Source organism: Emys orbicularis, chromosome 3 (assembly GCF_028017835.1).
Source record: "Emys orbicularis isolate rEmyOrb1 chromosome 3, rEmyOrb1.hap1, whole genome shotgun sequence".
NCBI classification, from domain to species: domain Eukaryota; kingdom Metazoa; phylum Chordata; order Testudines; family Emydidae; genus Emys; species Emys orbicularis.
Genome location: NC_088685.1, coordinates 136,064,581 through 136,136,669, shown reverse-complemented (window position 1 = coordinate 136,136,669; position 72,089 = coordinate 136,064,581). Strand labels below are relative to the sequence as shown.

Here is a 72,089-nt window from a genome sequence, read left to right as displayed (position 1 = left end):
GGCGTAATCAACCAGCTAGACCTGTCCATGCTCTGGCACAGGTCCAACACCTTAAGCCCACCTCCAGGGACACTAACCAGACTCCTGAGGAAGATCATGGAGTTATTTTGGCTGGGGAAGCACTGGATCTCTGTAGGTGCCCAGACCCTCCTCCTGGGAGAGGGCAGCCAGGCCTGGTCTGAATTCACAGCCAGGTCCACACCTTTCACCTTCAGGCCCTGCAGAGACTCCTGTGTGGTGCTCATAATCCATCATGGAGCATGCTTGCACATGCCTTCCTCCGCCAACTTCAAAGAGCTCTGATACAACTGATAGCTGTTTTATCTCCACCTGACAGGTCTCCCCCAGACCTCTCAGAGCTTTTGGTCTTTTACCTGGATCTTGAAGCTACTTTCAGCAACCAGGTCCATAGTGGCCACTGAGGGGGAAACCCACCTTGTAGAACCTCTGCTACACAACTCTCACCTTTGTGTGCAGATGGTGGAGTCCCCCCTTGGTGAGCCGGAGCATGGTCCTGACTCACGTCACCAGAATCAGAGACCTCCTGGGTGATGGTTGGAGGGACTGAGTAGACTCTGTGATGCTTGACCAGGGGATGGGGTTGCCCACGCCGGTTGTGTACTCCAGGAGGGGGGGGGCAGCCTTGCCTCTGTTTCTTTCACTTATCTTGAGTGGGTCCTGTGGCTACCTATCCACCCTCACCCTCTGGAGCTTGTCATCAAGTCCCTGCCCTACAAGCCCCCCAGTCACCCCATAAACCACCTGAGCAGGCTGAACGCTATCCAAACAATGTCTTTGAACTGCACTCAGAGAACATCTGTATATACTTGTGCTCCATACCATCTACTTCCTTGCCCTCATGTGCTGCCCCAACACCAAGTTCCATTCCAGGCTCTGGAGCAGGGGCACTGGAATGGGGGGGCAGGGGCCATGGCCCCACCACTTTTTACTGGCTGTAAGGGCGAGCAACTGGGAGGAGGGAGCAGAGAGGAGCGGGTCGGGGGGGGGGGGGAGAAGAGGCAGTGCAGGGCGGGACCTTGGGGGAAAGGACAGGGCCATGGTTTGGGTTTGGCACTGGTGGCCCCCCCACTTTCAGGAAGCTTCCCCTCCAGAGCAGGAGTGGTGGAGTGTGGTGTAATGGGCACAGATCCTTCTGCCAGTTCCCCCAAACCTTGACTCTTTCTGCCTCCTCTCCTCCAATTTGTTCCTGTTTCAGTCCTGTCTCTTCTCCAGTCTGGCTCCTCATTGCAGTCCTCTTTCCCTCGCCTATCCAGTACCAGTCTCCACCTATGTGGACTCCTCATCACAGTCCTATTCTTCCCTCACCTTGTTCCCTGTCTACTTTGCCCACCCATTCCCAGTTCCAAATATGGGTGGATTTTCATGGCAATGTCAAAAGGCACATCCTTGACACAAAGGTCACTCCACTGTCAAACTTCAAGTCCCTGCTCTGAATTATGGGGCCACTAAAACTTAAAGAGAATGTAATATGGACAAAATGTATTTTGCCCTAGCCTTGTTCTCAGAAACTGCCAAACCATTTTAGCTTAAATTTTCCAGAAAAAAATCAGCCCGAGGCAGACACTTGGCATGGAAAATTTCAGCCCAGGTGGTTACAGTTCAACAAAGATATAAATAAGGTGGGGGGAGGGGAAAGATGTTTTAAAAAGGGGAAAGGCACACACAAAAAATAAAGCTCTCTCATTCCCCTTCCCCCCCCATTTGAGCAGTGAGTACATATATTTATCTTATTATTCCAAACTACATTAAATTATAGTGGTTTTATCTTTTTTGCTCATCTTTACGCATCACTATAGACCCAATTAAAATGTAATTAAAAAAGTAACTACAAATGATATGAGCAAACTTGAGGCAAAATTCTTCAGTTCTGCATGGTCTCAGTTCCTATATTCTGCTCTCCCTACAAACCTGGAGCTCCAGTTAACGTCAATGGGCATGCCGCACACCTGTAAAGAGCAAATATCCACGTCAAGATGCACCAGATATAGGAGAGGAGAATTTTGCCCTTAGACATCAAACATTTTTAGGTTAATTAAATTTGGTGCTGAACACTTGGAACTTCCACTGAGATGAATGGCTATTCCAGATACTCAGCATCTCTCAAGATATGGCCCTTAAGATAGAAAGCTTAAGTTTTGTATAAGCCATACAGAGTATCATCAGCATGACCATACATGTGCCACATTTTCAGTGAGTTTGTGCATGGCAATTCTTAAAGTATCATTACATGACCTCATGGCTTATTTATTGGCAGGTTAGTACAAGCAGGCACAGTCTCAGGAATAGTGGATCAGGTACCAAAAGAACCAGGTCTGTTTATTATTATTGGAAGAGGCAGCTCGCCCCCTGGCTGCTGGTGTTACTGCTCTTCCTGCCTCTTTCCCGTCAGAGGCAGGAGAGCAGATACGTCTGAACTGCCACGTAGAACCACTTCCTGAGGTACAGATTCTTCTGGTATCGGAGAAACCACACACTTTAGGGGGGTGTCTGTATGCACACCAAGGAACAGGCAGCCAGCACAGCAATTAACTGACAGAAAGCCAGATTGTGCCTGGCCACATTACAAATGCATAAGAGCCTTCCTTATGCTTGTCCCCTCTCTTCAGTGTCGTCATAGTCCCTCCTCTCCCCTGCGCACCAGGTTTCCCCACTCCTAGTTCTCCTTGTGGAAAGTAGAATCATGTCCCATTCTCCTTCCACTCCAGGCAGCAGAGCAGGCTGCGTGCACACCCTGTGCTGGACAGGATTGTGCATCCCACTGCTCATGCTAGAGATGTGCAGCTCCTCACCACCTACAAAGCAAGGCTTTGGGCAATGAGTGGGAAGGGAATTGGTTTTGTTATTAATTACTGTCTCTAAGGGCAAAAAAGTCAAGATAATTGATTCTGCTCAGAATGGCACCTGGTAGTATGGATGAGAACATTGATAGGACAAGCTAAATTTAGAAGCAAACCATTTAATCATTACTGTGATGAACAACTTGATGAGAAATAAGTAATGCATTGGAAGAGTTAGACCTTCCTTTTGGGGTACCAAGTATTTATAAAGGTAATGATGAACAACATTCTGATCTTGGTTTGGAGAGCAAATGTCATTTTTACCAAGAACTCTAGAGAGATGTCTGCAAACTAAAAAGCCTATTAATCTTGTATATGCTACTAATGGTATCCAAACAAGTATAGCTTATCCAGAAATAATGTTATATGAGGATGAAGTAACTGAATTGGTGTTAAGGGAAGATTGTATTGTGCCTAATTCTTCTCTCACTTACATTATTGCCTTTAGTGACGTTACCAATTACATAGAGGAGAATCACGTCCACTATTCGTAGTTATGCCATCATGGCAGTGAAGGACAGAAACATGGCATCAACCCCAGTAAGTACATGAGGAGATGAATATTAAATTATAATATCAGTCCTACCCCTGCAGTGGCTCTTTGTTCGATGGTAACCAAATTTTCATGAAGTTACCGGAGATAACCCAAATGAAAACACATTTCCTGACAGCTACCGCATAGTGAAAGCGAAATGTTATTGGTGTAATATTATGAAGTGGTGCTATTACATTCTTACAAGTTCCGTTTAACTCAATGTACAGGCAGCTTGATCTTAAGAGACTGACTCTTGTTAGTTGTGGCGCTGTTCTTTTTAGAAGCTGAAAATATCACCAGTAATTTTATGAAATTCAGTTTTCATAACACATTAAAACCAAATACTAAATGGTAAAAATGGAAGATTGGAACTGCACAGTACATTATCTTTCCAAACTAGTCATCATATTTGATGGTCAGATGAAGAGGCAAGCTGACCAACTAAACAGACAAAGCAATTCTACAAGGAGCCATGCAGAACATTCCAAAAATGACATAGACAGAGACTTTGGCAGCTATTACGGCTACTTCCTTCAAGTGGTTAAAGCAACTCTAAAAACAACCAGGAGTGAAGTCCTGTTTCTGGTGGCTGGAAGGGACCGTGGGTCAGCCAAGGTAGAATTGCTTAACAATAATGCATAATATTCAGTGGCTGCAATTTTACATCTTACAAGGGCAGCTTTCATGAGACGATTGACCAGGAGTAAGAGTTGTCTGGAAACTTTGTCTGTTTAGTTGTTGATATTGCCTTTTTCATCTGACCATCAAATGACTGTATTGGAGTGGAAATGTTTCAGTGACATAGGAGGGAGGGTGGGCAGGTTACCATGTTTGTAAGCGAGGGTCCATTGTTGCTGCCAACATGACTTGGCAGAAGAGTTCCATGTTTAAAACATTTTTTATCCAACAATTTAAAAAAAGTTCTTTTAAGGTTGAAAAGAGCAAAACAAACACAGAAAACATATAGCTAATGCTCAATGCTTTAAGAACTATAATCAGAAGAAGTTGGAGACTCACTTCCCCCTTCAGATCTAGGGGTAGTATCTGCTCTAGCTGTGGCAGCAGACACGGAAGTGATTTCAGCTTTACATTTATTCTCTCATCTGGCATTTCCCTAGAAGGCGATTTAACTAATTCTGAAAACACATCAGCCAACACAAAAGACCTGCCAGATTCTTATTGAGCTCATGTTTTCTTTTGCCTCCTCATTTTCCTTATCTTGGCATTCAGACGGTCTTCTTTCATTTTTTCCACAGTGAATTACTGCACCTTATCTCTACTAAAATATTTTCTTCTTTGTGAAACCCATGAGACCCCACCTTATCCACAGTGTTAAAAGAACATATGCCCATTTAAATGCCTCTTTCAATTTTTACATGTATCCTTTTAAATAAGGAAAACACTTTAAAAAAAGTAATCTATATTTGGTCTTAACATTCCATTCCTCAGACCCCAAACTTTCCTTCCCTGTCCCACAGATCACCTCTCCTCTGGAGGCTCCTTCTTAGGGTGGTGGTGTGCCTGGGTTGGGAACTGGATTGGCACTCGAGAAACCTGGGTTCAATTTGTGGCTGTGCCACTAGCCTGTTGTGTAACTTTGGGCAAGTCACTTGACCCTCTGTGTCTCAGTTTCCCCATCTGTAAAATGGGGATAATGATAGTGCCCTTCCTTGGGATCTAGAGAGGAAAAGCTAGGTATTATTTATGTTCCTAAATGTATTATGAAGTGCTAGGCCTTATAGTTTACCTGGAGAGCATATAAACTTCATAGACTATGAAATTAAGAACTCATGGAGTTTATAATGTCTGTTGGAGGCTAGAAACTTTGAACAGTGAATTGTGACTGTCCGCTACTTCTGAATCAACCATCCCTTCTTTTGCCCTCAATGCAGATCAGACACCACAACTCAGATACTGTTGTCCTCCTTCAGGCCACATACCCTGACCCTGTCCACTCTGGTGTACACCTTCAGATTTTTTTGTTTAAGAATATTTTCGGAATATGTAAATATGTAAAACTGTGCATATGGTTTACACATCTTTGAGACTAACTTCAGTTACAGTATATGGCAGTGAATATACTGATCAGCTTACATCATTTTCAGATGGCATAAAAGTGTTTTGGAAGAAAATACCCAAGGAAACAAGATTTAGGATAAAAATTTCAAGAACTCTTAGGGTCCTAAGTCACGTAAGTCCCATTTTCAAAAGTGACTTCCCATAGACCTATGGTTAGAGAGAGTGGTGTGTAACCCTTGAATAACTAACATCAATTTAGTGCTGATAAAATGGTGCCAGATAAACTGCCATGACAACTGAACACCTATCTACAGAACTAGCAGAACACAAGTACTTGGATAGACAGATTTATATTTATACAGTGCTGAGCACACACTGTCAGCACTCAGCCAAAACAAATAACTAGTAAGAATTGGAAATGGAGTCGAATGGATTTTTATAGTGTTTTGAGTGATTTGGCACAGAACAAATTCATTGCATTCGGTAATCAAAATATCCTCCTATGATTACATAAAGTCTGCCAGCATGCATTTGTATAGCGCGTTAGTCATTTTATGCTGAAGAAAAAAGGCTATGGATTTATGATCACGAGTCCTGAAAATGTGAGACAGGATGGGTATTGGTCAGGAGAAACTGATGCATAATGGGGGTGAGGAAAGAATATGGGGGAGAGCTTAATAAGAAATGAAGAATGTTTCAATGCAGCTGCTTGCCCAAGAACCCAAGGCAGAAATAACTAGAACTGGACTAAATACTGGTGTACAGCATGTGGCAAAGAATTCAGAGTTAGAAACAGTTAGAACAGAACAGTAACTGGCATCAGAGCAGAGCCTGAAATGAAAGCTGACAAGGGAACAAAGGCTGGTCGGTAAAACACAGGCTGATACATACCAGTTAACATTGATTTGGATGCCAAGAATAGCACCAGGCACTAGAACAGAATGGGGGAGTATTAGGTACAGAGAAAGAACCTAACACAGGAGCATAGTGGCTGATACAAAAAAACAAAAACAAACCCCAGACACAAAACCACAAAAATCCCCCAACACTCACAAAACAGGAAATGGTTAAAGAAACAATAATAATATGCAACTGCAGGCTGATTCTGTAGATGATAAATTCTGTAAACATTTGGCAGAAATAGACAGCAAGCTAGTGGCAACATTAAATAGATCATGAAAAAATGGTTTGATGTTAGCTAGCATATGTTTGACCTTTCTGAGAAAACTGGCAGAGTCTATTTTATTAATGAATTTTGTGTTGATGGGAATAAGTGGAGGGATGCTAGATTTCCTGACCATCTGTTAGCTTTACTGCCTAGCGCCAGTCCAAGATAACTCAGTAGTTATTGTAACATAGCCAGTAGCTGTACAGTTTAGGGCTGTGATATTATCAACTCCCATAGTTGGAGGAGTGACCTCCATAGAAAACCCAGTATATTGCAGGAAGTGTTATTGGTGTTAACAGAACACCTTCTGAATTAATACTGGACCAAGGCTCTGCAGACGGCACTAGCACTACTATGTACTGGAAGTTCCATCTTTAAGCCTAATCCAGTGCCCACTGAAGCAGTGAGAGTCTTTTCATGCCTTTCAGGAGGTGCAAAACCAATGTCCTTCTGATCATTTGTGCTCATTAAAAAATTCACTTCACTCTTGGTAAGTGTGTATTAATGCTGGTGTCCTGGCCTGATTCCAGCGTAGGCTATTATATACTGCAGAGCTAAATTCCACTCAGTTTCAAATGGACATGATAGTTTACTTGTCACAGTTTCAGGGCTAACTGCACCTTTAACCCCCCTCCAGTTCTTTGAAAGCACCCACTTAGGGTTTCAGGCTCCCTGTCATCACCTCTGTCAGACAGAGAACCTTGTCTTGCTCCCTCCAGACTTGGGGTTTAAGCTTGCACTCCCTCTGCTCCTCACTGTGATTTCCCCAGCTGGTCTAACCCAGGGTCTAGCAGATCCCTTGTGGTTAACCTCGCTACAATAGTGTATGCCAGTTACCACCCAGCTTTCACAAAGCAAAATACATTTCTTCTTAGGGTAAAAGCATAACGGGGGGGGGGGAGGGAGCAAACCTTCCTATGCTCACTCTAGAAGTTTACCAGAGGTCACCCATCAGTCTGATGGGGGGAGAGGGGGGAAGAGGCCCTAGTAAGCCAAAGTCTTTCCAACCCTTCGGCAGGATTGTGGCACCTCGCACAAAGGTTCATGTCAACGTGTTGGATCAGAAAGAGGGCCACAGGTCAGTTCAACCTCATCCTTTTATATCAAAAGCCCTTCTGTGTTTCCTAGTCTCTAGAAACCCAGCCTGAGCCAGTAGATGGAAAATCACCTCAGATGGAAGGGGGAGGGGTGGGACTTCTCTGAAATGGTTTACAATCCCTAGGGTAATCATCCCCTACTGTTTTAGCTCCTGTAGCAGCTGTGGTAATCCTCCCCCATGGAGTAGAACACAATGGTATGTAAACCATTCATAAACTTACTACAGTGGTCTCCAATGGTACTGCATGGGGTTGCAACATCCATCATACTGCTCTCCTAAACCACTGTGTAGAATTGCTTTGCATTTTTAGACAGCTGCTGCATTTCATTCGAAGCAGTGACTGAATAGATATAAACACAAAGAGGAATCTATTATTTGCAAAGGATTTTAGGATCACTGAGAATGAAAGGTGCTCTCACAATGCAAGATATTAGATGGTGCAAAAAGTTTCTCTTCTGTAAGCCTTTATCTCCACTTCATTGACTCTCCATCTCCTTTCAAATCTGATCAGAAAATGCATCTTTTCCCCCTTGCTTGCATCTCTGAAGGTCTCGCTCACTTTGCTCTGATTTTACTTTTTAACTATATTGAACAATAATATTTAGCTCTCAGATAGCACTTTTCGTCAGTAGCTCTCAAATCACTTTACAAAGGAGGTCAGTATCATTATCCCATTTTACAGAAGGGGGAACTGAGGCAAAGTGCTATGAGTCATCTGGCAGGTCAGTAGCAGAGCTGGGAATAAAACCTACATCTTCTGAGTCCCAATCCAGAGCTTTGGCTCTTAGGCCACACTTGCGTCCCCTAGCTCCTTGTGTCCCTTATTTAGCTTTTGTGAACCATTTTCAGAGACCATTTGTATGAAAGACACTGTGCAAGGGAACAAAAAAGTAAAAATATTTAAACAGCTTCAAGAATGTCAAGACCTTGTATTTCCTAACATGTAAGCCTGCTCTCTGACTATCTTTCCATCCACTCCCTCTCTTATGCACCCACATGTGACGTTATGAGTGTAATATAATCTCTCATTGAAAGGTGACAGGGCCAGAAAGAGTTAATTAACTCACAGACTGACCTGACCCATGGCTGAACTGTAGAGACTGGTTAGGAAGATAGGTAAATGAATAGAGCTTTGAAATGTAAGTCTGCATTGTTAGAGATAGAAGGGTCTTGTGATATAAGCAAACAAGTCTTGTCTATTGCCATAGCTTTGATTCAAAGATCAAAAAAGGAATATTAACATTTAGGAAGATACTTGAGTGAAATAGTATAGTATTACTGTCTATATGTCCCTTTGAAGGTTGTGGTAACCTGTATCTGAACTGTTTAATGAATAAATTACCCTGTGCTAATTGCCAGGATGTTTGGAAGAAGGAGAGTTAAGCCTATTGTTTTCTCAGGCCAAAAGACTGCTGGAAGTGTATAAGAATCTTGGGACATGATCCTACTTCATCTCAGATTTGCTTTGGGTTTCAAGAGGGGGAAACCTTAAGCCACAAGGATTGAGATCCCCAGTCATTGACTGGAGCCACCCTGAATATGGACATTGGACTATAACCTATGGACTATTTCTAAAAGGACTTTTGGCAACTACAAGCTCACCTCTGCTATGTGTCTGAACCTCAAGAATTGAATTCAAGTCTGTATGTGTATTGATCTTTTAACCAACACTCTCTCTCTTTTCTTTTTAAATAAATTTTAGTTTAGTTAATAAGAATTGACTATAGCGTGTATTTTGGGTAAGATCTAAGTTATAATTGGGCCTGGGTATGTGGCTGATCCTTTGGGATTGGAAGAACCTTTTCTTTTATATGATGAGAAGATTTTCAGTAATCATCATCATCATCATATCTGACAGGTGTGTCTGGACGAAGGCCTGAGGCTGGGCACTTTAAGGGAACTGCGTTGTTTGAACTTCTAAGTAACCAGTGAGGTACTATAGAAGCTGTTATGTGCTGGCTTGGTAAATCCAAGTATTGGAATAACCACCAGCGTTTGGGGTTTGTCTGCCCCGTTCTGTTTGCAGTTCACCCTGATTGAGTGACCTCAGCTGGCTCCCACGGGCAGCACCGTCACACCACACAAAATCTTTTTTCTTCTCCATTGTTGCAGTGTTTTTGAGGAATAGAGGCAATGATAAACAGACAAAGCTCAACCTAATTACCACTGAAGAACTATCAGAAAGCTGGATCATAAAAATAGAACATTTGTTCCAAAGATCAGTTAGATTTAGAGCCAGATCTGACCCCTTTCAGCTGCATAGGGGGTTGGGTAGGGGACGAGATGAAAGCATACAGAGTTTCAACAATCCCTGGCCAGTACATAGCTCCCTGAGAATTTGTTACTGGCTGGTATTTTAGACCAGCAAAGAGCCTTCTCTGAAGTACAAGGGAGATGGCATACAATGAGCTCCATCATCAGGAAGCCACACCTTGCTCTATTGTGATGCCCTTTCTCAGCTGTGCCCTAAGAATCTAGCTCTTACCGTTGATGATCCTTTTATAAGAATCCACTTGGGCAATCGCTTCTTCAATAATCATTATGTCCAAATCAATAAAAAAGTGAACTGCCAAAACCAGATACATACACAGACCCCAAATCCCACCTTGCCAGGAGAGAGCAGCTGAGTTGCCACAGCAGATCAGACCAGTTAAAAATGTACTGGCACTCCCCACAACTGCAACATAGTCTCCCTGATTCGCACTTTCGCCATCAGTCTCTGGAGCTTGTGTTCTTCCTGCGCTGCCAGTTATTGCAGTTGAGCCAGTTCCACTGCAGTGTTTTCCCCTGCAGTGCCTAGGGCAGGTGGGCCTTTGCTCATAAGTTTTGACCAAGCGTCCAAAGCTCTCAGCTCCTGAACTGGAGTTTTCTTTTTATGGGATATTCCCCTTTCCTTACATAATTGTTCAACGTCTTTTCAGTCAAGACCCTCATATGACTGTGATTCACCCATTGGGACTAATCTTTCATCTTTAAAACTTTCAATATTAAGTTTAAACTTTTAACAGCACTGGGTTATGATCTATAAACCCAATTGACCCTGTGGCATGTGAATCCTGCCAGGACTACACCAGTGTCAAGCTGTCTGGAGTAGCTCCAGAGCACGAGCACCAACCTCAGAGCAGACTTAAGATGTAGGGCACACACCCCAAATTGGCTGTGAGTTCTATACATAGATTTCACCAACCAAGTGTGAACTCCTCAGGCACTATAGCAGCCTTAACATGAGTTACAGACAGTCCCCTTGGGTATTCCGACCTATCTTTCCACCCAGGTAAGCCTGTCTTTGCGATAGATGATCCCTTACACTATTAAAAAAACCCACAACAATATTCAGGTTACTCCTAGTTCCAAAAGACTGGTCCCTTACCCCAGGTCAATGGCACCTTAGGTCTGACTTCAAAGACAATGTTTGTAGTTAATCCTATAATAAATTAACTAAAGATTTATTAACTAAGAAAAAGAAATGAGAGTTATTTACAAGGTTAAAGCACATAAACTGGCACACACGAGTGAGTTACAGTCTTAAGTTTCCAAAAGATGGTAAAAGCTTCTATAAGTAAGCAAGCTTGATATGTATTTTAGGGCTAATGCAGGCTAAGCAGCTGGGGATCCCTTGCTTATGCTTAGAAATCTTTGCCCCTATGAATCCAAGCAGCATAAAGACCCAGTGACAATAGGCTCCAAACTTTCCTCTTGTATAATCATAACTATATAGCTAAATGGATCAGCTATAGGTTAGGCCTTGTCTACACTTGTGGCAGTGAGTATGGTACATGTAGCTACACGCCGCAGTGAAAGGCAGGCGGAGTCCACACTGTAGCACGTAGCTACATGTGGCAGTGAAAGCCTCTGGCAGGAGTGAGGCAGCGGGGTATAACTCCAGGGGAATCTCCTGGCATCCTTCCTCACTGCTGCCCTCCCCTCCCTTGCCAGAGCCTTTCCTCACTGCTGAAGTATGTCACTGCATCAGGAAAAATATCAATGTAGAGAGTCAGGTAGAGTATACACACTAGGATTGTGGCATTTCTGTACTCTACTCACCTAAGTAGTGCCCCACTATCTAAACTGCTATTTATACCCATGGTAGCTGTGTGTGCAGTGTCTGTACTCTACATACCACTGTAAGTGTAGACCTACCCTAAAAGAAACCAATAATGGTGGAACTGGTTAAAAAGTAAGAGTAAAAGAAAGGAATGGGAGCACTCTTCTCAAAAATGTAAATTTCATTATGGGGCGCAAACTCCGATATGTAGCATTAATGGGAGATTTACTTAAGCCCCAAAGAAAACTAAAAAAAAAAATCTAGGACAAAGCAATCACCACCTGTGTTTCAGTCGTCATTGAAGTCAGTGGGAATCTTTCCTTTGACTTCATTGGGAATTGAACTGGACCCAACCCTACAAATATTTGTGTGTGTGAGGAAATTATGCATGTGAATAATCCCAGTGAATTCAAAGAGTCTACTTCCCTGCAGAAAAAGATTCACATGAAGTGTGTGCTGGACTGGGGCTTTAGACTAGTGCCATTCACAAGCTTTAAATCCACACCGGATTTTTTATAGGGTTTAGTAAAAAGGAGAATTGCTATTAAATTAGAAAAAAGAAAACTGCATGTAAATACAGAGACGTGACAGTCCATCTTAACATAATCAAATAGCTGTCACGTAAGTAGGCATCTTTAAAGTGTGTTTTATTAACCCAGTAAGTTTAGAGGCATTTTTTTCCTTATAGTATTTCATCTACCAAGTAAACACTTAGGCAGTTTTTCCCCTCAGAAGTACTATTTACCCACAATCTCTTTTGGAGCCTGTAATGGCACGCACTCACCCGCATCGCACCTCCTGCTGGTTAGTCCAGGAATTAGCTCTTTCCAGTCTCTGAGCACCCCCTGCTGGCCAGTGTCTCTCCTGCTGTTGCTACTTGTCTTTCAATCAATCTCCACCACCTCTGGCCCCGTGCCCTCACCTTGGGGTGCCGCCCCACAGCAGTGCCCCCACACTCTGGGTCTCCCCTCCCAGGGGAGACCCTTCCCCCTATGCCCACCTTGCCTCAGTGGCTACTGCCAGTCTTTATCTAGCCCCCTTGCTCTGGGGCAAACTGCAATCTGTAACAGCCACTCATCATTGGCTAGGAGGTTGGACCTGCTGCCTCTCTAGCCCCAACTGTTTCCCTGCAGTGCCTCCTTAGGCCTTCCTGCCAGGCCTGAGCCTGGGAGGTAGCTAGGCCTGAGCTCCCCAGCTCAGCTCAGCTCAGCCCAGCCTGCTCCTGCTCCTGCCCCTGCACTGTGCTGTCAAAGATATCCTATCTTTCCCAGGGTCCTTCTCACTCCAGCCCTGGAGTGAGACACTCTCAGCTCCTGACTCACAGCCCTCTTATCAGAGCCACCTGTGGCCAGCTACTCAGCCAGCCTCCCCCAGCTGCTCTCACTCCTTTTATCCCAGGAGTGGGGTAACTGCCCCACTACAGAGCCATTATTGTCCAGTATGTAATTAAACTAAACCATCATATTTCCCAAATTTGACAGCAACCTCTCTCTGAGGAGCAATACTGTATCTGGATAACGCAGCTTTAATGGGTATCTACAGCATACTTGAAACCTAACTCTCTGTTTGTTCTGTTATATTCTAAATGTTCATCTGGAAATGTATGACATGTCACAAATATTTCTATGTAATTACTTGATATGGGTTATTCTGTACAGATTAAACAATAAATTATCACAGAAGTACTGTAAATGCTGGGGCTTGTGCTTTATGTTGAAACGTCTGAATGTAAATAGACCAAATTTATTTTTCCATTGCGGAGTGCCCAGGGGAATGAGTATCATGGCTGCTGTGTGTGGTCTGGAGTATGAATCAAATTGAAAGAGGGGAATATGAAGGGGGAAGGTAATGGTTCCTTCCTAACCTACTGTTCCTCTTTCCTTCAGAGTATGAATATATTGCAATTTGAGGGGTGACTGCAGGATAGGTAAGCACACCAGAACCAGGTAGACACAGCTGCATGGAATTCAGCATGGGCTGGGAACATGAGTATGTTCCCAAAGGTCTCTGGTGTGTTTGTACAGTTTGCACAGATGCCTATGATGCTGCATCTCCACTGCTATATGTAGCCAGGCTAGCATGGGTGTGTCTAGCCATGCTGCAGTAACCTCTTGCATACCCTCACCCTACCAACCCCAAACAGGAGGAAGTATTAGATTTGGTCTCAGGATATCTAGGTTTCATTCTCAGCTCTATTACAGACTTGCTGTTGCCTCTAAAGGTAAGTCACCTACCTACCTCAATATTTTCATCTCTAATAAAATAATGGCATAAATATCAAGAGAAAAGAATTTAACTACACTTCTAGAGGGTAACAGAACCATGGGGGGGAGGGATAGCTCAGTGGTTTGAGCATTGGCCTGCTAAACCCAGAGTTGTGAGTTCAATCCTGAGGGGGCCACTTAGGGATCTGGGGCAAAAATCAGTACTTGGTCCTGCTAGTGAAGGCAGGGGGCTGGACTCGATGACCTTTCAAGGTCCCTTCCAGTTCTAGGAGATGGGATATCTCCATTAATTTAATTTATGAGCAAGCAGCAGCAAGGGTTTATAAACTAGATCCAGCGAGACCAACTTGGCTCCTTCTTTTGACTCACATGCTAAATTGGTGGATGAAAAGGGAATGAAAATTCCCTGTATTGCATAATGTATTATTATGTATTGCTTGTTCCCACTAACACTCACAATATGCTAGGTGCTGTCTAAATACCAAATAAACCCACAGGCTGGGCCTCAAAGAGCTTAAGTTCTGTCTGCCAAGATGACAGCATTTGAAATTTAATCATATTTTGGACGCAGTGTCACAAAATCATCTTCTTCTCAAAATGGCTTTGATATGAGCAGAATAATACGGACTGGAAACTGGTTCAAGGACCAGAAAGGGTATAATGATCAATCGCAACATTTTGTGGAAGGAGAAGAGTTTTAGTGAACTACTGCAGGCATCTGTTTGCGCTCTGGCCCTATCTTGTGCTCAGTTCACGCAGCCCAGCTGAAGAATCATGGGAAAGCTTCTGAGCAGTATCCTCAGGGAATCTGGGGAACCCCACACTTAGGACATTTAAAACTAGACTGGACATTTTCAAGAGTGTTTTTTTGCACTGACTGGCAGGTAGACTAGATGACTTAACAGGTATTAACAGGCCTTCTCTATTTCTTACTTCTATGATTCTTTGACACTTTCTGGGCATTTTCTTCAGGCCCAGTATTCAAATAGTTTTTGATGCTGGAAAGGAAGGTTCTGGATAGAACTGGTCAGGAAATTTTAAAAGAAACATTTCGTCGTTGAAACCTACGGATTCATTGAAAATCAAAAGTGTTCATTAAACAGGTTTGGATTCAACAAATCTCTTGACTCGAAAAAAATTGCAAAAAAGTTTTGGAATTGTCAAAATATTCCATTTTGACATGTTCTAAATGAAAAATTCTAATTTTCTGAATCAAAATACCTTTTTTTAAAACTTAAGCCAAATAAGAAAAGGTTAAAAAAAGGGAAAGAACACTGAAATCAAACCAAAAAGTTTCAAAACTATTGAAACAAACGTTTGTGGTTGATCTGAACTGATTTTTTCCCCTCCCAGTTCGTGAATATTTTTAAGATTGACTTTTCATCTTGATTCAAGATGGGAAAAGTTTTTGAACTGCCAAAAACATTTGAGGGATAGGGAAACTATTCCCTGTCCAGTTCTAATTCTGGGTAACATTTTACCCCATAGACAAGCATGTGTCTCAATTATTGGCCCTAAGTCCATATCCTGGTATCTGCACACAGCTCAGTAAATTATTTAGTTTAGTTGCCAAATACTTGTGTATTACGTTTAAAGGCACTCAATAACAGGGCCTATGTGGCAGCATGATGCTGATGGATATACCTTCTGTTGGTAAATGCTGAGCAGTTGAAGTGGAAGATGGGGTGTTACAGCAACTCTAATGAAATGGAAGGAATTTATTTTAAAGTCATGTTTCTGAACTATACTGTGAGGTTAATAAATTGTTTCTCCCCCCGTCTTGTAATGCCCACTATAGAAGTCATTTCACTTACAAGCAGCACTGCACCATGGAAGTGTATTTACTTTCAAATGTGGAATAGGCATCTTATTCATGCCCGAGGCGCTCGCTTAGTCTGTGGTCCTTGGGCATGTAGTGAAGATAAATGATGAATTATCACTACAGCCTAAAGTTATCGCTCTGATATTGATTAAAAGCCATTGTCTAAATCTCCCTTTCAACAGGTCTGCCTATATTCTCTCCTGGCTTTGACAACCTTTCACATATTGGGGGACATTACCGCACATAGTCTCACACTGGGAAGCTGAACAGAGCCAGCACCAGTGAAATCCACTGAGAAGAAGCGAGGTGCAGCCACAGGTATTATAAAGCATGTGGCTTTTTAAAATCACTGATGGTAACATGGGCGGCGCGTGAACTGCCAGTTCGCCTGCCCCTCACACCGCGCCAGAGCCACAAGCCCCCCACTGCGGCTGCTGGCTCCCCCACCTCCGGCCCACCTGCCCGAGCGCCCCCAGTCCCAGAGCGCCAGGCAGGCAGCCCCAGAGTACCGGGCAGGCAGCCCCAGAGCTGGCCCCAGTCGCCCCAGCGCTGACCCCAGCCGCCCCGGGTCTCAGGCCACCGGCCGGCCCTAGCCCCAGATCCTGCCCGCTTTGGGGAAGAGGAGCAACCTGAGCTGGGGCCACAGGGGAAGAGTGGGAAGCAGGAGGGGGCCTCAGGGTGGAGCAAGGGGCTGAGCATGCCTGGCTGTTTGGGGAGGCTCAGCCTCCTCGGCCTGTGATACCCGCTGCCATGGACAGTAAATGTTTAGAATGAATTTCTTCTCTGTTCTGAACATGGGGGATCTGTTAGGGCAGGGAGAGAAAATTTCTCAGTTCCACAGCACCCAGCATCCAAACACCCCCACAGTGCTTTACCAACTTTAAGTTTCACAACCTCCCTGTGCTGTAGTTAAGTACTGTAAGTAAATGGAGCAAGTTTCTCCTACAAAACAATTTTGTTTTTGCAAAGCATCTTCCACACTAACTGAATTTCAAAGCACTTTACAGAGTTAAGAGTTACAATAATAAATAGGAGAGAAATAATTAAGATGTATAGCCAGGGGCCATGAATTCTTTGGTCAGCAGGATCTGAATAATTTAAATGCCACACCAACTGCTCCTCCCCCCAACCCCCCATGTCAAACTGCAATTTCCCTAACAGTGTGGAATAGATTAGAAAACATTAAAAGAAAATGAGGGTTTTATTAAACTAAATGTTAACCTGCAACTTGATTAAATAAATCCCATTTTAATTTTTTCCCCTCCAGTATACGTCATGCTGCTACAGGAGCTGCAGGTCACTGTGGGCTTCAGCACTGGCAATACCTACCCATGCTCTAGCAAGGGGTTCTCAAACTGGGGGTCGGGACCCCTCAGGGGGCCACGAGGTTACTACATGGGGGGGTCACGAGCAGTCAACCTCCACCCCAAACCCTGCTTTGCCTCCAGCATTTATAATGGTGTTAAATATATAAAAAAGTGTTTTTAATTTATAAGGGGGGGGGTCACACTCAGAGACTTGATATGTGAAAGGGGTCACCAGTAAAAAAGTTTGAGAGCCACTGCTCTAGCAGTTGTAGTGAGGGGGGGAAGGTTTGGCAGCTATGTAAGATCCCATAGCTGAGTGGTGTTGAAGCCCACAATGTGGAAAGTCACCTGTTGAATTCCTCTACAACTGACATATAAAGAATTGATTAGCAGATATGGGACAAAAACAGAGGATGACTAAGAGTCTGTGATAGTGAGGAAAAGACTTGGCAGGTACCATCAGACAAAACGTTACAATAAAAGCAAGACTTCTTCCACAGTTAAAAAACAAAAGACCCAGTGAGAATTTGGCAAGATGGGCACTGGTCAGCCGAAGCTACAGTGAACAAAGAAGAGTCACCTTGCTCATACTCAGTGATCACAATACAAAGGAATCGTAAGCATCTGTTCAAGATACCTGATCCAAGGCAAGTGAAGTGAGAGCAGACACACAAGGTGAAAACAATTCACAAATTGACCTTGTTATTGACCCTGAGACTGAACAGTCTGGTACAGACAAGGATTTGACTAAAGAGGGATTGCAAGATTGGGAAGATTACTAAAATGCCCTACAACAATGATTGAGATAGGTTAGAGTTGTGTTTAAGCAACCTGGAGAGTTAACTGAGGGTATGTCTACACTACAAAATTAAGTCGAATTTATAGAAGCCGGTTTTATAGAAATCGGTTGTATACAGCTGATTGTGTGTGTCCCCACATAAAATGCTCTAAGTGCTCTAGTCGGCGGACCGCGTCCACAGTACCGAGGCTAGCGTCGACTTCCGGAGCATTGCACTATGGGTAGCTATCCCACAGTTCCCGCAGTCTCCGCCGCCCATTGGAATTCTGGGTTGAGATCCCAATGCCCGAATGATGCAAAACAGTGTCGCGGGGGGTTCTGGGTACATGTCGTCAGGCCCCTCCCCCTCCGTCAGAGCAACGGCAGACAATAGATTCGCGCCTTTTTACCTGGGTTACCTGTGAAGACAACATACCACGGCAAGCATGGAGCCCGCTCAGCTCAGCTCACCGTCACCACATGTCATCTGGGTGCCGGCAGACGTGGGACTGCATTGCTACACAGCAGCAGCAGCTAACTGCCTTTTGGCGGTAGACGGTGCAGCATGACTGGTAGCCTTCATCGGCGATCTGGGTGCTGGCAGCCGTGGGGCTGGCAGCTGTAGGGCTGCATTGCACCAGCCCCTTGCCTTTTGGTAGAAGATGGTATATTATGACTGGTATCCGTCATCATCGTACTGCAGTGGCTGTCAATCATGGGCACCTGGGCAGACATGCTCAGTCCTATCGAACTGTCTTGATGATGATGGCTACCAGTCGTAGTATGCTATTTTCTGCCAAGCGCCCAGTATTTTCTGCTAAGCACCCAGAAAAGGCCGAGGGCGATCTGGGTGCTGGCAGACGTGGGGCTGGCAGACGTGGGGCTGCATTGCTACACAGAAGCAGCCCCTTGCCTTTTGGTAGAAGATGGTATATTACGATTGGTATCCGTCGTCATCGTACTGCAGTGGCTGTCAATCATGGGCACCTGGGCAGACATGCTCAGTCCTATCGAACTGTCTTGATGATGATGGCTATCAGTCGTAGTATGCTATTTTCTGCCAAGCGCCCAGTATTTTCTGCCAAGCACCCAGAAGATGCCGAGGGCTATCAGTCATGCTGCACCGTCGTCTTAAGATGTAAAAAATAGATTTGTTCTGTATTCATTAGCTTCCCCCTCCCGCCATGAAATCAACGGCCTGCTAAACCCAGGGATTTGAGTTCAATCTTTGGGGGGGGTCATTCTGTGTGACAGTTGTTTGTATTTCTCCCTGATGCACAGCCACCTTTGTTGATTTTAATTCCCTGTACCTGTACGCCATGTCGTCACTCGCCCCTCCCTCCCTCCCTCCCTCCTTCCCCTGGTCCGTCAGATACTAGTTTCGCGCCTTTTTTCAGACCAGATGCCATAGCTAGCACTGGGATCATGGAGCCCGCTCAGATCACCGCGGCAATTATGAGCACTATGAACACCACGCGCATTGTCCTGGAGTATATGCAGAGCCAGGACATGCCAAAGCAAAACCAGGACCAGCCGAGGAGGCGATTGCAGCGCGGCCACGAGAGTGATGAGGAAATGGACATGGACATAGACCTCTCACAAGGCACAGGCCCCAGCAATGTGGAAATCATGGTGTTACTGGGGCAGGTTGATGCCGTGGAACGCCGATTCTGGGCCCGGGAAACAAGCACAGACTGGTGGGACCGCATCGTGCTGCAGGTGTGGGACGATTCCCAGTGGCTGCGAAACTTTCGCATGCGTAAGGGCACTTTCATGGAACTTTGTGACTTGCTTTCCCCTGCCCTGAAGCGCCAGAATACCAGGATGAGAGCAGCCCTCACAGTTGAGAAGCGAGTGGCGATAGCCCTGTGGAAGCTTGCAACGCCAGACAGCTACCGGTCAGTCGGGAATCAATTTGGAGTGGGCAAATCTACTGTGGGGGCTGCTGTGATCCATGTTGCCAGGGCAATGAAAGACCTGGTGATATCAAGGGTAGTGACTCTGGGAAACGTGCAGGCCATAGTGGATGGCTTTGCTGCAATGGGATTCCCAAACTGTGGGGCCATAGACAGAACCCATATCCCTATCTTGGCACCGGAGCACCAAGCCACCGAGTACATAAACCGCAAGGGGTACTTTTCAATGCTGCTGCAAGCCCTGGTGGATCACAAGGGACGTTTCACCAACATCAACGTGGGATGGCCGGGAAAGGTACATGATGCTCGCGTCTTCAGGCACTCTGCTCTGTTTCGAAAGCTGGAGGAAGGGACTTTCTTCCCAGACCAGAAAATAACCGTTGGGGATGTTGAAATGCCTATCGTGATCCTTGGGGACCCAGCCTACCCCTTAATGCCATGGCTCATGAAGCCGTACACAGGCAGCCTGGACAGGAGTCAGGACCTTTTCAACTACAGGCTGAGCAAGTGCCGAATGGTGGTGGAATGTGCATTTGGACGTTTAAAAGCGCGCTGGCGCAGCTTACTGACTCGCTCAGACCTTAGCGAAAAGAATATCCCCATTGTTATTGCTGCTTGCTGTGCACTCCACAATATCTGTGAGAGTAAGGGGGAGACATTTATGGCGGGGTGGGAGGTTGAGGCAAATCGCCTGGCCGCTGATTACGCGCAGCCAGACACCAGGGCGGTTAGAGGAGCACAGCAGGGCGCGGTGCGCATCAGAGAAGCTTTGAAAACGAGTTTTGTGACTGGCCAGGCTACGGTGTGAAACTTCTGTTTGTTTCTCCTTGATGAACCCTCCGCCCCCCCCCACCCGGTTAACTCTACTTCCCTGTAAACCAACCACGCCACCCTCCCCTACCCTCCCCCCTTCGAGCACCACTTGCAGAGGCAATAAAGTCATTGTTACTTCACATTCATGCATTCTTTATTAATTCATCACACAACTAGGGGGATAATTGCCAAGGTAGCCCGGGATGGGTGGGGGAGGAGGGAAGGAAAAGGACACACTGCAGTTTAAAACTTTAACTCTTATTGAAGGCCAGCCTTCTGATGCTAGGGCAATCATCTGGGGTGGAGTGACTGGGTGGCCGGAGTCCCCCCCACCGTGTTCTTGGGCGTCTGGGTGAGGAGGCTATGGAACTTGGGGAGGAGGGCTGTTGGTTACACAGGGGCTGTAGCGGCGGTCTCTGCTCCTGGTATTTCCTGCAGCTCAACCATACGCTGGAGCATATCAGTTTGATGCTCCAGCAGCCGGAGCATCGACTCTTGCCTTCTGTCTGCAAGCTGACGCCACCTATCATCTTCAGCCCGCAACTTGCTCTGTTCATCCTGCGATTCAGCACGCCACCTCTCCTCTCGTTCATATTGTGCTTTTCTGTAATCAGTCATTGACTGCCTCCACGCATTCTGCTGTGCTCTGTCAGCGTGGGAGGACATCTGGAGCTCTGTGAACATGTCATCCCGCGTCCTCCGTTTTCTCTTTCTAATCTTCACTAGCCTCTGTGAAGGAGAAACATTTGCAGCTGGTGGAGGAGAAGGGAGAGGTGGTTAAAAAAGACACATTTTAGAGAACAATGGGTACACTCTTTCACGTTAAATTTTGCTGTTCACATTACACAGCACATGTGCTTTCGTTACAAGGTCGCATTTTTCCTCTTATATTGAGGGCCTGCCGGTTTGGTGTGAGAGATCACTCATGCAGTGCCAGGCCACAGATTTCGGCTTGCAGGCAGCCATGGTAAGACATAGTCTTTTGGCTTTTTTAACCTTCTTAACATGTGGGAATGGTTTCAAACAGTAGTGCTCTCATTTCCCATACCAAGCACCCGTTGGGTTGGCCATTTGAAATGGGTTTGCAATGTAAAAGGAGGGGCTGCAGTTTCAGGGTTAACATGCAGCACAAACCCAACTAACTCCCCTCCCCCCCACACCCAATTCTCTGGGATGATCACTTCACCCCTCCCCCCCACCGCGTGGCTAACAGCGGGGAATATTTCTGTTCAGCAGAGCAGGAACGGGCACCTCTGAATATCCCCTTAATAAAATCGCCCCATTTCAACCAGGTGACCGTGAATGATATCACTCTCCTGAGGATAACAAAGAGCGATAAGGAATGGATGTTGTCTGCATGCCAGCAAACACCGGGACCATACGCTGCCATGCTTTGTTATGCAATGATTCCAGACTACGTGCTACTGGCCTGGCGTGGTAAAGTGTCCTACCATGGCGGACGGGATAAGGCAGCCCTCCCCAGAAACCTTTTGCAAAGGCTTTGGGAGTACATCCAGGAGAGTTTTCTGGAGATGTCCCTGGAGGATTTCCGCTCCATCCCCATACACGTTAACAGACTTTTCCAGTAGCTGTACTGGCCGCGATTGCCAGGGCAAATTAATCATTAATCATTAAACACGCTTGCTTTTAAACCATGTGTAATATTTACAAAGGTACACTCACCAGAGGTCCCCTGTGTGCCCTCAGGGGATGGGAGCATGCCTTGGGTGAGTTCGGGGGTTATTGGTTCCAGGTCCAGGGTGATAAACGTATCCTGGCTGTTGGGGAAACCGGTTTCTCCGCTTCCTTGCTGCTGTGAGCTATCTACATTATCTCCATCCTCATCTTCCTCGTACCCCGAACCCAATTCCCTGTGTGTTTCTCCAGTGAGGGAGTCATAGCACACGGTTGGGGTAGTGGTGGCTGCACCCCCTAGAATGGCATGCAGCTCCGCGTAGAAACGGCATGTTTGCGGCTCTGCCCCGGACCTTCCGTTTGCTTCTCTGGCTTTGTGGTAGGCTTGCCGTAGCTCCTTAATTTTCACGCGGCACTGCTGTGCGTCCCTGTTATGGCCTCTGTCCTTCATGGCCTTGGAGACCTTTTCTAATATTTTGCCATTTCGTTTACTGCTTCGGAGTTCAGCTAGCACTGATTCATCTCCCCATATGGCGAGCAGATCCCGTACCTCCCGTTCTGTCCATGCTGGAGCTCTTTTGCGATCCTGGGACTCCATCACGGTTACCTGTGCTGATGAGCTCTGCGTGGTCACCTGTGCTCTCCACGCTGAGCAAACAGGAAATGAAATTCAAACGTTCGCGGGGCTTTTCCTGTCTACCTGGTCAGTGCATCTGAGTTGAGAGTGCTGTCCAGAGCGGTCACAATGAAGCACTGTGGGATAGCTCCCGGAGGCCAATAACGTCGAATTCCGTCCACACTACCCCAATTCCGACCCGCTAAGGCCAATTTTATCGCTAATCCCCTCGTCGGAGGTGGAGTAAAGAAACCGGTTTAAAGGGCCCTTTAAGTCGAAAGAAAGGGCTTCGTCGTGTGAACGTGTCCAGGCTTAATTCGATTTAACGCTGCTAAAGTCGACCTAAACTCGTAGAGTAGACCAGGCCTCAGTTATTGTATTTGTAATAATTTGATTGTTTAATTTAATAGAGTTTTAGTTCAGACAGGGAATTTTAAAAAGGGATCTAAAAAAGGAAAGATATGCTATTGAGCTAAGTTCTCCAGGAAGTGTAGGGATGACACTTCCCATATTCTCTTCAGTCTTTAATTTCGTGGGGACAGTTTCTGCTGGGGCAGAAACAAAGAAGCCCATCACAGGGCAGTCGCAGGCTACAAGTACACAGAGTAGTAGGAAGTTTGTTACCTCATTTGTGTACATAGTTCCTGTTCCTAATAAAGGGTTTATCTTGACACTGGTCTGCTCATCAGTAAGATAAAACATAACAGCTCTGGTCTGTCTCTGGTCTGATCCCATCTCTCATCATGTCACCCACCTCCTACTTGGCTCCACGGATGGCAACCTCAATATCCCATTCACCCCATTCTCATTTCCCGATCTTTCCCCATGTTGTATCATCCCCATCCCAGCTTGTTAAGCCACTATGTGCCCACATTCAAATCCCTCCTCAAGACTCAGTTATTCCCCAATACCCACAAAAAGTGAGCCGAACCAAGCCATACATAGAATAATGTTGACTCCAAGTTTACTCTTACCTGTGGGTTTCCCAGTGCATCCCATCTTCTCCATTTTTGTTACTTAGATTGTAAGCTCTTCAAGGGAAGATTGTTTGCTTGTACAGTGGCTTGTACAGGTGCAACACATTCAGTGGCTAACCATTGGGTGCCATTAAAAGCTTATTTTCCACTCTTCAGTGATTGGGGTTTCCCCAATATCTCACATTTTAAGCACCTGAAGATACTGTGGCTAATGCTGGTGCCTCGGCCTGTGAATGGTGAGTTTTTAATGGAGCTCACGGTGAGCCCGAATGTGGCCTTTACACAGATGCACGGGGGGGCATGAGTGCAAGCCCTTCCCTGTGCCACAAAAGGCCTGTCACATTCACAGTCCCTGTGCTTGGGTAGCACAGGTTCTGCACATCCCCTAGGCTCTTGGGGCACATAATACCATAAAAGGATCAGTGAGAGGCCAGGTCCTGGGCTTCTCCCTTCCTGCACCAGTCCATAGAGCAAGCCAGGGGGAATATGCTATACTTCGGGCATGGATGTAGCAGCAATTGCGCTTGCCCTACACCCCAGGGAAAAAATACTTCCTTGCTGAGGCGGAATTGTTCCCTGGACTCCTCCAGAGGGACTGTGGCTCTGCATTATCCCCAAGATGGAGTTTTGCCTAGCACTGCTCTCAGGGAACTCAAAGGATAAAGAACTGAGCCCTAGTTATTTTGCCTGAGCATGCACTAGGAGTTTGAGTTAAATGGGGCATGGATTGCAATTTTATCCTGCATAATGAATTTCAAACAAGTTCTTGTTAGTCCATGCAAATAGGATTAATCTGCTAAAGCAGCCAAATAAACATTTCTAGGAACTAAGCCCAAAGGTCATATTGTACTTTATTACCGGACAGCAATATTTATCACCTCTGTGTTCAGACTGAAGACTTCAAGCAATGACAATGAATCACAAAATGAATTTAGCATATCACCTACCGCAATCAGGAAAACCTACCCATGGAATTCTGACTTAGGGTTCATTAATTCCCATCTAAATTGATATTACATTTTGCAGTCTTCTGTTTACACAAATTAATTAAAATTTGCCAGTATACAGCTGAAACAAAAGCTTTTCAGGTGTTTGATAACATGACATTGTAACCTGAGTGCATTTATTGTGTGTGAATAATGGCAAGTAACACAGCAATTATTCATTTAAGTAGGAAAAACTAAGATTGAATTCTCCTGTGTGATCTATTAGTTTTTATATTCAACATTCTGTAAGAAATATGACTCTAGCTGACTTATATGGAGAGGAGTTGGGTGAATTATACAACCAGGGCCGGCTCCAGGGTTTTGGCCGCCCCAAGCAGCCAAACAAAAAAAACAAACAAACAAACAAACAAACAAAAGCCACGATCTGTGGCGGCAATTCGGCGGAAGGTCCTTCGCTCCGAGCAGGAGTGAGGGACCGTCCACCGAATTGCCGCCGAACAGCTGGACGTGCCGCTCCTCTCCGAAGTGGCCGCCGCAAGCACCTGCTTGGTAAGCTGGTGCCTGGAGCCGGCCCTGTATACAACAATTACATGTTGGACCTTGGACTTATTTTTTAAAAGTAAATTGGTAGGCCTAAGGACTATAGTGAAAGTTAATTTAAGCCTATTTAGGTTGTTTGTGAGTAGGATATTCAAAAACATTTAATGGTTGGCCTAACTCTGCTCCCATTGAAGTCAGTGGCAGCAGAGATAGGCCAAGGCTCCCTACCTATGGTACCTCCGAGAAAGAGAAGATTAGGACCAACTCTGTGCTCTGTTGCCATCAATGTGTTGCACCTGTGTAACAGAACACAAAACTGGGCCTTTAGTGATCAGCTGTGTTGTGTGAACCCTCCTCCTCCCAGCAGACTGGCTTTTTCACTTTAGAAGGAACGGCTGTGTCTGATACACTAATCAATGAATCACTCTGTTATCTGCAGGGATAAGGATCTAACAATGTTAGCAACTCCAGATTAAGTAAACCAGTAGCTTAAAAAGTATGACCAAATTAGAGCCATTAGTTGTGATGCTTAATTACCCTTCTTGCAACCTGATCATTTATCCCCTAAACTTAATATAGGGATATTTATATAAAATTCTTTGTTTACTCTATTTAACAATATCATTTTCCTCCAATGAGCACAAAAACTGTGCAACTCTGGTTAGGATGAAGTTCCAAATGTTTTCAGTGACTTGCTACATATATATGGCAATTCCAGATACAGTGAACCTCATCTTATAGTGAAGTTATTCTATGGGGAAAAAAATTCACCATCTAATGGTTCCATTGAATTTCATTTCAGGTAAGGGTTAGCAATATCTTTTCTCCTCCCTCACGCTACAAACTTTCTTCTCTCTCACTGGAATAAAGCCATGTAATAGTTGAGGCTAAAACCATGAGCTACACTTTGCAAAATGTCAGCATGTTGTCATCATGACATTTATTATCATTCGGATTTATGCTCGCCATCATAATAAGCCTTCACACTGTGCCACTCAGTCGGATGACTGTCAGCTTTTTCACATGTTCCCATCCATATTCTGCCTCTTGATTATCCAGTCTGTCATTTAACCAAAATCTCCATGGTGCACGGTAGTCTCTCTCTGTCAGTTAGATGATGTGTGCAGTGTATCTGGATCATGCTGAGTAAAATAACACCGTACAATGGGACTAACCATCGGCAGAAACATAATGTTATTTCAAGGTAATTGGACCAAGAAATCTTCCCTGGTAAAAAAGGATACCAGTGATAAAAAGCACTCACTCATACTTCAGCAAGTGGAATTTGCATTAGATAGCATGTGATTTTTCAGATCAAGTCAAAGTGACCCTACTGCAATTAGAAATCACTATTTCCAAGTGAAACAAATTTGATGGAACTAGTAAACTGTGAAGATAAAAATAATGTGCATCTAGTAGAATATTATGTTAAAAGCATATTACAATATTAACCATGACTAGTCTAACTTTGTATGGAGTGAGAACCAAACTCTTTTTACAACAGTGTAGCTTTGAAGTAATACCATTAACATTATTTGAGTTACTTCAGATTTACTCAGATTTAACACAGAGCAGAATCTGGAACTAAGGGTCAAATCTTTGCCCTAGTCAAATCAGTGGGAGTTTTACTGTTGACTTCAGTGGAGCCAGCATTTGTGTGTTGTTCGTTTAGGGGCTGGGCACCTAACATTTCTAACAGCTGGCTTTATAAATACAACAAAGCCTTCATTATCAAAATATGAGGATTGTTAAAGTTAATCATATGGAGTGGTGAGATTTCAGTTCATAAGAACATAAGAATGGCCCTACTGTGTCAGACCAAAGGTCCATCTAACCCAGTATCCTGTCTTCTGACAGTAGCCAATGCCAGGTGCCCCAGTAGGAATGAACAGAACAGGTAATCATCAAGTGATCCATCCCCCGTCGCTCATTCCCAGCTTCTGGCAAACAGAGGCTAGGGACACCATTCCTGCCCATCCTGGCTAATAGCCATTGATGGACTTATCCTCCATGAATTTATCTAGTTCTTTTTTTAACCCTGTTTTGATCTTGGCCTTCACAACATCCTCTGGCAAGGAGTTCCACAGGTTGACTGTGTGTTGTGTGAAGAAATACTTCCTTTTGTTTTAAACCTGCTGCCTATTAATTTCATTTGGTGACCCCTAGTTCTTGTGTCATGAGAAGTAGTAAACAATACTTCCTTATCTACTTTCTCCACACCAGTCATGATTTTATAGACCTCTACCATATCTCCCCTTAGCCGTCGCTTTTCCAAGCTGAAAAGTCCCAGTCTTATTAATCTCTCCTCATACGGAAGCCATTCCATACCCCTAATCATTTTTGTTGCCCTTTTCTGAACCTTTTCCAATTCCAATATATCTTTTTTGAGATGGGGCGACCACATCTGCACACAGTATTCAAGATGTGGGCATACCATGTATTTATATAGAGGCAACATGTGAAACGTGGTGTACAGACTGCTCCCAAATAGCCAGGTAATAGCAGTGACTAAATCATTTTCGTCATCTCCAGGTGGCCGGGGACCTCTCTCATTTGGCTATCCCACCTAGCCACAGTATTCCAGGCCTTTGTCAGATGTGGGCTGGTTATAGCAAGAACTATACCTAGGATTAACTTGAAAGCGTGGTGGGTATATAGAATCTTTGTGTGATTCTATGTGCATCAGCCTGCTTCTTATGTGGGACATAGATAAGAGCACATTACACGGGTGCACTGGCTCTTTAGCCCTATCAGATACTCTAGCAATAGTTCTGATATTAATGTCTAGCTAGCTAGATGTTAAGGTCCCAGTTCTAATCTTAACCCACAGAAGGCATAATAGCTTAGCTATCCCTGAGCCTGCTTCTCTCTGCAACAGCTGTGCTCAGCAGACAAGCTGCCACTGACAGTCTCCAGTGAGAAACTCTTGGGGGATAGGACAGAAGGGTTGCAGCAGAATGAATTTTGACTGTGGAACGCCCCTACACTAGGGATCAGAAAGAGCCACAGTCCTGGCACATTTAGGGCTCACTCTAAGGGCTTGTCTACACTACCGTGCGGGGTTGATCTAAGATATGCAACTTCAGCTACATGAATAGCGTAGCTGAAGTCGACGTACTTAGATCTACTTACCGTGTCTCCACTGTGGTAAGTCAACAGCTGACGCTCTCCCGTCGACTCCGCTTGCACTTCTCGTTCTGGTGGAGTACTGGAGTCCATGGGAGAGCACTCAGTGGTCGATTTATCACGTCTATACTAGATGTGATTAATTGACCCCCGCTGGATCGATCACTGCCCGCTGATCCGGCAGGTGGTATAGACAAGCCCTAAGACTAATCACTTTGCTCAAGACTTCTCCCGACAAAAGTGGCTACAGAATAGCCTGACAATGTTGTTCCTAGAGACAAACAATTCCCATTTACAAGTGCAAGACAAATAAGGGAAAGAAAGAATATGGCCCATCTGCACAGTAGTAATGCTTTTCTAATTGCAAATGGGGCATATGCATGTACATGCTGAAGTTGGGGGAGGTTTGCGGTAGGTGGACAACTGAAGCCATGGGGCCTTATTCTCTTCTCTATAAAAATAGAAGTGTTTACTTCTTCTGACTCCTCTTCTTAGGACTTCTACACTCCTGACAGATCATTCATTTATGTTTGCAGACTCTTGCCCTCTATTTCAATTTGTATCTGCCAGCCTGACTTCTGATTAGCTTCAGCAACACATTTCCAATTTATACAAGATGCAAAGGAATCTTTCCTTTTTCTAATCCAGAGCCCATCTTAACCACGTTAGCCTCATTCATTAATTTACCTTTGGTTTCACATGACTACTTGACACTTGTAGGAACTAGAACATATTTCTAGAGACACTAATAATAATTGGAAATGACCATTTTTGCATTAACCGTAATTAACAGATCAGTTATTTTGAGACACTAAAATAAATGTCATTACTGTGCTTTATTTGCTGTTATCATTCTAAAGTGTGTTTATTTTTGTTTCAAATACTAAACATTATTCTATAGGAATAATCAGTAGAGGACTAGATGGTACATTCATTATTCATGTTGGCAAGCATATTCAGAATGAATGGTCCCATTGAAGTTGTTCACCAGGGTTAGGGTGGCACAATCTAGCCTTATGCACGCATTTTTTTTCATATGTCATCTATGTACAGTATATAAGTTCTTAAAGAAAACACGGAGCACAATTAAGTACAGGCACCCAGAAGCTACACACTTTTTTTTATTTAACCTTAAGTTTAAAATACAGTATTGTATATTCCCAGACACCACAGTAGACTGTTCAGCTTGTTTCTTCTATTTTTAATTCTGTGCTTTAGTATCAAGTGTCTGTATTTTGCAATTTGTGCACACACTATCACTTTGTTTCTATGCATGTCATGTTCTTCAGAGTTTAGCAATACATTCAAATTGACAGAAATCGTGTGTTTTCAAGTACTGAAGACAATCAATCAACTTCAAAAACGTCACTGAAAAACAGCAGAAATGTTCCTTGTACACTACTCTTAAATCTTAAAGTCAACATTTTTAGTGCTGCAATTTTGAGTTTTTCCTTTTATAAAGAGAAATCTAGGGTGAGGAAAAAAATCTACCTAAAATATCATTCCTAAATTGGTTAAACTCTAGTGGGCTACAATATATGTACAGTATATAAATATATTTATGTATATATGTACACATATACTAGTTAAACGTTCATTATAAATAGAGGTGTTTTAACTTAGGCTGTACAAAAATAGCCACTTTGTTGGGAACATGCAAACACAGTATGCTTCAACCTAACAAAAAAAATCTTTAGCTCGTTTTTCTTAAATATAAGTTTTAGTCATATAGATTTAACAGATTTAACCATAAAGTAAAGTTTCCCCGAAAAGGTATAAAATCTGTTCAACACTAGCTATAACTAAACTCACATATGGTATCTTTTAGGTAATTAATTTCAAGTATTCTTCTCATGTCAGCTAAGTCTAGACACTTTCATTTTGCTGCTTTATTACAGTAAGGTATTCATCTTTGAACACTAAAAGCCAAGTTATGGCCCATCTGGCATGCATGCACTGCAGGGGAGAGGGCTTTCCCTAGCACTGCTCTTATGTGGGAGGCAGTCTTAATATGGCGACTTGTGCTACAGGATCCAGATCCTATGTCCATAGAAATCAGTTGTAAAACTCTCATGGCACAGATTTTAAGGCCCGAAGAGACCACTATCATCATTTAGTCCGACTGCCAGCATAACACAGGCTGTCGAATTTCACTCAATGCTTCCTGCATCTAACCCGGCAGCATAGCTATCATTGCTGACTTTAATGGGGCAGGATCCCACTGCAGAAGCATGGTGGAGAGGCTGGCCACCTCTACTGTCAATGCACACTGCCCATAGGGCTGGTAACTGGACAGGGGTGTGCATAAAGCACTACTTCCCTGCACACCAGCCAGTAGCTATAAGGCTACACTGAAGGAGAGCAGATTACACCCATCCCAAGGGTGTTGCAGGGAGCTGCCAGTGGGGCATTATGCTTCCTCCTGGTCTCTTCAGGCATAATGCCTCCCAGGGATACCCCACCAGCTGCTACATATCCTCCCACTTTCCCAGTGTAGCTCCATTTTAGCAACATTGATTTGTGTCAGAAGTCTTTTCAACATCTGAAATGATGAATACTTATTAAAGCAGCACAGTCTCCTTTCTTTCGTAAATTTTTCCCCCCACAAAAAATAAAGAGGCATTCTATTTCTTACGGTAATGATGTAAGTGCACTATAATATTGGTATGGATGCCCTTGTATTAATTGTTTATACAGCCATCATAATAAGTTGCAGGTTGAACAGTCACAAAAGGCTCATTTGCTTTTTCATCCTCCTTCATGGAAGCTGCTTGGTCCGAAATCGAAGAGAAGGAAAGCTGGTCATGTTCCACTATATGCACTTGGTCCTCTTCCTTGTCCTTCTTCACATAAAACATTTTTCTAAACCTTTTGAGCTCACGAAGTTCACAGAAAGTTTCTAGAACCACCAACATTGCAATGAGGCCCAGCAACAGGTAACCTGCCCAAGAAACAAAAAGAGAGACAAGGTTTGTGAGGTAATGTCTTTTACTGAGCCAACTTCTGTTGGTAAAAGAGACAAGCTTTTGAGCTTGCTCAGAGAAAAACAACACAGTGCCCGAAGCATTATCAGGGAAAGCTGATGTGATAAAGCTCTAACTTGGAGTTTTTCCCACCTATGATCCCTGAACTATTATTTTTTTCCCTCCTTTCTGTCCTAGCATTTTTGGGGACAGAAGAAAAGTAATTTGCATGTAGCCCTTCGTATTTTACTTTTTTTCGACAAGACCACTGAAAATGCTATAATATGTAATAATTTGCTAATTGTTTTAGTTCATTGTGTTCCGTATGGGAAAGCAGGCAATGACATGCAATGCATAAGAATGTTATAACTTCAATAATCATGTACACTATATATAATTTCATGAATTGCGCATTCTTCAAAGTTTGTTTTCATTATTACTATTGCACATTGTTAATAGAAGTAGAAGTTTTACGAAGTTCAATACAGTCATTTGGCTATTACATCTGTTCAATAATACAGAACAGTTAAACAATATAACAGGAAAGTATCTTTTCCTTATGTATATACTTATACTTTTAAAAATGTATGAAGAAAACCTGCACCATAAAACAAGTGCAAAAGCCTAGAAATGTATGGAAAAAAATCAAAGAAAAAGTCTAAAATTTCACATAAACGTGTACAATCGCTGCTGGCACTTTGAAAACAGACAAATGTTTCTATTCCCCCCCCCACACACAGAAGAATTACATAGTTGAATCATGAAGACTGTATCCATCTTACATACATTACACTAATTAGGCAAAATCCTGCTGGCGTTATTTACACAAACACTACCATTGACTTTTGTTGCATATTGTACACATTTGAGATTTTGTTTTTGTAAGGGAAAACCATCATGCTCTGAGGTTCTGTGGTGGACCAACTCCCATGGGCTTGCATTGGAGCTCTTCCAAAAAATCAGCCTCCAAGGACTAACAATCCATCATGTTCTTTATTTTCCTCTCCAAACACAGACACACCCCATTTCCTGAACAGGACTCCACGGAACGTAGTCCAACAAGGATTTCTTATTTTAAATACTGTAACTTGACTCCTGCCTCCAATCAGCCCATGGCAGCTCCATCGCCCACTTGTTAAGTTTTTAAACACACAGCTTCACATTTTCTCTGGTGCGAAGGCTTGGGAGGAGCTCCCCATAAATGTCTACAAAGCTACCTCATTATCCTCCGTTAAAACCTTCTTGAAAACTCCTTTTCCATGATGCCCACAAGCAGCTTAACAACAGTTAGGCTATGGCACAAGACAATTGCCTGTCATGCTACCCAATATTGTTTCAGGGTTTCCTTGTATTCCCTCATCTGTCTGTATCCATTCGTTGTCTCTTGTTTTATACTTAGATTGTAAGCTCTTTGGGGCAGGCACTGTCTTTTTGTTCTATAGTTATATTGCGCCTAACCGAATGGGATCCTGGTCCATAACTAGGCCTCCCAGGCACTAGAGTATTACAAATAATAAGACCAGCAGTTCAGAGTTGGAAGCAGGATATTTGTTTTTGCCTCTTTTTTCTTAGCAAGCCACTTCCTAACTGACCTTAAAGCCTTTTTGCTTCCTTATTCCTTCAGCGCACAGGCTCCCTACTGGTATAGCTGTAATGTAAATTAACAAGCACTAAAAACAAATTCTAATCTTCAGCATCATATGCAATAGCCATGTGTTCACAAACATGCAGTGACATGCATTAAGACCCAAATATAAAAAGTCAAAATTTAAAAAAGTAGATTGTTATACTTTTGTATTTATTGTATATTCTTATTTTTTTTTATAAAATACTAAAATAAAAATTATAAAATATAAAATTAAATGCTGATTTTTTTTCCAAAATGAAATTCCTTCAAAATCAACATGTTCCAATTTTGATGAATCTGCATTTTCCAGTTGGAAATTTTTTGGCAAGGTCTAATGGGAGCTTTTGGGAGGTCTGCACAGCTTTTTAAAGGATGTTATAAATGGAGCTGTCGAAAAACTGGATGCAATTTTCTTCAACATTGTCCCTTTTTTGGCTCTCATTTGAAATTTCAAAGAAAGTGTTTTGTTTGTTTTTTTAAATTGAAGTTTGGAAAATTTCAACCAGTTCTAGTTCTAACAAATTATCCTGCTCCTTATCACTTATTTGACTGCCACAGCATTAATGCCAATTTGCGCTTGGGGTTTTTGTAATGGGGATGCAGGTTGGTTTATTAATCACTATCTAGCCAGACATTATTTCAGTTTATATTAAAACACACATAAAAATTAAAAAAACCCACACAGAAGCGGAAAAAACAACCCTACAGCCCAGAGAGCTAAAAACTAATCCCCAGTACTAATCTTCATTTAACCAACTCCCTATTCAGATTAGTGCTTTTGAAGGGGACTGGGAGAGTGAGGAAGAACCCATAAATCACTGTTACCAACTCAAAATGGGGCACAAGGCCTAGATGAACAGGTAAGTAACCAAAGAATATGGAGGGGGAGAAAGAGGCACCTAATACGTAGAAATCCCATTGGTTAGTTTGGTACTTACACGTAATTCCTATCTTATACAGCTCTCTGAATTTTTGATTGTAACCTTCTCCTGGAACATAGTCTCCAAGACCAATGGTGCTCAGGGAAATGAAACAAAAGTAAAAAGATTCCAAAAAGTTCCAATCATCTTCCATAACAGAAAATACTGCTGCCGGGATAAAGAAAAAGCATGAGACGGTAACAAACCCAAGAATCACTGCGTGGATGATGGCAACAATCTGCTTGGAGAAGCCCCAGCGAATGTGGAAATACAATACAGGCCGTCTGGTGACATAGACTATGATACGCTGCACCACAGCAGTCAGGAAAAGCAGCGTAAAGGGGATTCCGATGACGGAGTATATAATACAGAAAGCCTTTCCTCCATCCGACAAAGGCACAGTGTGACCGTAACCTGGGGGAGGGAAAAACAAACAAACAGAGGAAGGGTGTATATGAAATGTGGAAAATAAATTGGAACACGCACATACCACCAGTGGGGAACTCATTTGCTGCATATGTGACTGTGTAGTATTATGTTACACAAAGAACCTTTCACAAAACTTTGAACTCTGCTACACTTTAAATGTACTACTATCAAGGATAATTTTAAACTATTGGTACAGCCAGACTATTGGGGGTTAACAGCTACATATACAGAACAAAGCATAAGGGAAAACATTTTTCAAAACTATGCATGTCATTTTAACAATGTATATTTTGGAGAAAGGGTGTGTTGTCTAGTATTCAGAGCATGAGACCAGAGATCAAGACATCTGGGTTCTATTTCTGGTTCTCCTACCGACTTATTGTTTGACCTTCAGCAAGTGACCTGGACACAGATCCTGAAAAGGTATTTAGGCACATTGCCACTGATTTTAATGGAAGTGCCTAAATACCTTAGAGGATGCCTTAACCTTTCTTTGCTTCAATTTACTGACCTGTCAAAATGGGATAATCCTTACCTCACAAGGGTGTTGTTAGGCTTCACTGATTGTAAAACACTTTTAGATCTTTAGAAGGAAGGTGTTAAAAAGTGCAAAGTATTATTGTAATTAGTATGCCACATTGCATTTTTTCCATAGGGTGTTTCAATGATAATCCCCTAAGAATATTTAAAAAACAAAACAAACCTCCACAGAAAAAATAATAGCTTGAAGGCTGGACCTTCACCAGGTCACTGGTGCATTATAAGTGTCAATAGTAATCTGTCTAGTTTAGAATGTAGGAATTTATACAGTGCTGTACGGGCTGCTGATGCCAATGTATGCAATTATGCTAGTCCCAGGCTAGAAAGTGTACCATGCCAGACTGTTTGGTTTTAAAAGTAAACCACAAGCACAATAAATCCACTGTGAACTGTAAATGTATTCTTCTATTTGTCAGCTGACAAAATTAATATTTTACTGTTATTGTAGTGGGGAAGGGGAAGTCTCCTGCAATCTAGGGAGGTTAATCACACCAATAGAAAGACATGTAGTAATATAACTCCAAGCAAGTTGTAGCCAATTGGTTCATTTTATCATTCATTTATTGTGTGATGTTATGATTAACTAACATGTCACATGGTATACAATCATTGTATGCTAAATAGAGTTAAATTGTAGTATTGTAGAAGTATAAGATGAATCAGTATTTAGACGTGATAAGTACACATTAGGTATCTAAGTGAGTAGGGCTGAAACGCCAGGCCTACAGGCTGAGGCCTGTATGATGTCAGCTTAGCCATACTAGGCTATAAGCTTAAGAAATGCTTGACATAAGTGAGTGACCAAAGAATGACCCTATGCCACAAAATTATGAGAAAAGATATACCAGTGGGTGGCATTGCAAAAAAATTAACTGTAAGATTAATTTTTGATGACAAGATACCTGGTAGTCACATTTTTCTAGCACGCGTCCTAATTGCAGGGTGCACTATGTGCATAAATGCTAATGAGAACAAAAGGATCTACAAACAACCTATGAAAAATGGGGTATCCCAATATTCTTGGGAGACAATACAAATATGGGAAAAGAGGGTTGACACTTTCATGCACTTGTGCAGGGTATAAGGTATAGTCAGAATCATATTATAAAAGAGGGGGCTCCCAGGTTGGGTAAAATGAGTTCCCTATGGGAAAACTCCAGCAGCAACCACCCCTCTACTGATGATCAATTGGCAAGGCATCCATCAGACCTCAAGGAATATCATTAAGGATGTGAGTATGACTATATTTCTAACTTGTGCATGGGTTTTTGTAGGATTTCTATATGCATGGGTAATCATAACCTTAATTGTAACATTAATAAAACTTGTAAAACAGACTAGACCTTGTACTTCTAACTGTATGTGTGGTCACTACTTTTGGTCTTTATGTTCCTAAATCCTCTAGGTAGCAGAGGTGACTTTCACTCTGTAGAGTTTGAAACTGTAGCCACCAGAGCCTAACCCAGGGTGGTGTAATACCACATTACAAAAATCACTTTAAATAAAAGGCTACAAAGTTCAGACAAGTCCTAGCCATTTACAGCTAAAAATCTGCTAGTTCATGAAGAGTCACTTGAATCCCGTACTTCCAATCTTATCCACCTTACAAGTCAGACATAAAAAAGAAACCTTCTTGAAAGTTTACCGGTGGTCTAAAAATTGGTACTAAATGTCATAGAGGAAGCAATATTTTTCTCCAAGATGCATAGAAACACTTTTAGGTAACGGATGACAAATTACAAAATTTGAATCTCCTCACCATTACAACATGCACAAAGAAACCCTATGCAGTGTAATTTCTCTGCATTATATAACTTAATGCACCAAATAGTCTTCAGTCCTACATGAATTTTAATGACTTGATGAATAATTCATCCAAGTTCAGTCACTTGAACTCCAGAAAAAAAAGTCATGCTGCAGGGCCCTTTTTTTGTTTATGTTTATAGTACTACTGAAATCCATTACAAGCCTCAAAGATTTTTAAACACACTAAACTGTTAATGCCTCTAACTTGTACATGGAACTGTTCATATTTTATTGAGTTGGCCCTATAGAGTTTTCTGCCTAAATCTAACTCCATATTAAAAACAACTGGAAAATCACTCCTAACTACTTTGTATACACAGACCATCCAGTTAGTGGTTTCCAAAGTTTTTTTGCCTTTTACAAATGTTAGGGCCTGATCCAAAGATCATGAAGTCAGTGGATTAGTTAAACTGCATTTAACCCCTTTGTGAACACCCTTACACAGAATTCATTCACTTCCAAAGTGAGTTAAGATAAAGTGATTTAAGGCCACTTTAATACTGAATAACAGTTACAATATTTTTGTAGTGCCTATAAATCTTGGTCCTTCATTGTAACAAATATTAACACAATAGAGGATAGCCTTACATTTCAGAGAAAATCAGGGAACTAAAAAGATAAGCTAAATGTTACTGTTCAGTCGCTTGCTTTCTGTTGCATCTCATTCCCTTCCTTCATCTATGTGTTGCCTCTTCGCTCTGTAACCTCTTCAGGGCAAGGATTTTCTAAGATTGGTGCACACATCTGGCTCTATATAGCTATATAATAATGTGTCAGTTTCCATTATTCAGCTGAAGCAATCATGTTTATGTATATCACAACAGTAGTCCTAAGACATACTTTTCCTTATGAGAGAAAAGGACTCAAATTAAGGGGAATTGTATCCCCATTATTAAAATTATGAAATTACTTTAATCAGTCTAGGAAGAGGACTGGGACCGACTTGCTTTGGGGGACTAGAGTTAAAATGGTCCAAGTAACATATTTGGTAACTGAATTAGCAATTATAAAGATATGAAACAGTGTAAATGTCACCCACTTCTGCAAGAAAATTCACAGTGAGAAAAGAAATCACTGCAAAACACAGAGGGATTGCCAGACTGGATGAGACCAATGGTCCATATAGCTCAGCATCCTGTCACGGACAGTGATCAATACCAGATACTTCAGAGGAAGGGGCACCCCTCACATAATGGAAGTTATGCAACAGCCAGCCCATAGGGGATGTTTTTCCTAATAGTCATTTAATGGCTACTTTTATAACCTAAAAGGCATAGTATACACTTATACATTTTTATCTTATAGGATGTAATTGTGCATATTCTCATTGTCCATAGAAACAGATATTATTTTTCTAATCCTTTTAAGCCCTTGACCGTTGATACCTTGTGGCAATTACACAGGTTAATTATGTGTTGGATAAAATATTTCCTTTTATTGGTTTACATTTGTTGCCGTTTAATTACATTAATTGTTCCCTTGTTCTTGTATCATACCAGTAAACAGGAGTTACTGAGTCTACCTTCTCTGTACAACTCATTTTATATGCCTCTCATGTTCCCTATTATTGATCCCTTCTAGTTATTTTCCTCATCTGTCTCTGTACCTCTTCTATTTTCCTATATCCTAGCACTGAAGAGAGTATCTTCGGTGTGCCACTGGTTTATAAAATAGCATTAGAATATTTTCATTATTTTCTATCCCATTCTTTCTATAGCCAGACATTTTGTTTGCTTTTCGGATTTCCATTAAGCAGATGTTTTCACTGAGCTGCCCAGTTCCTTTTCCCAAATGGCTAGCGTCAGTCTAGAACCCAGCAACATGTATGAGAGGTTCACATTATTTCTTCCAAATTGCATTACCTTGTCAACACTGAGTTATCTGTTATCATGCTTCCCAATTGCTAGTCTGGACTAAATAGTTTTGTGTATCTGTAGCTTTTGCTACCTCATTGTTCAGTCCCTCCTTCAATTCATTTAGAAATATTTTAAATACTGTTCTAGCACAGATCTTTGAGGAAACCATGAAGTTGACCAATTAATCCTGGTTTTCAATCCCTTAGACTGCTTCTAATCCAGAACAGTAGTGTACTGTTTCCTTTATGGCCTCCCGGAGGGACTTTGACAAAGGCTTACTGAAAGTCCAAATAAATTATAACTGCTGTCTATTTTGTTGAAGTGATCAAAGAATTCCAGTACATCAGACCAGAACCATTTTCCTGGTATGTTCCTCCAGCAACAGAGGCAGAGGTCTCCCAGAAGGAAGAGGTGATACAGCTCTGAGCTGGATTACCTTCAGCCTGAATTTCCAGGCAGAAATCCCCACATGATGCTGTGGAAAGTGCTACTTTTCCCGATCCATCCTTTTCTGGCCCAAGCTCAAGAGCTTGCATCCATGGATCGATGGGAAGAACGAGGAGGAACGGTGAAGGGTGACATCCACTTTCTTCATGGACACCCACCTTCCATGCATGAATCACTGAGGGGTGATGTAGGCCAATTACATGTTCTAAGTCTCTTTCTACACAGTTTTTGTGTAAGCCTTTGTCATGCTCTGGAACCTATGCTAACAGTGCAACAAACTGATTATTTATGGCTGGACTATTTCCTTTATATGAGTTGCTGATATGCTCATGGGCTATATAAATCCTAGATACAACTCTTCAGCACTTTGTTTTGGTAGGAGGTACACAGCAGTAACTCAGGTGATCAGAACCCTGCCCTCAGGATTTCAAACCCATAGCAACGTTAGGATTAAAAAAGCTGATTAGTGAGTTTATGTAAAATACAGAAGCTCGCTGGGGCATAAATTACGAGGCAAGGGTCACATATTATGCGGCATGAATAAAATGAAATTCAAAGGTCACTTTGTGCAGCACAGCCATGTTATGTCAACATGCCATAATGTCAGATCTAATTTAAAATGCATTTTAAGAAGAATTTCTTGCCTCCTGTGTTTCTGTGAGAAAAAAAATCAGACAATGTTAGGATTGGAAAGGAACTAGTTACAAGCTTTAAAAATAAAATGATGATTCTAGGTAGCTAATTTATTAGCTTCTCAGCTCACACCTGACATGTGAGCACCTTTCCCCCTCATTAAAGATGGGAAAGGGAATAATGACTGAAGAAGAAGGTATGGGATGCACAACTCAATTAGAAAAGGCAGCCTGAAAAGATTTCTCAGCACTTTGACTCAAGGGTTTAAAATACAGCAATGCCGGGGGGAGGAGGGGGAGGACATGAAAGCAGAATCGTACATTACTAAAGCAATAGTAAAAATTAAGATTATTTTAAGAGGTGCACAATACTTAGGTAAATTTGATCATGTTTTCTAAGCAGGCTGATAGAATCCATCATGGAGGGCAGAAGGGAGAAAGATCCCAATATCAGAAGCATAGGAAAGGAGACCATCGTTGGGGAAAGGAGACTTTTTTCATTTTACAAAAAGGCATGCACTAAAAAGGAAATGTCTGGTAGTAAACGAAGGAGAAAAATCAAAGAGGGGAAGGAGATGTCCACAATTGTGAATTGTGAATCACGTGAGAGGCACCATAGACTGATATGTTTGGTTCCGAGTGAAATGGTAGCTATGAGCATGTTGTTGCAATACTATGTATGAAGGTATAGGAGATGAGATATTCTCTACAGACAACGGACTGCTGAAGTAGATGAGATTTTGTGTTCAGGTCAAGTGTGGTGGGATGCAGAGGAGAGCAGGCGAGGTTTTAGATATGTATGTAATAGCTGAACCACATGCCAAAAATAGCAGGAACCACAGCCAAAAATTGTGAAATTCCCATAAACAATCCTGTTTTTAATATATTATATTTACAGTGTGGCATGGTTTGTGCTTCTTAATGTAAATGTAGATGAGACAAGTTGGTTGGCTGTTATGATACTAGTATAGATTTGAGGTTCAGAGTTAAGCTGGTCTGTGGAAACTTGAAAATGTCCTGACTTTCAAACTTTCTAATAATGCTCTCTTAAAACACAGTTTTCCTCTGAAAAGTGACTAAAAATGGCAGTGTGTGGTTCCATATTTATTGTATCTCAGTGACTCCAGACCAACTGTGTACACTTTTTAAATAAACAGCTGTTTTCATAACCTGCAAACTCAACCGGGAATCTGAAAGCTGGATTCCTTCTAACTCTCACATCACCAACAATAAAGATTTAATCAAAGCTTAATTAAAAAAAAAAATCTGTTGATAATTCATGAACCTGAACAGAACCCAGCTCCTCTTCCTATAGTAATATAGTTTCTGAAACTGACATGAATAAAAAGTAATTTTAACCAATAAAATAAAGCACTTATGACTGAGTATACAAAGGGATTAACAGGTCTATTGAGTAGTGAGTTCCAATATAATCATTTTTTGGAGTAAAACCACACTTTAATTTTACTAATCTCTAGTTCTAATTCCAACTGTATCCTGAAGTTTGTCAGGGAATTCACTGATTTTCTAAGCAAGCATTCCAATGCACTGACATGTGAAGATCTGCTATATTGTATAATGTTTCATTCCCTTCTGACAGACTATATTTTGCTATCATTATCCAATGAAACCAAAAAATTAAATACTTAAAACAAATATTCTGCCAACAAAGTTTGTAGTCTCCTTGAAAAAGAGTGGTTCAACTAATATGTTTAGAAATGCCACTGGCTGAATCACTACAGGCTGTAACTTCTTTGAACCCAAGCAGTTTGGTGCATAAGAATGTATTATTTCTGCTGGCTGTCAGCTAAGTCAGAAATCCTAAACGTCCAGTCCATGGAGTTCACAGACTAGTTTGCAGCCCCTGAACCCAAGAAGTTTGCATGAGGGAGGTTTTGTACTTTACCACCACTGCCATATGGCACACCTTTCACACAGTTTGCTAGATATCTGGTGGCCCTTTTCAAATTGTATGAAGTCTGCCAGACCTGCTGAGAGGTAGCGGCTGCTAGGGAGAAGAGAAGATTGTTGCTATGAACCAATACATACATACTTCTTTGACCACTGACTACTCTTGTAGAATTTTGAGGGTAAAGAGATTTCTGAGGAATTTAAAAGGGAGAACAGAACTAAGCATAGAACAGGAATCTAGTTACAGTCTTAACAGTCAAGACACTGTAGTACTCTCTCCATAATAAAGGACTCTTGTCTCTGCTGACTATTTTAAAGTATATTTTTAAGTTGCTAGGGCACTACCTAGTACCACAAACTGCAGTTTAACAGTTCCTGGAACTCTTCAAACAGTAAAGGACAGCACTTCATAATTCCAAAGTGAGACCAGTAGGGTAGCCTTTATAAAGCACCATATGATTTGCAAAGGATACAACTATATCACAAAGCATCAGCAAGTTTACAAAGTCTATCTCCAATTGGACAGCATGGCTAAGGTGATTGTGCTCCTCTTCCCTCCATCCTTGTGGCTAGTACTGGAGAGGTCTCTGTAGATGGGTGAATTTTACCTTACTACATATTGCAGAAGTGTGTCTCTCCACTTTGTTTTTCCTGTCCTATTTCCATAGAGAGGAACAGCTCTCATTTTAAATATACAGGACAATGTGTAATAAGTACAGCTCTTATTTATTTCCCCCCCTCCCCACTTAAAAATTCTGACAGACATCCATAATGAATTATAGGGGTAATTAAAAATTGGACTAAACTAGATGAAGCTAGATTTAGATATGACAAAGCGATATGGTTTACTGCATTGCAGATAGTCTGTTCCTTTGTGATTGTCTCTATATTCATAGGCATAAGAATACTGCTGAATATATTCTTGTGTCATACTTGAGCAGATTAATGTTTGGCTCAGTAATGTCACTTCTCAGCATAAGCATCAGAGAGAAATGTAGAATCTCTTTTTTATTACACCGTAGAAATGACTTGAAGTGGAAAATGATAGCATTTTCCACTTGCCATGGACCTGCTAATCCCACTCAGTTTGCATTATATATGAGCTAAGCATATAGTATCAACTCAAGGTGAACCATTACACTACTCTAGTGCAGGTCTCTAATTAGCAAGTCTGCACGAAAGCATACATTCCAACTGTCACCAAAAAGGAATCCAGAGGAGAAAAGAAAGATACAGAACTGCTGTGATTGTAGTCATACTATTTCCAGGACCAATAAACATGCCTTTAAAAAGACCTAACATTTCTGTAGGAAGTGAAAGCCTGGATGTTTCAGAAACTGATGGCACTTATCTTACAATCACACCCCCTCTAGAAGTGGACAACTGGATTTTTCAAGCCCCAATACAGTACTGGCATGTTACTCAGTTTATACAGAATTATCTAGAGTGAAACTCCTCTTACTAGGATACATTTAAACCTTGATCCTGACATGAGCTCCGTGTGGGTAGGATCTGGGGGGCACAAAGAGCCCCAATTATTTTGATTACACTGAGCCAACGTATCATTAAAGACTTCCAGGTGCGCCACGTAGGTGCAAGGTTCCCCACAGTGCTCATTGCAGGACTAAGGACTAAATTTACAAGCTTATTTATCAGATATAGATCTACTATACCTTAGCAGAAAAATTCTGACTTCAATTTGATGATAGTCAAAAAGATTTGTGTAAGTATTTTCCGCCATTACTATTAGGGTTTTGTTTTGTTTGTTTTTATAGCTGAAGCCCTTGTGTAAGAATTGGACCTAAGATCACAAGGGTTTATGGTGATCAAAACAGGAATCATTTGGAGTGTCCCTCCCCCCCCCAGAATGATAAATAAAAATATATATTTAGAAATAAAGACAACTAATACAAAATAAATCCACCAGATCTTTATTATCTCCAGCAGAATCTCACATAAAAGCTATAGCTATTTTTTCCTCCAACCTCAGATTAATCTTTTAATAAAATAAAAATAAGGGCAAGTACTGAGAGGCTGCTGAATACCAGCCAACCAACAGGTCAAAGACAAGGTTAGACTTCCTGAGAGTTGCTTTGAGGATTCAGTAATGATAACTCCAGTTATTCTTTTTTTTAAATTGGTTTACATGCCTGCCAGGCAACAGATGGTCAAATTTGTACCCGAGTCAGGCTCCCACCAATAAGCTATTTCATGATGGCTGTTGCCTGGTAGAACTCACTCAAGAATCTCAGTAACTCAGAGAAGTACAAACGGCTGCTAAAAAGGGGAGCATTATTTCTATCCGACTGAAATGTTACAAAATGGACAGTTTTTTGAGTTGATGTTTTTGCGTATGCTGTTTGTGCCTTTACGTATAGCAGCATATTTCTTTGTGCTCTCCTACCATAGCACCTTCTTAACCATTACTTACCAAGGGCAAAATTCACCCAAGGAAGAGGGCCCACACAGGGCTGGGACTGCCTCAGACTATGTATTTGTACAGTGCCTAGCACAAAAGGGCCCTGACCTTGGTCAGGCCATCTAGGTGCTCCTGTACCACAAATACTACTACCCTGGATTTGTTCAATATTACAGTCCACTACAGCAGTGTCAGTTATGGCAACAGCAGCTGAGCAGTGAAAGCCCATTTACCATAGCTAGCATTGAGCCTCAGAGGATACACACGGTCTTGAGGGTTAGGGTAGGAGGATGATGTTTTTTATCGCCAGAAAGGCTTGGAGCTATGCTTTTAATCTCCTGTAGTAACATTTTCTGTGCTACATCCATTTTTAAAGTTCATCCCAATTACTTGAGCCTTCTGCCACTTGAAAGACTTTGTTTATGCACAGCGCACTGTAGGGATGTACCAGCTGCCACTGCTGAGCCCAGCACCTGTGCAGTATGGTTACTCAGCTTGACAGGAACAAAAGTCAGATGCATTTCATCAAGAACAGGCTTCTAAAAACTGATATCGGGCAGCTGTTCCCTTCCCAAATGCATCTTAGATGCGTCAACAGTTCTGAAGGTGTCACAGAGCCATTTACTGCAGTACTTTAATCAAGTATCTAATTAGTGAAAAATAGATATGTAATTTTGCAAGGTTATCATTTCTTGCACTGAAATGAGCTGCAATTGTAGTTCTTCGACCATCTGGGAATAGAGAAATAAACCAGCTGCAGAGTATACTGCTTTCCACCTCCCTCTCCCAAACAGAGAGACTATTTACTGCACCTTCAGGAGGAACTGAGAGTGAGATCAGTGAATGAGACCAGTTGTTCAGTGGGCAGAACCAAAGAGTTCTATAATGTAGATAGTTTCTTTAAATAAAAATGCAACTTTCCATCTACTGAGGAATTTCTATTCGTAAAGCTGATTTGTTATGTGGACCTCGGACAAGTCATATAGCATCAGTTCCCTCATTTGCAACATGAGGATGATAATCCCTACCCATGTTTGTAGGACGTTTTGACATTCAAAGCATATGCATTTATATGTCATTTCCAATCATTTTACATTTTAATATGTTTTCATATATAGAGTCTAATTCTGGTTGATTTGATAATGTAGCAATTTCTGGAAATATTAAGGTTTTAACAGCATATAAAACTGCCACATATAATCATTGGCTTATCCTTCCTCCTTCCCAAACGTGTTCACAGCCCATTAATCCCTAAAAATCAGTCAAAAGAAACAAACTATTACAAACCAGACAAAAATACACAATTCTCTATTTCTATGGAGCATGTTTTCAAACTGGAAAATCCATTTTGTAACTAAAAATATAAGACTCTTCTTTCTGAAGCTCACACAATGTTTCTCTTAGGGTCAAAGCAAAATAAGTGTGGTCATTTCAGACCTGAGTAATCCACAAACACGATCCCGTCATATTTTGTAAAACCTATCATAATCTGCCCAAATAAATATAAAAACATTCACATGTTCAAAGTTCTGTATTAATTCTGAGAGGACCAGCAGGCAGATATTTTTACTGCTCTGAGAACTAATCTGTTGACCCATGTTCAAATTTTGAGACTATATCAGCCCTACCCACCTTATACTTATAGAGATACTGATTTGTCACTTTTGATGTTAGGATAGTGCAGGTAACAGAAGCTGTGAACACAGCATCTTGCACTAGATCACTATTTCTGGATACATTGATCAAAGGATAGATCAAGCTCAGTTAGGTCCTCCCACGTACAAAAGTCCTTAATACATAAGCGTGACACTGCGTCAAAAGGCATTAAGCAACCAGCAGGCTAAAGTGACCCAGATCAACCTTTAATACATAGGGAAGTATTGAAATGGTAAACAGTGCCATTTCTTGTAAACAGCTAACAAAGCCATGATAGATAGACCAGAGTGTTTGAAATGTAAGTCTGTATGATCAGAGAATTAGAAGTAAATACTAATTGTATTTGTCTGAGTTTACCTATATCTGTTAGAAGCTTCTCAATGGTGATCTCATTAGCTGGTAGACGATAAACTTTTTTTTCCTGTCTATTACTATGTTCTATTGATTCAGAGATCAAAAAGGAATATTAGCAACTAAATGAAATATGTGGTGTAATAATATCATTGTCTTTATTTCTCTTTGAAATTTGTAGTAAACTATCTGGGAACTTTTGAACGGTTAATAGCCTTATGCTAATCAATGTAACTAATTACTTGTGTGTACATAGGAAATATGAATGGACTGCAAAGCAACAATCTATATTACCTATTCTTCACCCAAGGAATGCCCGCTGTGTTATCTGCTATCAAGAGGCTGTCCTAGCCTGCCGGAGATCTATAAAAACTCTAGAGCCTGATCCTGTCATCTCAAGTCTGCTTGAACCTGGTCAGGGGAGGTTTGAGTCGCAAGACTGAGGCCTCCAACTCCAGTCTGGATTAACCTGCTATTTTTCAATGGAAGAATTTAAACAGACTCTGCACATGGACTGCCTATTTGGACTGTAATCTAATGAACTGATTCTGGAAACATTTTTATACAACTCAGCAGCCCACCATCTCTACTATGAAACGGACGTAAGTACTTAAAAGATCATTATACGTATAGATATGAATTAACCATAATCACTCTTTTCTTTTTAATAAATCTTAGATTAGTTAAGAAGGATTGGCTGTAAGCATGCATTTGGGTAAAGGCTGAAATATTCATTGACCTGGTGGGCAATGTGTCTGATCTCTTGGGATTGGTAGAACTTTATATATGGTGAATAAGATTTTAAATAATCCTCACCATATTTGACTTGGCTGTCTGGGTAGGAGTCTAGATCTGGATTGCTGTGGGGGAGCTGTATTTTTGGCTTCTGAGTAACCAGTAAGGCATTGTAGAAGCGGTTTTGTTGCTGGCTTTTGTTGCTAATTATTAAAATAAACCACTAGTTTTGGGGATTGTCTGCCTCATTCTTTGCAGTTCACCCTGATTGAGCAATCTCAGAGAGGCCCCTCTAGCAACCCTGGTCACAGTAAGATAGTGCTAAGTGAAGGTGGTGTTTTCAGGTTGGCTTTCTGGATATAATGCAGAAAAAGACAAACATAAAAATCTCATGTCTCTTATAGGGACTGATCCTCTGAACTGCTGACAGCCCTCAGCTCCCATTCCCTTTGGGACGATGGGAAAGAAATTTCTGGTTGAAGATGGGGAAATACCAGAAACGTGGCAGAATATGCTGCTGCACATTGGGATAGTGCAGATATGTAGCATCCAAAAGAAAGATATACAAAGGAAGATACTTAAAAGGGATATATTTCCACAAGGGAAGTACAAAATGGCACAACAACTGCAAATAGTAGAATTGTTATTAACATGTTTATATTAGAGAGGATGAGCATGTATTACTTAGAAATGAATTGTGACCTAATATTTCAGAAGATAGAAACTCCAGTGAGATGCAAGAAAATACAAAGTAGGCTGACAATATCCAGATAAAGCGAGAACAAGTTTTTTGCTTCATGGTTTTCAGTTATTATATTATATGCACTGATTAAAGATTATTTACCTCACACAAGTGATCAAACATTTCCTCAAATGGTTTATTACAAATTAAAAATAAAAATAAATAAATCCTTTCACAAATCCTCTTAAATCCCTAACTTCCTGTAGTAGGATTTTCCCACTGGCAGTGCTTCACTGCACTCTCAAAGAGCCAGTATCTGATACTATTCAATGTTTGTAAGCGTAACTTGAAATCAGTGGGGCTACTACTTGTGGAGGAAGTTACGGCTCAATGTGCAGAAGGGTGTCAGAATCTGGACCTGAGAATTCTGGCCAAGATTCTCAGTGATTAGTGGGTTTTGGTGCCCAACTTGTGACATCCTAAAGCAGCCTGATTTTCAGAATGGCCTTAGCAACCAGCCTTTGAAAATGTGGTCCTTTAAGTTATCTCAAGTTGGATGCCACAAATCACTAATCGCTTTTTAAAATCTTGGCCACAACAAAGGAGTCTAGACTAGTGTGATCTGCCATTTTTCTTGACCACAGTATAACCCTGCAATGACTATCTGCACCTACAATGCCACACTGTAGACTTAGTACAGTAGTGAGCAGTCTGGGTGAGCATTATGTAAGTAAGCTTCTTGTACATCTATTCCACAGGAGATATTTCTTTCCGGAAGTCTGCCCCCACTGGGATATCCACTTTCTTACAACATTTGGTCACTGACCATTAGCAAGGGTGAGTCACACAGTACTAATGCATTATTATAACTTTTTTTTTTTTTTAATTGGTCTCAAAGGCACTGCAGTTCATGCATAGCTAGCTGGGTTTTTTTTTAAGTTATCAAATAAAAAAATTGAGGTTCCCCAACCATAAATTCAGTGGAAGGTCTTTGTAGCATGATTGTATTTGTAGGCATATTGGATGTGAGGCTGGCACAGTAACATAATAGAAATACTCAGTGGCCATGATAGCTGTAATAATTTTTTTAAGAAGTGGTTCTCCTTAAGTGGTTTCAGTTTTGCTAGCTGTCATTTTAATCTTGCTTGCAACAGCATTCCTTCAAGAGGGGCATTCAGTAAGCAGTTATCAGATATGTTACCACTACAGGAAGCAAAACACCCCTCATTTTGGCCAGGTCTACACTACAAACTTCTATCAGTATAACTACGTCGCTCAGGGGTGTGGAAAATCTAAACCCCTGAGGTCGGTATAACTGTGTTGCTAACCCCAGTGTCAACAGCTCTATGTCAACAGGAGAGCTTCTCCTGTGGACACAGCCTGTCCCTCTCGGGCAGGTGGAGTAACTATGCCAACAGGAGAACTATGCCAACACAAAAGAGCTACAGCTTTTTAAGTGTAGACTTGCCCTTTATTGTATTGCTAAATCCTCTCCAACATCTGCTGTTCATTTGGTTTCCACATTTTTGACTCTCTAAGCACTTTCATAGAGCAAATACTGTGCCATGTAGAAGGAAATGCAACCAGCATGATATAACTTGGCACCTACACTGGCTGCTTTATTAGAGGTCATTCATGCATTCGATGGGCTGTGGTGACTCAGCCTCTTTTCTGCACAGAGTGGGCAATGGAGGGATCATGGGAATGGCAGTATCTCTGCAAGAGGTTAGCCATTTCTTCCACTGACAAAAAAGCTGTAGAACATGGATCATGTTTTAAGGCTTTGTTCACTGTGGCATTTTCGACCACTGTTGAGTGGTGAAATTTTTACTTATTTTGTGTAAAGAAAAAAAAAAAAAGAACATGTTAAAGTTAAATGCAACAACATCAAATCACATTGAAGCAGATCTTAAAGATGGAAAAACTTAGGCTGGGAGGGAGTGATGCCTAACAGAGCAGGGAACTAAGTTAGGATTCATGGGTTTGTATTCCTGATGGTGGCAATCATTCACCGGTGGAGCTTTCACAAATTATTTAACTTAGTTCACCCATGCATATAAAAATACTACTATCTTACCTCACAAGCTACAGGCTATAATAGTACTACTTTACCTTACACTAGTGCATATGCTTTCAGATCCAACGATGAAAGGTGCTACAGAAACGTAAAGCACTATTCCCAGCTCCCACATTAGAGATGTGCCCAGATACAAAGTTCAGATCTCTGTTGCAAATTACCAAAAAGTTAAAGAGTGGTCAGAGTCTTTGGTTTGGGCTCATCTCTAAAGGTACTTGCTAATGAAGACAGTGCTTTGATAAAAGTATATGAAATTCAGTAAGATGGAAATTATTTTCAGACTTTACTGTTTTAGGCCCTGATCCTGCAATTGGATTAGATAGGCTGGACTCCTGCATCCATATGGCTCTGTCTGCAGGGTACAATTTTAATTGTAGATGGATAGGAGGAAAATGCAAAAAGAACAATAATGAAAGAGTCAGCAAACACTTCCTCTACCCCTACAGGATTTGTTCTTTTCTTACCAGCATGTAAACTGTTGTGCACATTCTTCAGCATCCTGTGGTGTTAACAGTTTATTGCTCACTTACCTGGAACTGCACTTATTATGTATGAGCACAGCACTGAGCTCTTTATGTCTAAATGGATGTGCAAACACAGCTAAGTCAATTAAAATAAATTCTCTTATGGCTCCCTCAACAGCAGGTAGGAATGTTTTCATTTAGCAGGTAGGAATGGTTTAATTATTCTGGTTGGGTTACATCATTTAGCTCCTTCTCACTGCATCAACTCTTAGGATTTACAACAGTTTAGTCATATTAAGTCATCAAATGTTTACAAGCCTTTGATTCTTGCAGTGATTATTTTGCATTACTGGTTGAGTCAACATTCTGATTTTAAGTTGTTATTTCCAGGAAGTCGTAAGTAAAACTTCATAGCAACAAGTGTGCTGTTCCGGCATGAAAAGTATGTGAAAAGTATGTGAGGCTGTTTTAAACTTAAATTTAATTGGGCATTAGTTGATAATGCATCTAAATGCTTCGGAACAGAGTGAAAGTATTTCTACGGTGTGTTAGGGTCTCTCTCGCTTTAGGCTGTAAGCTCCTAGGGGCAGGGACCATATCTTTCTCTGTATGGCATGGAACACACACTCCCACATGCATATTTTAAAATTTGTTTAGAAAAGTGATGACTTTTCCAACTTTAAAAATATTTTGAAATATATTTTTAGCTTAGGCACTTTGATTCTGACCCAAAGTCCAATGAAATCATTGGAAAAACTCCCACTGACTTCAATGGTCTTTTTAGCAGGCCCTACTACAGCCAGATATATATAACTAGATATAATACATACATACATATAGCAAACAATTCACAGCAGGGTGAGCTCACGCTCCAACCTCCCCTGCCCCCACCAGGACCTCGTTTCTATGGAAAAATTTTTGGAAGGGTGGGCGCCTTAGTTTCAGATTTTGCCCAAAACCACTGTGGAGCCTGGCTACCACTTTGAAACTGAATTTATAAGTTGCGTAGACAGATTTCCAAATTGTCACACTTTGCCAGGGACATGACCAGGACATGGGTAGTCAGGCCTAATAGTCAGAGACGGGATGGCAAGGCCTGGAAATTAGAGCAGAGCAGATCTGGAGCAGTGAGCTCTGGCTGCTGATGGGTCAAGTAGCAGCTAGCTCCATCCTTCCACCACGCAGGAAGTGCAGTGAGGCAGCCTCTGCCAGGATCAGCTGTGCCCAGGATGTTGGTAGGAGGCTGCCCTGCTGCAGCTGGCTCCCTGATGCACCATTGCATTTAGGCAAATAATTGTTTCTTTAATATACAGTATAGAGGTTTGACAGCTCTGTCATAAGCTTAAACGTGAAATGCAGATATTTTGGTTTGCAAAATAAGCTAGATGTAGGTTTCTGCACTGAATGTCCCAAATAGCTAAACACTAAGCTAAACACTAAGGCTATCTATTGTTTCTTCCCAGTCCCTGAAAACATTTCTAATTTGTTACCACTGATGTGAATCCCAACATGCACCATTCTTTGACATTACAGCTGTCTCTCTGTAGCATGAAGCCAGTTATTGTAGAAGGAAGGGAAGTCATTTAAGTGGCCCATTTGCTTTGGCATTGGTAAGTTCAGAAGTAACAAATAGGTTTACAAAAGTGTATCATAAAATAAGACGCAAGACTCACCCAAGACTCACTAGATTGGCTCCAGTAGCTGCTTTCACAGCATAGTGCATGCTGGGTTGCCACAGGGAAGTACAGGTTAGTCAGTCACCACTTAGAGGATCAATCAGTATACATGCATATAATGTATAAATGTGCTCTCTGAGTACAAAAATTAAGATGTCCCAGCATCATTCTGGTCAGTACCTAAGCATGTGCTTAACTTCAGGCATAGCTCCTGTGGTTCTCTGAACTGAGGTCTCAGGTAAGACCATCTTCTCTGCTCCTCCTTAATGAAATTATTACACGGGTCTTCTTGAGATGGAGGAAAACTGAAACAAAAATTATAATCACAGTTGTTCCTCTGCTCCTTGCTGGGCGAGTTCTGTGCTGCAGAACTCTACAGTTGGCTCAACTCCGAAATACTTGGAGGTCACCTTTATGCACATTAAAGCAGAAGAGGCAAAAGCAGCCATGCACCTGTGATTGAATTCCCAGAAGGCTAAGTGGTCCCAATTTTCTAAAGGTTAAAAATAAATAAATAAATCACATTTTTAAACAGTGTAAAAAAATTCCTGAAAAATCTTTGCACTCATTTCATAAGTTTCATTGCATATTTGTATATCAAAGCCTGAACTTTAAGCCTTCACTGATGTTGGTACAAATAGAGTAATTTAGCTTAATTGCATTTATAATTTGTTGTCATCTTAATGGCTTACAGACATATCAATTATAATTACAAGCATTCATTTGACACCCACCACTATGGCATGTGAGCACATTAAAAGGCTTGAGTCATTTAAGATTTTAGTAAGGGAGATCAGACACCATACACCCACCTCCCCTCCCTTGCCTGCAGCTTATTAAGAAAACCAGGTTTTCATCAGTCTGGAAAGCTTAGCCAAAGAGATGCATCTTGCAAGCTCCTTCTAGAAGTGATCAAGTTATTGCTTAACTGTATTTTTGCATGGAGTGAAGTGCAGAGACAGGATGCCATTAATGAGAAAGCTCATCCAACAGTACCCACAATAGTTACTCTTGGGACATACATTTCTAGCACTTTTCAACGTTGATCATATGCAGGTTGGAGATAGTGAGACAGTCCTTGAGAGCCTGAGCTAGACCATTCACGGTGGATATATCAACCAGCACGTTGAACTTCATCTGGCGGTCAATTGGTAACCAGAGAGGTGAACAGAGCATTACTTTGCCCATTCCACTCAACACAAGCAGCATTTTTTTTTTTAATTTGAATCCTATACTTCAGCTTGCGTGAAATTCTGTGCTGCACAGGACCCGGCTTCCTCCAGACCCTGGGGGCTCTCAACCCCCCCCGCTCTGCCCCAGGCCCCGCCCCCACTCAACCTCTTCCCCCAAGACCCCACCTCCGCCTCTTCCTGCTCCTGCCCCGCCTCTTCCCACCCCCTTCCACTCTCTCCCCCGAGCGCCCCGTTCCCACTCCTCCCCCTTCCCCCTGTGCCTCCTGCATGCCACAGAACAGCTGCTTGCAGCAGGTGGGAAGGGGAGGAGTTGATCAGCGGGGCCGCCAGCAGACAGGAGGCACTGGTGGTGAGGGGAAAGCTGGCTGCCAGCGGGTGCTAAGCACCCACTATTTTTTTTCTGTGGGGGCTACAGCCCATACTGTGGTGCAGCACAGATTTTGTAGCTCAGGGGCTGTGGGGCTAAGGTTTATTAATCTCCATACCCTCCAGATTCTGGGTTGCTTTGTAGCCCCTGGTGTAAAAGAGGGTAAATGGGACGACCTGGGTAATTACAGGCCTTTAAGTCTGACATCAGTCCCAGACAAGGTAATGGAGCAGCTGATTTGGGACTCCAAGAATTAAAGGAGGGTAATATAATTAGACTCATAGACTTTAAGGTCAGAAGGGACCATTAGGATCATCTAGTCTGACCTCCTGCACAACACAGGCCACAGAATCTCACCCACCCACTCCTGTAACAAACCCTTGATCTATGTCTGAGCTACTGAAGTCCTCAAATCGTGGTTTAAAGTCCTCAAAGTGCAGAGAATCCTCCAGCAAGTGACCCGTGCCCCACATTGCAGAGGAAGGCAAAAAACCTCCAGGGCCTCTGCCAATCTGCCCTGGAGGAAAATTCCTTCCTGACCCCAAATATGGCGATCAGTTAAACCCTGAGCATGTGGGCAAGACTCACCAGCTAGCACCCAGGAAAGAATTCTCTGCAGTAACTCAGATCCCATCCCATCTAACATCCCATCACAGACCATTGGGCATATTTACCTGCTAATAATCAAAGATCAATTAATTGCCAAAATTAGGCTATCCCATCATACCATCCCCTCCATAAACTTATCAAGCTTAGTTTTGAAGCCAGATATGTCTTTTGCCCCCACTACTCCCCTTGGAAGGCTGTTCCAGGACTTCACTCCTCTGATGATTAGAAACCTTCGTCTAATTTCAAGTCTAAACTTCCTAATGTCCAGTTTATTGCCAGTCACCATGAGTTTATGGAAAATAACTTGTCAAAACTAACTTGATACCCTTTTTTGATGAGATTACAAGTTTGGTTGGTAAAGGTAATAGCATTGACATAATATACTTAGACTTCTGTAGGACATTTGACCAGAATCTGGTCTTTTAGGGCCTCTTTACACCACTCCAGCCCTTTCACCAAGTGTACAGGGACCAGGATCATATCACCCCTTATATTTTCAGTGATTTACTTTGTGTCAGGAGGAAAAACAGGAAGACCCGACTAGTCAGCCGGGCTCAAGACAAAACGCCTGGGAGGTTGTCACATATAGCCAAAGCAAAGTCCGATACAGTAGCCAAGCTCAGATGTTACAAAAATGGGTGAGATTGAGACTTAAGCCCAGATTCAAAAGGTGCGTAAGCATGTGCTTAACTAAGTACGAGCAGTCTCATTCAGTAAAAGGCAGAAACAAAATAATCAGTTCACCTCGGATATGCAGGAAATAATCACTGCTGTACCCAGTCTTCAAATACACAGAGCATAACGTCCAGAGGAATTTATATCACAATATTTCACCCCATGGATAGTTAGGAGGGAAAATACTTCCTGTAGAAAAAAATCCCAAGGTATTTAAAATATTTTACCTTACTAGCTTGTACACACACATGGTGTACAAGCTGAATTTGAAAACACACAATCCAAAATAAAAAGCTAATCAAATTGTCTTTTGCTTCCATATTTCCAGGCCTGCTTTATGAAATGTGAAGTCTGACATTTGACACTTGCCAGTGCTGGACATTGGCAGCCATGCTGGAGTCATTCCAGAGGCTTACTGAATTTTTTCCAATATATGAGCCCAACCCTGGGAACATAGAACTTTTGGGCTCCCAAAGGGTCAGAAAAGAATGATGCTGGCAAATATTGCTGTTAGGTGGTTTGCTTTGTTTTTTTAAGATACTTGAATGTAGAATACAAAAAGTTAGCATGAGAATAAAAATCCCCAAAACAAAGCAGCTAGTATGAGAAACCAGGGGTGAAAAGTCAAACAAAATGCTGGAATAAAATTCACATGAACAAAACCTTAGATCAGTTCTGCGCAACTTTTAGTGAACAATGAAAGAGGAAATACTACTTTCGTTAAAACCCCTTTTTCTAGATTCTTTCACTTGTGCCTGAAGACCATTAGTAGCCCCACACCACCACCCTAAATAGACTTGCCCATCTCTCACTTTGGGCAAGATCCATGTCCCATTGAAATCAGTACAAATAGGTACTTATGGACTTCGAAGGTAGCAGGATTGAGCTCTTTCAGTGGATTATTTTTCCATAGGTACAAAAACATGTTTTTGTTTATTCATAGTTGGGGAACCCCAACTCTTTTACACTGTTGAAGAACAATCTCTACTTTTGGAGTGTGTGTGTATATCTATCTATAGATAGATATACATACACACACACACACACACACACACACACAATTCCTTATTTGTATTCACACTTGTGATTTTAATTAGCACTTGTCTATTGGCATCTCACTGCTTCAGTGTTTGAGCTGCAAACACTGCAGGAGAGTATTTAATTACAAATGAAAAAACTTTTCAGTCAAGTTGCAAACAACCTCACAAGTTCCAATTTTTTTAAACTAAATTTTGAATCTAAAATTCACCTAAATATACTTTTAGAAATGAAAGTAGATATTCTGAAACTAGTTTCTCTCTCTTTATCATTAGGCAAAGTTTTTGTTTACAAAAAAAACCCACAACCAAATATGAGCAGTACGATGTATTCTTTTAATTAAAATTTTAAACATCTAACTCTGAATTTCTCAGAAAAATTCAGCCTATACTTATGGCCTTGAAAAACAAAGGTCTCAGTATGCAAAAAGACAGCTGTGAAAGAGTTCAAGGTTATTTAATTACCTGAATACATGTTAAGTCTCTAAATAAGCGAGTGGCACAGAAGCAAAACAGAGGCATAAGAGATTCAAGCATTGGTGGAAAGAGGTCAAAACAGTAATTCTCTCTCCATTATGGGTGTAAAGGAATCTGTAGCTTTAATTATACGAATGTCTCACTGAGGCAAACTCTACTGAAATCTGAAGGAGTGAATAGGAACTGCAGGATTTTGGGTCTGCAGATCTTGCAAGAGACCCTTCTCTGAAAGTTTACTTAACATTGTGCTTAAAATTCCAATTTGGGATGTCAGCAGAATAGTAATAGCTCAAGACTTCAAGAAGTAATATACAAATAGAGCAATTTAAACCTTTTTAATAGCAGTCAGATTTTCTAGAAATTAATCCTCTACTTTCATTAAAGAAGTGAAACACCAGAGCTCAAACTAAAGCCAAAATACCAGAGCAATAATCTAACTGGCCATGTATAAACTTAAATTGTTGGAAATAGAACCTTGGCTTTACACTGACCCTTTGATTACTTAAAGCAATCCCTTAAAACATATTGAAGTATAAAAACAACAAACTGGAGCAGTGAATAAGCCTAGATCCCCACAGGTATTTAGGCACCTAATTCTTATTTAAATCAATGGGAGTAAAGCACCTAGTACCTTTGAGGATCTGGACTATAGCTGACAAAGCAGCTATAGAAGATTATTCTCCTACTATGGGGGAAATTCTGGGTTGCCCCCCAGCAGGGGAGCATATCAGGGCAGGGTCAGGAGGTTCCAGATGAGGGGGGGGGGGGAAGCTGGCAAATTACATGCTCCATCAGTCACTGACCAGCACTGCTCTAGCTGATAGAAGTTAAAGCTGCCCCGTGGGTGCTCTAATTTGGGCCAAAAACTGATTTTGCTGCTCACTGGCCTCATGATTGGAGAGGCCATAAAGCTGGCATGGAACTATCTTTGCCATTCCCTTCCTTCAGCTGCAACACTCATGTGTTCTGTCCAGCTGAGGAGTGTGCCCATATTCCCTTTCAAAGGTTATGCTTGGAGAAGTGGATTTTTAAAATTAAACTATATACAGTGTATATATATATATATATATATATACACACACACACACACACACACACACACACTGACTCACATTGAAATAGGAATTCTTTCAGTTCTCAATTTGTCAGACTAAGTAGTGTATGAAATCTTAACAATACAGCAACATTTTTTCTTCAAGAAGGCAACCTAGGAACAACTGCCAGACTGGATCAGACCCATGGTCCATTGAGTCCAGTATCCTGTCTGACAATGGCCAGCACCAGGTGTCAGAACCCTGTGGTAGGTGGGTGTGGGATAATCTGCCCTCCACATTAGACCTCATCCTGATCTCTCATTAATTATAGATTAAACTTCGTGCTTCAGCCCTTAAGTCAATATCCCTTCCAAAATTTGTTCATGATAATTCTGGATATTCTTGATATCCAATATCCTTTTTGAATCTTGCTTAAGACCTAGCTTTAACAATTTGTGACAGTTCCACAATTTAATTACACATGGCTGAAAAAGTATTTCCATCAGTTTTGAATTTGCCACCTTTCAAAACCACTTTTGATTTCACTGACTGTCCCCTTCTTTTTCTGTTATTGGACCGGGAGAACGGAAGTTCCCAATCTGACTATCAATTCATTGTTTTTATGTACTTTTATCATGTCCCTCTCATTCATCACCTTTCTAAGGGCAGCAAGTCCAGTCTTTTCAATCTTTCTTCATAGGAAAGCTTTTTCAGGCCCTTGATCAAGCTTGTTCCCCTTTTTTGAACGCCCTCTAGTTCTGCAATATCTTTGAGATGGGCTGACCAGTACTGCACAGCATTCCAAATGAGACCACACCACTGATTTACATAAAGGCATTCTAGTATTTTTTTGTATTTTTCACCATCCCATTCCTTACGGACTCCAGTATCTTGCTGTCTTTTTTGACTGCAGCTGCACATTGAGCAGAAGTCTTTATTGAGCTGTCTAGAGCAATGCCCAGGGCCTTTTCTTTAGCTGATATAGTTAATTTGGATCCCCATAAGGTGTACCAGTTTAATTTCCCCCCCCTTCAGTGTGTGTTACTTGGCATTTATTGACAGTTTCATTTGCCTTCGTACAAGCTAGATGCATGGGGAGTACAAGTCTCTCTGAACTTTCTCACAGTCCTAACTTTAATAACTTTGTATCATCTGCAAATTTTGCTACCACACTACTCACGCTCCTTTCCAGATCATTAAACATGGGATATAATACAGACCCTTGAGACATCCCACTGTTAACCTGCTGCCACGATGAAAGTTGATCATTTAATCCTACTCTCTGCTTACAGTCTCCTAGGCAGTTTTTGACCCATGACAAAAACTTTGCCCCTCACCCCATGACTCCTTAGTTTTGTTAGACAGCCTTTTCTGAGGGACTTTTCCAGAGGCCTTCTGAAAAATCTAAATTAGTTACATCAACCAGTTCTCTTTTATCCACTACTCTGACATGGTCAAAGAAGTCTGAGATATTAGTGAGGCACAATTTTCCTTTGCAGAAACCATGCTGGTTTGAACCTATCATATCATGATCTTCCAGGTGTTTGTTATTCTATTTTTAGTTAGTTATTGTTTCAGTCAATTTGCCAGGTACAGGTATAAGGCTCTGGACTCGCTGCATCACACCCTGACATAAGGGGGTGCTACAGGTGGCAAGGGGTCCTCAGCCAGCAGAAGGTGCTGGGGATATCTGCCTTTCGTTAGGTCATATCCCCTGGCTAAATCACAAAGTCCAAACCCCTGACGGGATAATTAAAAGGTACAAACAAAAAACCTAACAAATCCTAAGTAATAATTCTTCTTTGGCCCCTCTTGGGTCAAACTAATAACCACTTCTTCTCTAGCAGGATTCGCCACACTGCCTCCCTGCCCCAGGGACCCCAGCAATTTACCTCTGGTGTCACCCTGCTCCCACTTACAAGACCTATCCCAGGACTTCTCCCATGGAAACCTAACCTGCTCCCCTGTGGGTTTGTTCTACCCTCTGTAGGCCCTAACTCAGGGCTTCCCCAACAGGAGTCTAGTCTGCTCCCCATGGGTTTGTCCTACCAGCTCTCTCCTTCTTACTCCTTTCCCAGAAACCAGTTTCCACCTGTTGGATTTTCTGATCTGGAGGCCAACAGCAGCTCTCTTCCCAGAGCCTAATGAGAGGCACTCCCACACTGCCTCCCTTCCCAAGGGACCCTGCAAGCTCTCTCACTGTTAACTCCAAGTCCTCATTCAAGGCTTGGCCCAATAGAAGCCAGGGCCTGGCTCCACCTTCTATAGACCCCTTCCAGCCTACCACAGGGCTTCTCTAGAACTCCTTCTCTCTTCCCTTTCCTTCTAAGCAACTTTTCCTTTATACAGTTCTAGTAGCCACTTTCTAGCTCAGCTGCTTCATTACTAATTAGCTAAAGGGACACCCCCTGGAGCACCTGATTACTCCCAGGTGTAGCCCACAGGATCCTCATGGGCCAGTTATGCTCTGGCCCCATGACAGGATCACCGATATCCAATTCCCCAGATCATCCAGAGAGCCTTTTTTAAAATATAGGTACAAAACTTGCTACCCTCCAATCCTCTTGAACAGTGGCTGATTTTTAATGAGCAATTGCATATTTTTGTTTGTACTTAAACTTCCCAGAACTCTTGGCTGTATATCCTCTGGGCCTGTTGACTTATTGGTTTTAAATTATCACTTTGCTCCAGCTCTACTTCTGACACCCCAGTCTCATCTTTATTACCCCGATTACCTTTATTAACATGGATTTTTTAAATTCATATGGATGATTCTGCCTCCCTATACATGCACACAACTTCCATGGAGCACAATCCTGAGCTGCACTGAACTCAGGGTTGGGACACATAAGGGAAGAGGGTACACGGAGCTCCCTTGAAACCATTTGTATTCCTCATCTAATCATGGGGCCAGCACACTGGCCCCGTTTTGCAGGTTGCTTAGGTAATATCCAACCCGTCAGATACTGACACAGTGCATTGCACTCTACCTTTGCCTCCTCCACCTTCAGACAGCCCCAACAAAACCCTTGCATTGGGGATGCCAGGAAGGACTGGTGTGAAATTAACAAGGATTCCTTCATACTAAGGAAATCATAAGCTGCTTCTTTAAGGCAGCTTTACGTCGCAAAGTGACCTTAGCAGAGCAAAGCATGTGGTCCTCTGATTTTTTTTTAAAATAATCCCTCTAACAAATTATACTTTCCTGTAGATGCTAAGGAACAAATGGGTTCCAGTGTAAGTGCTCCCAGCTGAGCCACTTAAGAGGGCAGGGCAGCGCCTGGGGGCTATAAAGGGTCAGAGCAGACTGGGAGCTTAGTTGGCTTGGCTAGATTTGTTATCACTTCAATCTGCCCACACTAGCCAATGACACTGAAACCAGCCTTAGAAAATATGGCTAGAGAAAGCACTGAGGAAGACAGGATGCAAACAAGGAAAAAGAAAAGGGTAGATTCTTTAGAGCCAGCAGAAGGAGCAGATAATGGGTAGGCAGGAATGGGACATGGGAAAAATTACCTAACAGTAAAATCCCTAGCAAAGGGCATAAAGATTGGGGATGTCAACCCCCAGATGATTGCAGAATGGTTCAGAAAAAAGTGCTGGAGATATAGAGCTTGTCTACATGTACAGCACTGCAGCTGTGCTGCTGTGGCGTTAAGACACTCCTATGCCAGCAGGAGAACTTCTCTCATCAGCGTAGGTACTCCATCTCCCCGTGAGGCGGTAACTATGTCAATGGGAGAAGCCCTACTGCCAACCTAGTGCTGTCTACATCGGGGATTAGGTCGGTATAACTATGATGTGGATTTTCCCCTGAGCAACATCATTATATGACATACATTTGTAGTGTAGACCAGGGTTTAGTACGAGCTAGGAAACTACCTGATGGAGACTTGTTAGTGAAGAGCAAAAACAGAAGAACAAGAAGAGAAGCTCCTTAAGACAAAGGTGCTAGGAAAGCTGAAAATAAGCTGAGCCACCCAGGTTTCTAACTGAAATGAGAGATGTAGTATATGGTGTGCCATTTGGAATGTCAGAAAAGGAAATAAAGCAAGGAATAGGTGAAAATAAGATGATACATGCAAGATGGTAACTAGCAGAAGAGGAGGGGATAGCTGTGCTGGTCACACTTAAGAGAAGGACACTTCCAGATAGAGTAACTTTAGGGTGATAAAGTGCATGGGGCAATATCTTCTATTGGACCGATTTCTGTGAAAGAGACAAGGCTTTGAGCTTACACAGAGCTCTTCTTCAGGTCTGGGAAGGGTGCGGAGCATGTCACAGCTTAATACAAGGTCTCTCTAACATCCTGGGACCAACATGGCTACAACACCACTGCAAATATCTTTAGGATATCAGATGTTCTGGACTAAGCCCTATATACTCTTCCATTGAGATGCTGCAGGTGTCCAAAGATTCGGTCACGTAGCAAATAATTGCAAAAGGAAATTAAGCTGTGGCACATGTGGAAGTGACTATTCATATATTTGTGAGGAATGGACAGACTGAAAATGATCTAACTGTGGAGGAAAACACAGCTCAGCATATGAAGGATGCATTGAGGGAAAGCAAGCTAGAGAAATATAAAAACCAAAATCATTAACAACATCTCATATGCAGAAGCTGCCAGAAGACACCTAAAAGGAAAAAGAAAAGAAAAAGAAAGAAAAAAAAGAAAAAAAAAAAAAGGAGAAAAAAAGAAAACCCAGTACGGGGACAGGGATTAGCAAGCAACAAAACACTGGGAAGGAAGTAATGAGTGATATTGGGGTAGAAGCAGATGATGTGCTACTTATAGAAAAATAAGAGATTCATTGCATTTATGACTGAAGTCAAATTGTACTCCTGAGACAGGAATGCAAACAGTGAAAATGAGAATTACAGTTAAAGCTGCTGAAAAGTACCTACCAGCTAGCACCCTATCAGTGGAACGACTTCATATTTTCCTAAGTGAAAGAAATATTGAAGGGTAAGAGAATGGGAGTGACTAATAGCTGGAATACACATAGTCTTATAGTACATAGAAACATATTATTGACAAGAAAACAAAGCTTGACATAATATATATGCAAGAGATTTGGCTAATAGAAAAACTAGAGTATAAAAATTGCAGGATATGGCATATATAAATATGACAGAGAAACAGGAAATGGGGGGGGGGGGGGGCTATCTGCACCTTCATTAAGGAGACCCTAAACAATCTGGAAGTAGAGGTTAAAAAGCTAAATAGTGAGTCTAATTTTATTGAAATACTGATACAAAACAACTCTGTGTCTCTCAGACAATACGTTTATAACCTGTGCAGACAGGGCCGGCTCTAGGATTTTTGCCACCCAAAGCAAAAACAATTTTGGCCGCCCCCCCCCCCCCCGTTTTTTAATTACCCCACCCCCGGCCCCGCCTCAACTCCGCCCCTTCCCTGCCTCCTCCCCCCAGGCTCTCAAGCCTAGGAGGGAGGGGGAGCAGCGGCGCGCGAAACAGCTGTTTCGCGCGCCGTGGCCGCTCGGGATCTCCCCCTCCCTCCCAGGTTTGAGAGCCTGGGAGGGAGGGCGAGTAGCGGCGCGCGAATCAGCTGTTTCGCGCGCCGTGGCAGCAGCAGCGGAGGTGAGCTAGGGCGGCCGGGGCACATTTTTAGGGGCGGCATTCTGGCGCCGGCCATGCCGCCCCTAAAAATGTGCTGACAAGAATAAAACCCGCATTTGGAACCTTAAAAAAAAAAAAGGAGCAAATTGGAAACTCTTTAGACACCAGAGTGAGGAATATGTGGGTGAGCAGAGGACACGGAATATTACAAAGGGAATTATAAAGACAGCCAGCCTAGCTATTCCTAAGATACCTACCCTAATTAAAGATAGTAAAAAGTATACTGTGGTGAAACAAAGAATGTGACAAGGTCATTAAGGAAAGGAAAAAGGCATAAGAATGAAAAAAAAACTACACCAATTGCTAGGACTTATTGACATATTAAAAAAAAGTAAGGCAGTTGCACAAGGGCTATAAAAAATGGCAAAGAAAGAAAGCTGGATGCAATACTGCTGGAAAGTAAATAAAGATATACAAGCAACTTTGGGAAATGACTGGAATAAAGAGTAAGAGCAACACAGTACCAAGCTTTGAAGTGGAAGGCCATGTACTAATAAGCTCCAACAAAGAAAAAGTGGAAATTCTGGCTGCCATGTTTCAAAAAGCGAGCAATGATGAGGATCAGAGGATAGAAATTAGGGAAAGGAAAAGAACATTTCTTAATGATAACTATCAGATGATGAAGTGGTGGGCGGATGGTGTGGCTCTTATTTTAAATGAAAAGCTCAGGATGAGGGAACTCCAAAAAGTGATAAGGGGCAAAAGCATGCACCAGGTGAAGGCAAAATAAGCTTTGAAATGCTCAAACACGAAGGTGATGAAAGCCTCTCTGATTCCTTATCAGAGTTGCAGGCATTATACAATGGCAAGTCTGACAGCAGAAACAGTATACTTAATGAAATATTACTACTAGCAACCAAACTGGCTTGGTGGGCTTACCTGCTGGAGTACTGGACCCCAAGGAACAGTGAGAGTGCCAGGGGGAGTGAGGGATGCTCCCCTGGCAGGGATGATCCTTGATGGAATCTTCCCCCTTTTAAAAGGTGATTCCCTATGGACAACTGTAATCCTCTTAGCTCAGCTCTGTTGAAGCCACATGGCCCAGGCCCCAGTCCCTGGCAATCAGCCAGAGGTGCTGCAGAGACAGAGGGCCTTGGCCTCGTACTGCCTTCCTGGGATCTGCGTGGATACTGGAGGGATGCACAGGTTTTTGGGGTCTATGCTACTGGGAGCAAGACCGGTGAAGGAAGGCACCCCTGATAGAATGACATGCGGGAAACTCCATGAGCAGAACTGCAGAGACTTTTCCTTCTCCTTCACCTGCGCCCCCCGCCCCCCACCCCCCCGGACATTATCATGGTAAAGAGTGATCTAACTTTTTTATTGCTAATCTTTCCTCATCACTTTGTGTTACCCTTCAGTCTTCACTGGTGCTATCAACACTCCCAATTTGATATCTTCTGTTATTAAATCCACTGTTTAACTTCACTTCCAAATCATTAATAAGTACATTAATTAAAACTAGACCTAATGAAGAATGGTCTTTGAGAGTCAAATGATATTTGAACTATATCAGCTGTAACCAAGGATGGATTATATCACTTGCCTACCATACCCAAAGCATTTATTTTACCTTAATACAAAACTCACCATATTGAAATGCACCTCTGCTTGACCCTTTCCCAATCAAGTAATTTACAGAGGTCTGACCACTGTCAGCATCTAGCTACTGGTATCTCATACTCATCCTTATTCAGGACCAAATAGAAATTTTAACTTGGCACATCGCTGTTTCTATGCTTCATACCTCTAAAATGTAGCACAATATAAGAAATACCTACTCAATCACCCAAAATACAGCTAATGCAAGATAAATTCCAGAAGACATTCTGATACACACTCACCACGTTGCTAACATCAAGCCTTCCAGGTTCAGAGACATGCTGGTGGTGCATAGGCGCCGACACTGTGGGTGCTCTGGGGCTGGAGCACCCACAGGGAAAAATTAGTGGGTGCTCTGCACACACCGGCAGCCAAGCTCCCCTCCCCACCTCACCTCCTCCTCAGCCTCCTCCCATGAGCGCGCCGCATCCCCACTCCTCCGCCTACCTCCCCACGCTTGCCGGTGCCAAACAGCTGTTTGGCGGCGTAGCAAGCTCTGGGAGGGAGGGGGGAGGAGCGGGAACGTGCTCAGGGGAGGAGGCGGGGCTGGGGTGGAGATTTGGGGAAGGAGTCGGAATAGGGGCAGGGAGGAGGTGGAGTTGGGGCAGGGACTTTGGGGAAGGGGTTGGAATGGAGGCGGGGCAGGGGTGGGAGTCGGGGCGGGGCCAGGGGTAGAGAGGGGTCAAGCACCCACCGGCGCGAGCAGAAGTCGGCGCCAGTGTAGAGGTGTAGCAACTCACTCTCCTCATTATCACACTGGAGATCTGGCTAGACCAGAGGAAATCTCCTCTCCACCCCAAGAGAAGTATGTGCACCTGCATTACAAACACACTAAAGTTCCACTTCACCCTTCTGCAATCCTCCGCCTTGTTTTTCTGAATGAAGACAACCCCATATTATCCTACTTTGTAAAACCTATTCTCATAGCTCCATTACACTGAGATGCTGGAAAGAACCAAGGTGCCCCTCATTCCAATTGGCCGAGTGGAAAATTAAACCTGTGTCCATGTTCATAATGAAAAATAGTCAGCCAGCCTAGACTTATTCTCCCATTCCCAGGAAATACTGTCAGACATTCTCACATTAGTCGCCTTTTTAGTTTCTTCTTCAGGTCATCTTCATCTCCACGTTGTTCAAGTGAAAGGACATACCAGATTTTTTTTTTTTTTTGGTTAAATTCAAATCTTTCCCCTCTATACTTTTTCTACTTAGTTTAAAGCTATGTAACAAGCCCTGTCAGCTTTGAGCCCAGGAAACGGGTATCCTATCTACTTAAGTGATGATCATTTCAATGCTCTATGAATACAAAACCATCCTCTTCACAACACAGGGCTATACACTGGTTGGTCTAAGCATTAGTATTCTTTTTCCTGTGCTTGCCCTTATTGTTTTGGGGGAAGAGGAGAAAGACAGTTTAGATGTACAACAATGTTTAACTTCTGAATGTTGAAAACAGTTATGTTTCTTAATACATAGTGAAGAGGACAACTGTGACACTTCCCAGTGGTACCCAGGGTTGCGAGATACCTCACCACTACCGTCCCTTAGCCTAAGGAAGTCTAGTCTGTGCCTGTGTGGATCAGCTCCCTGAAAAAATCAGCCTCTGGCAGCACAAGCATTACCTTCCAGGCCTCACTCTCTCTGTACAGGTACCAACAGGCGCACACCAACCAGAGTCCTCGGAGAGTTTCCTGCAGAGTCCAGCCCCTAATCTGTTGAATACTCACAGAATTACCAGGCCTGCTATTCCCAAAGAAACAGAACACATCAAATTGTGAACTACTGCACACATGCAATATTATTAATGTTTGTTATGGTAGTGCCTACAGACCTATGAAAAATGGGGCCCCATTGTGCTAGGCCCTGTACATATACTGCAAACTAAAATAATAAAATGGATTGTTTTTTAAACATAAATGGAACAACGTTTTTATTTTCCTCACTTCAAGATTCCATCCAAAGCTCTGTGGATTGGATTCGGCCCACTGAAAGAAGTACAATTCTCTCCCGTTCTTACAGTGATGGATTCATTTTAATTCCAAACGTACAGAGAAAATATTGCTGCTGCTTGTTTTGGACCTACATGCCATTAGACTGCAGTTGACTAAGTTTTGAAAGGTCATTAAAAAGAGGGTTTTCAAAAAGTTTATTAATATATGGGATGACTGCACGTATGTTCAAGTATGCACCTTTGAGGGCCTCTGTGATCTAATCAGCTAAACACTTGAGGCCTTATGCAGATGTGCAGTTGGGAGGGGAGGATAATGAACTGTAAATGATACTGCTGAGTCCAAAACCAAATCCCACTGCTTTGTTTATAGGAGTGGCGCTGAACTTTTTCTACGTTTCCTCATCCCTAATGTAAAACTTACCAAAGTTATTAAGAACCATATTTTGGGTTTTTTGGATAAACATTTTTATTTTATAAAGAGATTATCCACTAGAAAAAAGTATCAAATGATATCAAAATGTATAATGTTTTCCATAATGTATCTGAATACTGTATAACAAAATATAAATTTGAAGATTAAAAATAGCTCTTAAATACTTTACATAATTTTAATATTCTCCAATAGATAAGAACACACAGTTTCACTGATTAGGAATGAAGATATTGCATTGTAGTGTTACAGCATAAAGTCCACACAATTAAGTACTCGAGCTTATAACTCTTCAGTGTATGTGACAAATTTACAATTACTGAAAAACTAGAGGTTCAGTGTGTTAAATTACTAAAATTATCATTCCAAATCTTCAGTTAGCGTCTTAAAAATCACTGATGTTGCTACTAAACTTATGCTGCTTGTAACTTAAAAAACTTATTTCTGTAAAATGTTTAGCTGCATATATGCCAAACATTTCATTTACATTTCCTATTATCCCAAAGATTATCAGAACTAAACGAAAAGATAAGTACGAACCTCTGTAGCGAATACTTAACATTTTACTATAAAAACATTCCTATTAATTAAAAAACCACATAACTTAGTCCATATTTTTAACATCAAAAACTTTTTATTTAAAACAGCCACTATTTGTTCTAATCTGACAGTAAGTATCAGAGTCAGACCAGGTAAATACACTGTGATACATTAAATATCATCCTCGTTATCAGCTGATATCTTTAATAGAAAAGGGAATTGCTTACTACTAAACTTGCAGCTTTTCTAGCAGTACCAAAATACTACCAAGACACTCATTTAATGGAAAAGTTTTCAATTTTAAGGGTGTTTTCAAAAGCATCTCACACTTATGAAAGAGGACACTTATTTGTTTCAATGATCTCTTAAAACTCAGCCATTCAAATCATCAGTCTAACATTCCTGGCACATATACCTATACTGTCCCTTAAAGGACACTGTCAACTTAAATTTGATGCAAAATTTAAATTTTGTAAAAGCAAGATTTTATAAAACCTAAAACTAAAAACTATTTCCACAACTTTTTAAAAATCCCAATGAAAATAGCTGTTTTTAAGCAAATACACGTTCTCATGTAGTGTTCTAGACTCAACATAATACACCAGGAATTTTAAATTGAAAGGGACTACATAAACAAATATGAAAATTACTTCATTTATTTTCATTTTTCAAATGGAAAGAAATGCAAAAAAACCAAAGTAAGGGCACTGAGCCAGATTTTAAAAGGTATTTAGATGCCTAAAGATGTGGCTAGGCACCTATTCGGATTTTCAAAAGCACCTAGGTGTCTAACTCCCTTTGATTTCAGTAGGAGTCAGGGCTGTAGGCACCCATCTGCACTTTTAGGGGCCTAAATACCTTTAAAAATCAGGCCCATAGTGACAGGTTGGATTTTTAAAGATGTTTCACTTTTAAGAATGTAAAGTGTTACAGTAACATGGGTAAAGAAATTTGTGTTGGCAGCACAAGTTCTCTCAGTCACAAGGGTCTGTCTACACAGGGATAAAAAACCCACAGCAGGCATGGGTCAGCTGACTCAGGCTCATGGGATTCAGACTGTGGGGCTAAAAATTGCTGTGTAGATGTTTGGGCTTGGGGAGTTCTGGGACCCTGTGAGCCCAAGTCTGTCAGCTGACCCAGGTCAGCCATGGCTGTCTTTTATCCCTCTGTAAATGTACCTTCAATTCCTCTTAAATAGGGGAATTCTTGGGTGGCGTAGAGTCACACAGCAGCTGTAGTATCCCCCTGTAGAGGCCCCCTGTAGTATCCTCACAAAGGGGACATTTCCAGGGCGCCTCTTCACTCTGACTATCCCCATCTGCCAGAATAGACCCTTGGAGCCATGGGCAGGTGGGCATAAATTAAAGATTTGTGGAAAAGACCCATGGCCAGTCCCAGATTCCAGAGGCTGTGAAGCTGAGTAAAGCCACACTCAATTCCTCCACCATGAGCTGCACCAAGCACCAGACATAGCTCAGAACCTTGGGCCATGAATTTTAAGCTGATGGTATCTCTTAAAGAAAAAAAATGTTAGTGTGTTTGAGCTATTAGCCCACAAGTAGGCAGATGGTTCAAAACTTAACTACATAGTAAACATCTTGGGGCAGATACCATGGCATAGTTCAAACAAATAAGTAGACGACACAGTGTTGGCAGGCACTCGGTAAATATGAATATCAAGAGTACCCAAAGTGAAAGCATATGCTGAATTAGTTATCTGCGTGCTCTTTTTCCAGCTACACAGGATAAGCAATTGTTTTTTCCACTGTGAAAAGAAACCTAATACCCACTTGGCCTCACTAGGTGACTTTTTAAATAAGGAGAGATCAGGATGACAGAACCTGGGTCCTGATTCACCACAGCATTACTCTAATATTACACCAGCATAAGCTCCTTGATTTCAATGAGTTACACCAGCATAACAATATGGTGAAATCAAGCCCCTGAAGTTTTCAGTTTTCTTCCAATTACCAAAATCATACACCAGTGGAGAGACTATGGTTTTATACTTGTGTAACTGGGAACAGAGTGATGGCCAATGGTATTACGCCCTCACAAATGAGAAGAGAATTTAGCTACCTTGATTTATGTAAGATTGAGAAGCACTATCTTTTCCATATCAGCATCCCCACTCCCACCCCCATCCATCTAACCTTCCCACTGAACACTGTAGAAAAGGCCAGGATGGCTGCAATCCCCACCACTGATTTGAGACCCCCAAAGGAGTTGTGACACTCTTTCCCCCTCCCCCCACTAATGTCAGATATAAACCAAGAATGCAAAGCGGTATGAACAGGTACTTTAGTAAATGTTGCCAATTATTCTCCTCCCCACAAACAAACCCAGTAACCCTTTTTGCAATGCAGGGAAACCCTCTCTGTTCACCCTTGACAAAAAGCAGCAGTTTGAATAAAACTCTTCTGGATTATGCAACACTAAAAAAATCATCAAAGCAAATACTATCAGCTTGGCTGCTACTTAAGTTTTCTTGATAAGCAGACTGGACCTCGGGATGAAAAGGAGTTTCCTTGGTTCTCTTGCCCTTAGCTCCCAAGAGAAAGAAGGGAAGAAAGGGGCCTAGGGGGTTCTTCTCCCTGGGATTCTGTGCACCTTCCACAAGACTGGAGAGGTCCTGAGTGCAAAGGAGGACAGGAGGATGGAGAGGGCCATGGGGACAGATAGCATGGGAATGAAGAGGTGCTAGTGCAGGGATACCGGGCCCTGGAGATACAGGGTCCTGGAGAGGAGGTAAGGAGTCTGTGGGTGCAGGAAGGGGATAGAGAAGGAAGCCCCAGGTGCAGATGGATGGTCCCTGCACGCACGGAGATTAAGGGGTGGGGAGAGATGGAGCAGTCCTTGGGTGCAGGGGGATGGGGCAGTCCCTGAGTGCAGAGAGAGCGGGTGGGAGATGAAGACAGAGCAGCCCATGGCGCAGAGGGGGATGAAGAAGCCCTGGGTGCAGAGGGGCCTGGGGGCGGGAGAGGCCCTGGCTGCAGAGGGGCGAGGAGGCGGTGGGCGCGGAGGGTGGCCCCTTACCCGTGGTGGAGAGCACGGTGCTGGCGAAGAAGAGCGCGGAGGTGAAGTCCCAGTTCCAGTTGCCCGAGGCGTTGCCCAGCACGGACACGCCGTAGTTGCTGGCCTCCAGCACCCGCCGCAGGAACTGCTCCAGCTGCTGCTCCGACAGGCACTCGTGCTCCTCCAGGAAGCGCCGCTTCAGCTTGCGCAGCTCCTGGCGCAGCAGGTCCTCGTAGGGCAGCTCCACCGAGGAGAAGACCACGGCGCCGAAGACCAGATAGAGCAGGTAGCCCAGCACCAGGAAGGCGAAGCACCAGGCGGAGCGGTGCCTCTCCACCAGCCGCACGCAGGAGCAGCCGGCCAGGGACTGCAGCATCTTCCCCCGCCGCCACCCTGCAGCTCCCGCCGCCGCAGACAGAGCTGGCCACGCGCCCCGTGGAAACGCGCGGCAGGGAGGGAGCCGCCTCGCTGAACCAGCGCCTGCGGGCCGGGCTGCCGGGCTCGCTCCGCAGCAGCCTCCAGGGCAGCGGCGAGGATCAGGCTCGCCCGGGGGGGGGGGGGGAATGGGGATTAATGAACCCCCGGGGAAATGGACTTGCCAGCGGCCCGCCCCAGTCCTTGTCCGCCCTCCCAAAGCCACACGCCGGCCGGCCTCAGCCGCTTCTCCGGTTCCTGTTTCCTTTCTGTGACTTTCAGTCTAAAAAGCGCCGCTGATGTGGCACTCACGTGGTTTCCCGGCTCAGGTAACCAGCAATGGAGCAGCAGCCCTGCTGGGGGTGGATGCTATTTATTCCCGGGCGAGCTCGCACGCACGCACAGAGCCAAGCCTGCGACCGTCCTCCCGCGCCTCTCATGCCCCTGCCTTGCCCCCCACTCCCCAGGTACACAGAGGGCCCGGCTGCTATCTTGGGTTTGGCTCCAGATAAGGAACAGCTTGCCAAGGCGCTGTGGATAAACCCTGCCCCACACGGAACTGATAGCAGGGACAGATGGAAAACGGGGGGTCATGCGAACAGAACAGGTGTGTGTGTGATCTGAAATGCTTCGCTTCCTCTGCTAGCCCAATGTGAAACGAGAAAGGGAAGTCTCCTCCGACCCCCGCCGGTTCCGGAAACAGCCTGCACAAGGGCTGGGGGGTTGGGGCATCTGTGTGCACACAGCCCATGAAAGGGCCAGGTCTGCCACTGCCATGATGCTGAATTCCTGAGGTATATAACGTATAACATCAAAGTAAGCAAACATCAATTTGGGGTGAGATGCAGGTAACGTTGGGGTTCTAAAGAAGCAACATTCCTAGAAATGTATTATGTGTTCCCAGTAATCAATTGGCAGCAGTTCCGTTACACAGCAGAGTCAATCTAGTATCTTTCAGCAACACTAAATTGTCTTTAAATATATTTATTAGCTGTAAAACATTGATACATAATGAACAGTGCTACAGAAATCAGTAATGATGATTAATAATGAATGTTGTCTAAAAGAGTGCAATGCAAAACTGTTGAAGGGAGCATTTGGAGCAAACATTTCTGGCTTCCATCTAAGAGTGTGTGCATTTAAAAGTCATTAAATACAGAGAGCGGTCATAAAACCTCGCTGAGTAATGTCACACAACAGGAACACACACCTGGGGTCATTTCCTCCAACAGCTTAATCATTAATTCCCCCAAATCCCGGATTCCTTATGTAATTAAAAACACCATTTAAATGAAACCAGTATTTATTAGACATTGGGCTTTCATCTTCATCAATTGCATTCAGTCTGACTGAGATACAGTACATTGTTTCCCAAAATATAACAGCATAAAATAGATACTCTTCTGGTTATGGATAGGGGTGGACAAACGAGTTAGTTTAAATATAACAATCAACCTCCACCTTTTCCTAACTCCCAAAACAAAT

At 42.5% G+C, this 72,089-nt stretch overlaps 1 protein-coding gene across 1 annotated transcript; it reads right to left on the bottom strand.

Annotated features, from left to right (window-relative positions):
* Positions 1–31,107: 31,107 nt before the first annotated feature.
* On the bottom strand, positions 31,108–70,566 carry KCNK1 (potassium two pore domain channel subfamily K member 1). The gene is made up of 3 exons (XM_065401871.1): positions 70,212–70,566; positions 33,955–34,350; positions 31,108–31,367 (listed from the first exon to the last, which is right to left on the bottom strand). Exons 1-3 carry the CDS (start codon positions 70,564–70,566, stop codon positions 31,108–31,110), a joined length of 1,011 nt encoding a protein of 336 aa, XP_065257943.1.
* Between the last annotated feature and the right edge of the window lie 1,523 nt (positions 70,567–72,089).

Bases quoted from the DNA above. Each gene is read 5' to 3' on its own strand.
- KCNK1 (XM_065401871.1), bottom strand. From the start codon at position 70,566: ATGCTGCAGTCCCTGGCCGGCTGCTCCTGCGTGCGGCTGGTGGAGAGG. The intron at 34,351-70,211 runs GTAAGGGGCCAC...TCCCTCCCCCAG, and splicing joins CACCGTGCTCTCCACCACGG to GTTACGGTCACACTGTGCCT. The intron at 31,368-33,954 runs GTAAGTACCAAA...TTTCTTGGGCAG, and splicing joins GTATAAGATAGGAATTACGT to GTTACCTGTTGCTGGGCCTC.